The sequence below is a fragment of the Stegostoma tigrinum genome, chromosome 18, assembly GCF_030684315.1.
Source record: "Stegostoma tigrinum isolate sSteTig4 chromosome 18, sSteTig4.hap1, whole genome shotgun sequence".
In the NCBI taxonomy this organism is placed as follows: domain Eukaryota; kingdom Metazoa; phylum Chordata; class Chondrichthyes; order Orectolobiformes; family Stegostomatidae; genus Stegostoma; species Stegostoma tigrinum.
Genome location: NC_081371.1, coordinates 33094298 through 33166386, shown reverse-complemented (window position 1 = coordinate 33166386; position 72089 = coordinate 33094298). Strand labels below are relative to the sequence as shown.

General features: G+C 39.6%; 1 protein-coding gene across 3 annotated transcripts; it reads right to left on the bottom strand.

Annotated features, from left to right (window-relative positions):
* Positions 1-16586: 16586 nt before the first annotated feature.
* On the bottom strand, positions 16587-64417 carry mdfic (MyoD family inhibitor domain containing). 3 transcript variants are annotated; one of them, XM_048548291.2, is made up of 5 exons: positions 64296-64417; positions 63081-63215; positions 52450-52584; positions 30786-31061; positions 16587-17868 (listed from the first exon to the last, which is right to left on the bottom strand). In XM_048548291.2, exons 2-5 carry the CDS (start codon positions 63163-63165, stop codon positions 17618-17620), a joined length of 747 nt encoding a protein of 248 aa, XP_048404248.1. In that variant the 5' UTR covers positions 63166-63215; positions 64296-64417; the 3' UTR covers positions 16587-17617. The 3 variants fall into 3 exon arrangements, with proteins under 3 accessions (XP_048404248.1, XP_048404246.1, XP_048404247.1); XM_048548289.1 differs by lacking the exon at positions 64296-64417 and adding an exon at positions 63681-64041; XM_048548290.2 differs by lacking the exon at positions 64296-64417 and adding an exon at positions 63494-63669.
* Positions 64418-72089: the final 7672 nt, after the last annotated feature.

Genomic DNA, 72089 nt, shown 5'->3' with positions numbered 1-72089 from the left:
CTCCCCGGACTGACCTATCCCCTCCCTACCTTCCCACCTATACTCTCCTCTCCACCTATTTCTCCTCTATCCATCTTCGGTCCACCTCCCCCTCTCTCCCTATTTATTTCAGAATCCTCTCCCCATCCCCCTTTTTTGATGAAGGGTCTAGGCCCAAAATGTCAGCTTTTGTGCTCCTGAGATGCTGCTCCACACTTTGTTATCTCAGATTCTCCAGCATCTGCAGTTCCCATTATCTCTGATCTCCTTTGTAACAGATTGGGAGGTGAGAGGCAGGTTATACCACTTTTCACATTTTCTTTAACAGATTTCAAGGCAAGGTGAGCCTCTCTAAGTGTTAGGTTTCAATGATCAGATAGGTGTTGACCATTCCTTCGTAAAATTTGAAACTCACTGCCTATAGGGATGGTGGAGGCAGAAACCCTCACAACATTTAAAAAGTATTTAGATGTACACGTGTGATGTCAAGGTTACAAGACTATGGGCCAAATGCTGGAAGATGGGCTTAGGATATTTAAGTGGTTGTTTTTAACCAGTGCAGTCTTGATGGGCTGAAGGGCCCTTCTCTGCACTGGAGGCTCATGACTGTTGGGAAAAAAAATTCTGCAAATCTATATATACAGATTTTGCCAAGGCTACAGAGGCTAATCAGAAGTAATTTTCTGTTCGTATGCCACTAAAAATGCCATCAGACTTGGGAAACTCTAACTGCAATGTCACTGCATAAATCTGGATCTCATCAATAAATTGATGGGAAGTTCAACAGCATCAACAGAACATCCTTTCAGGAGTGCAGAATCACTGATAGCAACAACTTGATTTCTGAAGTGGACTTTTACAAACTCCAGAAGTTCCTGCCCATTTTGAAGGTGTACTGATGGCAAATGCTGACTATTTCACCAATACTACCAAAAATTCTGATCCAATTTAGAGGTTTTGGCATATGCAAAGTATTATTCTGCACAAAGTAGAATGTCTGAAAAGAATAACTGGCAGATTCATTCGGAAAACATCCTGCACAAACAGTTTCAAGCATAATACAATCTTTATTTAATGGTAGTCAATTATTTTAGCACCTTGAGAACACTTATTCAATGTGTACTGATAAAGATATTTGCAAATGATTATATGATAACTTTTCATGCAAGTGCACATCTAGTTTGTATTAATTAGATTAAGTATTTACCTTTGAATAAATGCTTCCTAATACAAAGATGAGGAAAATAACAGCTTTTAACTTGAGTACAACTATTCATATTCTAAGCACCAAAAGATCGTTGAATATAGAAGTCATCCGTTCCCCATTCCACAATATAGTATGGTGAAAAGGGGAAGTGGCGGATTTAATATATTTGGATTTTTAGAAGGTGCTTGTTAAGGTACTGCACGTTAGGGATAGCAAATACGATAAGAGCCATGGTGTTGGAGATTGCACATGCATATGGATGGAGGATTGGTTAAGTAACAAAAGAGAGAGTTGGGACAAGAGGCATTTTTAGGATGGTAAACCATGAGTAGTGGAATGCCATGTGGATCAGTTCTGCGGCCATAGTTATTTTCAATATGTAATAATGACTTAGATGAGGAAAGTAAATGTGTTATCACCAAGTTTGCAGATGACACAAAAATAGGTAGGAAAGCAAGTAATGACAATAACACAAAGAGTCTGCAGAGGGATTTAGACAGGTTGAACAAATGGGCACAGTCAAGGCAAATAAAATATGATGTGGAAAAATGTGGGATCATGCACTTTGGCTGAATATAATCGAAATGTAGAAAGACTGCTGAAAGTTACAGCACTGAGGGATTTGGAAATTCTTGTCCACAAATCACAAAATGCTGGCACACACATTTGCAGGTAATAGCAAAAGCAAATGGAATGTTGGCATTTATTTCAAGGGGAATAGAGAATAAAAGTAGGGAGGTTTTGCTAAATCTGAGCAAGGCTCTAGTCCACCATACTGTGAACCATTTTGGAAGCTTTACCTCAAGAAAAATATATGACACTGAAGATAGTCCAAAGAAGGCTGACTGCGTTAATGACAAGTATGGAGTCACTGCTTTTTGAGGTGAGCTCGAGTAGATTGAACCCGCACTAATGGAATTTAGAGTAATGAGTGGTGACCTAATTGAAATATACAAGACTCTTACAGTCTTCACAGGGTAGATGTGGGAAGCTTGTTTCCCCTAGTGGGACAATCCAGCATCAGAGGGCATAATCTCGGAATAAGGAATCACACATTTAAGACAGAGATAAGGAAGACAGTAATAAACCTGTGTGATTCTTTATCACGAAGGGCTGTCAGGGTTGGGTTTGTTAAGTACATTCAAGCCGGAAAAAGACAGATTTTTAATCAGTAAGGGAATCAAGAGTAATAGGGAAAAGGCAGGAAAGCAGAGTTGAGGATTGTTATGACTTCACTGAATAACAGAGTAGACTCCACAGGTTGAATAACCTACTTCCACCCTTACATTCTTATGGTCTTAGATATTTTCACCGCTTTCTTTTCATGAGCTTTGCAAAGAATGGCTATAATGTAGGAAAATATAAAGCGTACATTTATTTTACTGGCCAGAGTGGTGACACTGTATAATTCACTGCCACAGAAAGTTGTTGAGGCCATAACATTGAATGTTTTTGACAAGGAGGTAGATACAGTTCTCAGGGCGAAAGCAGGAACAGAGTAATGAGTTGGGTGATCAGCCATGATCAGATTGAATGGCAAAGCAGGCTCAAATGGCAGAATGTCCTATGCTCTCCTATTTTTTAAGTCTCTATGGATTCACAGGACAATACAATCAAACATTTTGCGGGAAATCCTATCATGTGCAACATTAATTGCAGCCAATACATACATTCAGTGTATTAGATTCCCTGCAGTGTGGAAACAGGGCCTTCGGCCCAACAAGTCCACACTGCCCATTGGAGCATCACATGCAGACCCATCCCCCTATAACCCACACACCCCTGAACACTACAGGCAATTTAGCATGGCCAATCCACCTAGCCTGCACATCTTTGGACCGTGGGAGGAAACCAGAGCACCCAGAGAAAATCCAGGCAGACATGGAGAGAAAGGCAACTGTCTGTGCAGAGTTTGCACAGAGGCTGGAATCAAACCCGGGTCCTGGCGCTGTGAGGCTGCAGTGCTAACCACTGAGCCACTGTGCTGCCCCCTTTTCATAAGATTCTTCAAACTAGACACAGTACAATTAGAGTGCAAAATTATCAATATGTGAAAACAGTTTTGGCAAAGAAATGGGAGGAGAATTGATACCCACAACTCAAATCAATTAACTTATACTTGCATTATTTATATTGCTTTTTAACCTACATTTCATAAATAAAGTTAAAATTCTTGCAGAAATGACATTTATAGCTTTCTATGGTGCACATGAATACAGGATGCTGACACTGGTATTATTGCTATTTACATATTTGAAATACACTGGAAAGAATTTGCATAATATATTGTAGCTATTTACTCTTGGGAGTTGCATTATAACATATTTGTGCTTAATGAACTCTGAAAAATTAATTTTCCACAGAGTAAATTACAGAATGCATTATAACTGTTAAAGAAATCTTAAGGGAAATTGCAAGTTTCAACTGCAGCACCATGCTTGGTAAGTAATAAATTACATGTTATACTTATTTGCCTTAATTCATGCTAATTTTGCCCAATTAATGTATCACAGTAATTCAGAAGCCTGTCACAGGAGAGCTAATTATTTATTGGAATTTTGTGTTCTGCTTCCTAGGAGTTTACTTGCAAACAAACTAGGGATTGTCTTTCAACTGGGGCCACTCTGACATTTCCTTGGTTTGTCTGTGTGGGTGCGTTGGTTTCTTCCTGTGCTCAGAGTTGGACATGCAATCATTACTATCAAGCGTAGGCTTTATTTGCTTACCAGTTTTATAATGCTGACAGGCTGTCATCTAGGCAGACAAACCTAAAGGTTCTCCTGATTCATTTCCTGTAGATAGTTCCTATTCTATGGAAGACTGTGAACCCCTGATAATGACAGTCAGAACAGTCAATTAGTCTTCAGCAATTCCTGGAGTTTTACAAAAAGTTGGTGAGAAAAGCAACCATCCAGTTTTGCAAATAAGCTGCCAGATCAAAGTTAACTTTCTGAACTTAGCATTCAATTATAGCTATCAAGAATGCATGAATTTTTATACAGAGAAATCTCAGAATTAAGTTTTACTGATGTATCTAAAAACTATCAAGTACAACTATGTGTGAGAAGTAGACCAGTAACTTCTTGCCATAAAGACAAGTAGTCTTATGATGCAAAGCTGAAATACTGCAGGTGCTGGAAATCTGAAATATAACAGAAAGTGCACGAAATACTCAGCAGGTCAGGCAGCAGCTGAGAGAGAGAGAGAGAGAGAGAGAGGCCTAATGTCTTCCAGTCAAAGCCTTTCTTCAGAATCAGATACAGATTTTAAGCAAGGGATCGGAGGTGGGGAGAATGTGAAGAAGTTGAAAAAGAGTGTAAAAAGAGGTCTGTAACAAGGTGAAAGACTGAAAACTAAATTACAAAAGTAGTGTAAGTATCAAAAGTGGACTGAACTGTTAAGAGTTTCTCTTTCTCATGCAATATTAAACTGAGTACCCTCCGAGGTGAATGTAAAATATAAAGGGGCACTATTTCAAAGATGACTAGTGACCAGCATCCCTGTCAACATTTGACCCTTAAAACATCACAAAAAAAATTAGCTGGCCTTTATCACACTGTCAATTCATGAGAGTTGGCTAGAGTGGAAGTTACACTATAAATTATGGTTATACTTCAAAATACAATTACTTAGTTACCTGGAAAGCATTTTAGAATGTCTGGCAGTCATGAAAGAGTGCTGTGCAAATGCCAAAGCAAATAGGTTACTAGATGAATTGAATAAGAGTCTGTCCAGACCTCATTTTAAACACTTTGTCCAGTTTTAGTGACATCACATTGTGAGTGATTTGTTTGAAAAAGTTAGAGGAAGACCACAAGAATGACATCTCATGATAAACCAGCTTTTTTTAAAATTTAGTATTGCCTAAACAGAGGGGCATATTAATAGAGATATTTAAAGAAATAAAGTGCCTAGTCTGTGCCAGACTGACAGATTTCCTCTGTAATTTATGTAAATACAGTAAAGAGGTCAAGAACTATTTTATACATGAGGCAGTTTTTCTTTTCCAAGAGAGTAAACCTGTGAAATATGTTGCTGGATTATGTTGATGTTCTGTACATCTTCAAAAAAGAAGCTGAAAGTTCCAAGCAGAGCAGGGATCATACCAGTTCTACTAAGTTACAAGTCAGTGTCAACTGGTCTCAAATTTTTAAAAAATATTGCAATTGGAACGTCAGCATCACTGGAAAGACATTCATGTATTTTCTCATCTTTATCAGACGGCAGTGAACTAATTTCTTGAATGACTGCAGTGTACTCTGATGTAGTTTCCAGAATTTTAACCTAGTGACAGTTAAGAGCAGCAATGTGGTTCCAAATCAGGATGATTCAGACAGTTTGATCAGTATCGGCACTATCAAGCCATTGTCAGTTGTGAAAACATACAAAATTTGGAAGTGACACATACTAGTCTGACCTCTCTTGTACACCTCCTAGTGGAGATCTAGTGTGATCAGTACATTAATTTCCAAGTGCTAACTTTTTTCTAAATTGGTGTTTCCCTTTGAGTTGAGGGTACTGGATATCAATGGCCTCCAAAGAAAATCGTCTCCTTGCTAGCCTCAATGCTTCTTCCTAGTGTGTTTGTTATGTAGGTATCCTGATTCATCATTTGTGGGAAGGCAATAAATAGCAATCAGAAGATTTCCTCATGGACATCTGACCTCGTGCCAAGATGCAGTTGGGAGTCAATATTGAAAACTTTAAAGTTCAATCTCCCCTGGCTTTACATCCTTGTAATGATATGTCTTGTCACTTTGACTTGCTGAAAGGGCAGGGTAACCAGGAATTGTGGTGGAGGAGTTTAAGACATTGGTTAGAAGTTGGAGTTCAGCATGACCTTCAAGGACAAGTCCTCAGGTGTTGGCAAAGTGCTGTAGTCTTGATCATTTAAGAAGAAAGAAGAGGAGTTCTCATTAAATTCAACAGTCAGTATAATGAACAAAGTTGACTGGAAGTATGCCAAAATGCAAGAATTTAAAACATTAAGTAATATGTTATTGATATTATTCCGCAACATGATGTATACCTCCCACTGACAGCAGTCACTACAAATCCAACACGGTGATTAAAAAAAAGTCTGTGGACTTTTGTACCACTAATGCTTTATTATTATTTAACTAATCACAGACTCAAATTTCTTATGACTATATCTCTTCACTTACCTTTACACATTGCCAGGAATTGAAAGTAGCAGATATGAGAAACTAAAATTCAGCAAATTCATCTCACTCACACAAGTGTACTTTGTTTGTAATTTCTTTCAACTGCTATTTTTAATGGACAAAAGGAACCAGCAAATCTCATTAGACACCTCTGGGATCTGATATTCATGTAGTATTGATTGCAAAACTACAAATTTCTCCATCGTGACTTCTTTCAACCAGAAAGTAGCATCTGTAACCATGAATGCACAGTTTAACATGGAAATCCAGAAGGTGCTGTCAATGATTCCATCCTTCTCCAAAGGCAGCATTGCTGAAATCCCTGCAGTCTACAATTAGGGCTGATTAAGCAAGTGGAAACTTCCAATTTTATGTTCAATGTAAAAATCATTGAAGTTGTTATACCTTATTAAATGGGAAACAACTGCAATTTAAAAATGACCTAATCGTTTTAATTATAAGATTACCTCTCTGGCACTGAAACTAATATTTGTAAATGTGGACTGTCAAATCCCATGATTAAAAAAAGTCCACATATCTTTAAGATTTTTGTTTTGATTTCCATTCCAAAATAAGTCCAAACACATCAAATTCTTTATTGCACACTGTACAATGATTGAAAGTAATGGAAAGTGAGTGCTTTAATTGCTCGTTTTGCGAAATGTGAGGATTTATCAACATGATTGGCTGCTCATCCTCTTGAACAGTATCGATGTTACTTGAGAGCTTGACTTAGCTTCAAATCAAGCTAAAATAAGTGTTTTTATTACTCATTTGGTGTTATAATAACCCACAGTGAATAATCAGAATGAGAAAGTTTCTGAGGTGACCGGATCTAAGAATGGATGGGTGGGCAGTCAGCAAGAGTTATGTTATTGTGTGGTACTTCTTTCAACAAATTTGAAAGCTCTATTGAAGACTTATCTTCAATGAAACATTAATTCGATCTCCTCACACAAAAAAGGGCATTGTAAGGTACAATAAATTGGCAATGGGATTCCTAAAAACTATTCTGAGTATGGCAACATCAAATAACACAATGAACATCTAATTTCAGATTTCATTGTGGTGATGTTTAACAAAAATAAGCATATTACAAAAGGTCAGTTTATATACTTCAAACTTAGACAAAAGTAGATGTTTAAAGCCCAATGAACTTAAGAATTAAAAGTAAAGAAAGAACTTAGAAAAATCACGAAGAATCTCTTTAGATCTTGCTGGTCAAAACACCAATTTGCCTTCTGATCATATTTTTCAATCTTAGTCATTCTCAGAAGTACATGTAATTATCTTTTGATTTATCTGTATTCTTTCCTTTAACAACTATCCTGGGAAACATTTCTCTCCGAGTGTATTTTCATTGTTTCTAAGAAACGGCTCATGTGACTACCTTCCTCTAATGTTTTTTTACTTCTGAGCCCCAACTTCTAATTTAAAAAAAAACTTCGATTTTATAAATAACTTGAAAGATTACCATTTATGATGGAATTTCTCTTGTTAAAGAGGTGGGCTGCAATGTCAAATCCGGATTTTTTTTAAATCAACAATGGGAGTTATAAAAAATAATTGATACTTCCTTCAATATATGGAGAAATGCACACACATTTCACCAAAGAAGAAATCTACTGGCAAGAGCAATATATTTTAGACATCAAGACAGAACTGTGGTGTTCTTATTCTGGTATGTAGTATTCCCTATTATTCCATGCACCTCTTCTTTAAAGAGAAAAAAAATCTATCTGCACGCCTTAATTACCTACCTAACTCCCTAAGGTAATAGTGTAGAGGTCACAAATCTGCCAAAGCCACAGCCTGCCAAAAATTATCTTATTTCAACATCCTGGTTGCAAGGATTATCATTTAGTAAGGAAGTCAACTTCATGCAACCCTCATTCTGAATCTGAAAATGTTTTACACTTTAAAATATTGTGCAATTACAGAGGATGTTTCAAGACAGCTGTTACTGAAATTATTCAGTGGGAAGGACTCAGTTACTGAAAATACTGAGCAATATTCGGTAGCTTTCAAAGCCAGGTGCTGACAAACAACAGTGGCCAATCAATTTACTTTGCAGAAATCAAGCAAGCCTCCAAGTCAAATTGGAGCTAAAACATAGCAATAAATATGCAAAATATATACAATAAACAAGCCCAAAGTTTTAAAAGAAACTATTCTCCTCAGTCAAAAACCAGTGCATATAATTTGCTTAGTAAACAGCATATTTTTTTAAAAAAATCACTGAACTTGGAATATATTTTGGATCCATTGAAAAAAAGACAGTGAAGGTAGTACTGAAAGAATAAATTAAGTTAATAAAATGTGAGGCTGGATGAACACAGCAGGCCCAGCAGCATCTCAGGAGCACAAATTAAGTTTTTTTTTGTACACGTAGTTGTCTGAGATTTAAAACCAGGAAGCACAATTTTGACAGCAATGAATGCACTTTTTCAGCACAACTGTATCTCAGTGGAAGTGGTAGAAGATTTCATGCATGGTCACTGGATGAGACAGACAATTAATCGGAACTATTTATTAAAATGCCAAACAGCATCAAAATATGCATCCAGTTTCAAAACAAACTCGGAAAACTAGATTAACTGACACCCCTAGTATCAGTTCATTCAGTACTGGCACAGTAAACTCCCAGTTTGAAATAAATAAATTTCTTCTTAACTGGAACATGATGTGACAAAGCTTGCTTTCTAATAAACTGAGGTCAAACGTATTTTGGGAAGCTTTAAACTGGGTTAACAGATCTAGTGAGGCAAATGGAAAAACTTATTCAGAGTCTGATATTTTTCCTCTCTTAAATAGTGTTTGAACTGTGCAAATCAACCCTCGAGGGAATATTCAACACTTGGGTTGATATTCTTTCCATCCAGTCATAAAGCAAGATAGGTTCTGTAGTGTGTTATACAACAAATGGCAATATTCTAAATATCTGATCACAAATCAAAACGTGTAATGTTATATGGGATGTCAAAAGAAAATAGTAGCTATTTGGATTGAAAAGCAATTATGTACAAACGGGCTGTTCTTGTCTGGTACAGTCATTTGACCTCTACCACAAGGAAGGCCATATTTTATTTTTCTGCAGTTTTGAACAGGGACCGAGATGTAAAAGAATAATTTTGTACACCAGGATTGTGAAAGGGATTGTTGCTCATTCTACATGCTGTGCACACTTTGGTCAACCAGTGCAGGAGATTTAGTTGCAGACTAACTGGCATAAAGTGGGTGTGTACAATGTGAGATTCAGCTGGCATCAAGTAGATGGCTGGTCCATTGAGAGGTCACCAGTTTTCCACAACAAAGACCTTCTCCCTGCCCACAATATATGACTGGTTTGCAGGTGTGAAGAAGGTAGCCAAAAGTCCTTGAACCTCCAAGAGGAGAGCCGCTATATTTTTCTCTGCAGTCAAAAATAACTGATGCCTAAAGCAAGTCAGTGTATTTTACTTGAGCATATGCTGGAAGCTGTTAATTTTAATCAATATATCAGAGATTTTATAAATGTAAATCAGCTGCTCTGTGCCTCCTAGAGCAAGTGAAAGTACCTGGAGAATAGAGTTCAAGGTACAACGAGTCCTGGAGTTACATGTTGTCAGCTCATTGTTGTTTACCTGCTGCTATAACCTATTTGTTTGTAATAAACAGTCATTCTTGTTAAGTACAGAAACCTGATCTGAGATTTCTGTCAACCTGCGTTTAAAATGACAAGTAAAATGAGGAATTTTGAGTACCGTGACAATAACATCTAAAACTTTTGTGATGACTCCCTGAAAAGCAGGGCTTGATTTCCAGCACACTACCCAAGTGAGGTGTGATGATAGACAGTGGGGACAGGCATCTTGAATTCACTTTAATCAAGACCCTTTGTTAACACACTGGTGAGTTGTTAACTTGAAACAGAAGCACACTTTAAAATATTCAAATCACAATTAACCTTGCTGCCTCAAAAATGTTGAAACACATTAAATAAGATACCTGACAAAATGACTTTATAACATTCAGGTCAAAACCGAGCAGTCAGCTTCCTCAGCAGTACAAGAATCATCACAGCAGATCCTGAGAACTACGGCCACTGAACTACTTTCTTAATTTTCCTATCATCCTTAGCACACATATTTCTTCCCAGTCTGCGACTGAGTGAGCCAGCGAGCGTGTCAAGGGGATTTTGCTGGATAAAACTATAAACCCTTCATAAAGTTATTTGCCAACTGTTTATAATGCTTTACGTATCACTAGAGCCTAAATAGTCATTTTTGATAGGTACAGAAACCTGGTTTGTGTTTCCATTCATCCTGGGTTTGAAAACCCTCATACTTTGAAATCTGGGAAGATTGAAACTCGATTTACTGCACGCTATCCCAGTGAGGCATGAAAAAAGGAAGAGTCACATAGGAAATATGATAAATGGCTGAAACAAAAACAGAAATTTCTGGAGAAATGCAGCAAGTCTGGCAGCATCTGTAAACAGAAAGCAGATTCAGTATCAGAGATAATAGGAACTGCAGATGCTGGAGAATCCAAGAAAACAAACTGTGGAGCTGGATGAACACAGCAGGCCAAGCAGCATCTCAGGACCACAAAAGCTGACGTTTCAAGCAGAGACCCTTCATCACCCTCACCCCCATCCCAGGCCCCAAGAATACTTTCCACATCAAGCAGAGGTTCACCTGCACATCTGCTGACGTGGTATACTGCATCCACTGTACCCGATGTGGCCTCCTCTACATCGGGAAAGCCGAGCAGAGGCTTGGGGACCGCTTTGCAGAACACCTACGCTCGGTTAACAGTAAACAGCTGCACCTTCCAGTCACAAACCATTTCAACTCCCATTTCCATTCTTCAGACGATATCCTGGGCCTCCTGCAGTGCCAGAATGATGCCACCCGCAGGTTGCAGGAACTGCGACTCATATTCTGCTTGGAAACCCTACAGCCCAATGGTATCAATGCGGATTTCACAAGCTTCAAAATTACTCCTCCCCCACCACATCCCAAAACTAGCCCAGCTCGTCCCCGCCTCCCTAATCTGTTCTTCCTCTCATCGATCCTCTCCTCCCACCTCAAGCCACGCCCCCATTTCCTATCTACTAACCTCATCCTGCCCCCATGACCTGTCCATCCTCCCTGGACCTACCTATCTCCTCCCTATCTCCCCACCTACACTCACCGTTACTGGCTCCATCCCCACCTCTTTGACCTGCCTGTCTCCTCTCCACCTATCTTCTCCTCTATACATTTTTGATTCGCCTCCCCTTCTCTCCCTATTTATTTCAGACCTCTCCCCTTCCCCCCCATTTCTGATGAAGGGTCTAGGCCCGAAACATCAGCTTTCCTGCTCCTAAGATGTTGCTGTGTTCATCCAGCTCCACACCTTGTTATAGCAGATTCAATATTTCGAGTCCAGTGACCCTTCCCTCAGAGTTTGTATCATTTTCATTACATGCAATTTGATACCATTGATAAGCGTCATTTCTGGAAAAAAACATTTTGCCCAGAAAATGTAATTATCAACTTACCCTCACCTTTTCAGTGTTTGGAGGAAGCCATTTCATCATCAAGGGTCTTTCAAAAGCCTTACATTTCAAAACAACAGCAACAAGTCTGTCCTAAAGAAGGGTCACTGAAATAAAACATAATGCTAAAAATTCAAACAAAAACCCGAAATTGTTGGAGCTCAGCAGATCTGGCAGCATCCGTGGGGAGAAAACAGTCCAGTAAGTCCGATTATACTTAGTAATCTAACTCACAGCTAGGAATTTATACAGTGGTGCGACAGAGATAAAGTTCCTTCATCCTCATGATCCAACTGGTCTTCAGCGAGGCTGTAGATAGTTCCTCTTTGTGAAGGTAGATTATGGGCCTTGCAACGAACAATGAAAAATCACTACATCCATTTTTGAACTACATTCAAGAACTCCTTGTGTACTCTTTCTGTACTCGGTGCTAAGTGCAAACTTCAGAAAGTCTCCTATGAGGTTTAGCAACTTGCCTCTCAATTTTCTGTTGCTCTCGTTATGTAAGTTTGGCGCTGTGGATATGGCACTACACCAGTGACAGAAGTGCTCGCCAGGGCCAGGACCTTCCAGATTTCCAACACCAGCACGATAATTGAAGCCCATTCGTGGACCAAGTTAATTACTGTTAGCCAGAAATAGCCTTTTGCACTAAATGTCAACGGGGCAAAATAAAATCTCACATTTGTAGACACATTGCTATTTTACATCATCACGTGTCTGCTCAACTGTCAATGTAATTGCACCTACATGAATGAAGCAACATAAGCTAGGCCCCCACAGCACCATTCCATGTTAGAAACCTGCCTAAGACAGTGCTACTTTTTCTTGATGCCCAGCAAGCATATCTTGCCATTGTTTGGTCTGGTCAAAGCACATAGAATCATAGAATCCCTACAGTGTGGAAACAGGCTCTCTGGCCAAACACGTCCATGCCAACTTTCAGCGCATCCCACCCAGACCCATCCCGCTATAACACACCTAATCTAGCATGTTGGAAAGATTTCAAACTATTGAAAAAGTTCACTTACTCTGTAGCTGAATAAAAGTGAGGAGAACACAACTAATATAAACTTTCTTCATCTTCTTCCTCAGAAGACTGCTGCCAATCTGCTGCACTTCAACATCCATTGCATTACCTCTTTGTGATCTACAACACAATGGGAGCAGGCAATATGTTATACAAGGCCACATCTCTGACATCCCCATCCTAAATTCTCTCTCCCTTCCAACACACCTACCAGCACGTCCAAGCATTGGAACCGCAGCTTCAGTAGGCCTATCATCTACTCCATTATGGTCGCGATGGAAGAATGGGTGGCAACATTTCTGTGCTTAGCCTCAATGGTTTGCATAACATGATTACAGACAGTGACCCTTGATTCCCAGTTATCATCCTTGTAAGGAATCTGCCATTTAACTGGAGCAGGAACCTGAAAGTTCTCAAGGACATAGGCATCTTGGAGGGTCCCCGATAGAAATGAAGAATCCCTACGGTGTGAATGCAGGCCATTTGGTCTATTGAATCCACAGCAACCCATCTGAACAACATCCCACCCAGTCACACCCCCACTATATAATTGTAACACTGCATTTCCCATGGTTAATCCACTAGGTCTGCACATTCCTGGACATTAGGGGCAATTTGACATAGCCGATCCACCTAACCTGCACATTTGTTGGGCGATGGGAGGAAACTAGGGCACCCAGAGAAAACCCACACAGATACAGAAAGAGTGTGCAAATTCTACACAGCTCAAGGCTGGAATGGAACTCGGGTCCCTGGCGCTGTGAGGCGGTGGGGCTAACAACTAAGCCATAAGATGTAGTAGGAATCGTGACAAATGACTTGGAACTCCTATCTGTTGATGAGTCAGTTGGATGATCTGGCACTCTGATTGCCATGTGTGTTTAATCTGTAGTATGTTGCACCGAGGGGAAGCCAACTTTATGGGCAAAGTCTACTGCCCAAGCTAAAACAGTGACCTCAACACAGGGAAACAAGATGAAGAAATGCAATGCAATCTGTCACAAATTCCATCGGGAGTGCCTTTCGTACATTTGGAGGCTGGAGTTCAAGAGATCCCCAATGGATCCTTGGAATGTCAGTTACAAAAAAGTTTAGAGCAGCTATCACCTTGATGGTCACTTAGATGGGATGGCTCACCATGCTTCTACTGCAAGTCCTGCTTCAGAAGATGACATGGTTCTGTGACAATGACCTAGATCATCTTCAGTGTGTGGCAGCAATGCCCCTCTCTCATGTGAAGAAAACTGCACAGGTGATAAGATTCTTCGCCGCCCGGACCTTCTCGACATTTTGAGAAGGGCCTTGAGCAGCAATGTTTGGATGCACTTCCCGAGGAAGCTTTTTGGCAGCTACTGGAGGGTGTTAACTCATTTATTCCTCCTCATTTACTCTGTGCCTTTGCTGCACTGTGGTCACAGTGACAATAACCTGGACACAGTTCCAATGAACCTCTGCACAGTGTATCAGAGACAAAACAGGTTCTTTCTGTTGTCCAAACACTTTACAGCCCATCAGGCACTTTGACCAATAGGTTATAAATGAATTTACCCAGGTATCCCACTTCTTTGCCACTGACTGTTGCCCACTTTGTACAAGGGTTGGGGAAATTCTGCTGATTGTTTCAGAATGCAAATAGCTTAGTCCTTATAACTCTGTGACTCTAGTCGAATTACTACTCATTACCTATGCCAAGATTCCATGTACTGTCACGAGTCAGTTGGTGCGGGGTTAGCCTAATCATCAGTAGCCAGCCTGCCATGTAAATGATGAAAACGGTATAAAATAGAGACAGACAAGAGTGTGTGATGACTTCTAGTCGAAAAATCAGGCAAAAACCTGCATATCTTTCTACCTGCAATGAAAACATTGATTGACTAATCGAAAGGACTTCCTATTAAGAATCATTGACACTTAAAGGGGGAGTGTGATAGTTGTGCAGAGAAGGATTCAAGTCTCCATGACTTTGATTCTAACTGGGTGAGAATCCTTCCATGGCAGATGGTAGAATTTAAATTCAATAAAAACATCTGGATTTAAGAATCTAAATGATGACCATGAATCCTTTGTCAATCGTCGTCAGGAAAAACCCACCTGGTTCACTAATGTCCTTTAGGGAAGGAAACAACTATCCTTACCTGGTCTGGCCTACACGTGTTTCCAGGAACACAGTAATGTGGTCGACTCTGAACTGCCCTCTGGGCAAATAGGGATGTATAGTAAATGCTGCCTAACCAGCGACATCCTCATCCCATTCATGAATAAAGAAAAAAAATCACTGTCTATGTTTGCAAGAACCCACTATTGTGGGAAAGGCAATGCCCTAGTGCTCTTAATTCCTACTGAAAGCCTCCAGGAAAAGAGCATATTTTGCTGATGCATTGTAAGAATGCATCAGTGACTTGCTAGACTACAACCACTGAAAACTGCACTGTGTTACTGATGTCACCAGATGCCGTTTGCAAGAAATGAAACATGAGAGTTTACAGTCACAGTGATCTGAAGTGCCTTGGGCATTGTCATGCATACACTAACACAGGGCTGCAATTCTCACTCCAACAGACGGCACAGATTTTGACATGTCTCTCTTGGCAGACAGATCATTGCATCTTACTTCTCTACATGCGTAACATTCAGTTTCAGAATACTATAATGCCATCGTCACCCTTACATCCTTTACAGCTCCAGCAGCTGTTTAATTGTGATACCAGCTTAAAGGGTATAACTAGCAGAATTCTCATGCTCAGCCATTGAGAACAAGCAGAATACAAAGAACCTTTCTTTCAAAAAATCATGCTCATAAATACCTCAAACATGGGCCAATCAGTTACAAAAATGCCCAAAAGCTTTCCAAAAGCCTAAAGCAAATAACCAGAGACAAAGCTTACTGAAGGAGATGATCTATTCAATACCACTCGTCAAAGGCAGTTCCAACTGTTCTTTCTGTGATTTGCTGAGTAGGTTAAAGGAAGTAACATTTCAGGTGTACACAGAATCAATTTTATGAAGTACAATATAAAGATTACCATATTTAAGTTACATGTTCTTTCAGAAAGCCACCAAGGAGGTTTGTAGTGTAGGCAAACCCAAAAGTATTATCAGAAATGCCAACCTACAGAATTTCACTTTTGGAAACCTGCTTTTTAACTACAGAAAGTACATAATAATTCTGACTACAAAAGTTTCTATTGCAATAAAATGTTACCCTCTACAAGAGGTATTTTGGCCTCAGGAATTGATGTAAAATTATATTCACTCATGTTATTTACGAGAAATGTATATTTTCAGATTTAAGCATATAATTAGGTAGATACTTCATAACCAACATTTAAACTCAAAACATTATATTCCAATCCATCGCTCTTCGAACTGATACTTGCAACCCATGGATGAATAAAATGAAGAAACGTTTGCCCAACAATGCTGCCTTGATTACATATAGATATACAGCTGTACCTATTGCCTAACAAACACAATAATTTTCAAGGGTTTCATTATTTGCACTTTAGCTGCCATGTAGTAACCATTTTCAGTGTTCAGTGGAGCCCATGTTTACACATCTTTAAAAAGTTAGTACATTAAGAAAAGAATGTTTCAATTAAAAACACATTCAATAAAGTTGACTTTGTCAAACCAGATTACACACTTACACATGACTAAACGAAATATAGCCACAACTTTAAGTCAAGTCTAATTACTTTATTTTGACGTTGGTTGTTTTAGTACATGGCTTAAGATAATGCTCTAGTCTTTAAAAAAAAATACAGAAAGGCATAAAAATATATGTACCTGGCTTCCTTTGGTTTATCTCACAAAATAAAGCTACATACAAATTAAAAGAAAAAAAAATCTTTTTTTGAAATGCAAGCAAATGTTTCCATCCTGCTACATACTACATTGCTTTACCAACTTAAAGTTTCCAGAAAAAAAATCAAACAACAAAATCTTAAATTAATGAAATGAGAGTATTGAAAATCCTTCCCACTTTCCCCACGCAGGTACACTTAATCTGCTTTTCAATTAAAATGTAACTTCAGGAAATTATGCAGAGATGAATATTTGTTTTTTAAAAAACAAATCATTATTTTTAGGGTTTATCAAAAAGCCTTTACACAATTAAATTCTTAATTTGCTTTTAAAACAGACACTTAAAGAATGTTCTTAACAGTAGTTTACAGTAAAATGTATATTTAATAATTTAATGTGGTATTTAATGGAATTGGCAAACAAACAGATTCCTTTAACTTGAACCAAAAGCATCAAGAAAAATGAACATAAAGTTGTGAACCTGGATCGTAAATCTAACTATATAACACATCTTTTTAAAAAAAACTTTATCATAAATGACACACATTAAAATGCATTTCAAAAGTTTAGAAGGAACAGCTTTAGTTTTTGAAATTGTAGATTAATTAATATGTACATATGCAATGTTCCATGGCAACAGCTTTGCCTAATAACAAAGCAACATTTGCAAACTTTAACTGCACATTTTTAGAACAAAATTGCCAAGTTTATGGTCCTTATTAGTACAGAGATGTAATAAGATTCCACACAAATTATTTTATGTCTATATAGAAGTAAGAGTGCAACTGTTTCGTCTTCATAATGTTGAACATGACCAGGGTATTTTGACATCTCCCGTCTTGGCAACAGTATGAATATTACCTCCAGTTTATTCAGCTTGCTTTTAAAAGTCACGCTGCTCCAGATGATCATGAAGGAAAACAAATCCCACAACATTCCATACAGATTTCCAAGCAGTCCGAGGACTCGCAGCAGGCATCCATAATCCCACAATCCATGTCACAAGGGCAGTTACAATCATCCCCAAGGTCATCTGCTCCACAACAGCAACAACAGTTTTCAGATGTACAGATACCACAGGAAGCTTGTCCCAAGATAATGTTGCAGAAGGTGACGAACTCACAGAATAGGCAGGTGAGAATGCAATGTACACAGCCATCTTCAAGTGGGGGAGAAAAATGTAAGTTACCATACATATCACAGATTGCAGTGGAAATGGGAAAGGGAAGCAAAGCATCGCATCATACAATAGCAAGACAATAGATAACACCAAGTTAAACCACACTGAAGATGTTTCCTGATCAGCAGTGATGTACAATGATCATTTTGCTACCAAAAAGACAAATTATTTGAGAAATCCACAGGAGTCATACAAATTGAAAGAAAGCAGATCTGAGAATTGGGAGCAGTTCAGATTTCAAAAATGAAGGACAAATGGTGCAAGTAAGTAGAGAAATAGGTTTGGGGGGAGCATAACACTGATTATAAGTTTCTTTAAGTATGTGAGGTGAAAAAGACCACTGAAGAAGAAACATGTCCCTTACAATCAGGATCAGGAATATTATGAAGGGAACAAAGATGGCAGACCAATTAAATATATATTTTGATTCTCTCTTTACAAAAAAAAATTAGGGAACACTGGCTCTAATGAGTGGGAAGAACTGAAGGAAATCAGCATTGTTAGGGAAATAGAGGGACTTAAAGATTTATAATGATAATCTACATCACAGTTCTTACAGAAGTGGCCCTAGAATTAATGGATGTATTAGCAGACATCTTTCAAGTTTCTTCAGACTCTGAAACAGTTATTACAGTGTAAAGGGTGTAGCTAATGTAACCCCACTATTTAAAATTGGAGGTTGAGAGAAAACATAGAATTATTGACCAGTTGGCCTAAAATTCATAGTCAGGAAAATGCTAAAAATCTGTTTTAAGAAATTTAATAGCAGAACATTTGGAAAAGTGACAGGATCAAACAGAGTCAGCATGAATTTACGAAAGGGAAAAATCACACTTGACACTGCTACTGGATTTTTCCACTCACTCAAATTGTCAAAATCACATGTAAACACTTCTGCATCCTCCTCACAATTCACACTGCCTGTCAGCTTTGTATTGTCTGCAAACTTGGAGATATTGAGGATGTAACTCGTCGAATTGATAAAGGGGAGCCAGTGGGTATGGTTTACTTGGACTTTCAGAAAGCTTTCAATAAGGTCCCATATAAGAGATGAGCATGTAAATTTTAAAGTGCATGGATTGAGGGTAGTGTACAGGCATTGGTAGAGAACTGCTTGGCAGACAGGAAACAAAGTGTAGGAACAGGCATATTAAAAATGGGCCTTTTAGTGAGTGGAAGCTAGCAATCAGTGGGGTACTGCAGCGATCAGTGCTAGGAACACAGCTGTTCACAATATGCATGTTAATAATTTAGAGAAGGAAGCTAAATGTAGTATCTCCAAGACTGCAGATCGCACAAAACCAGATGGGATGGTGAGCTATGAGGAAGATGCAGAGATGTTTCTATGAGATTTGGACAAGTTGAATGCGTGGGCAAATGCATGAACACTGAAATAAAATGTGCAGAAATGAGAAGTTTGCTTTAGTAGCAAAAACAGGAAGGCAGATTACTATATGAAAGGCAATACATCAGGAAGGGGGACAGGTGCAACAAACTGACTACACGAAACGCCATGTCTTGCTGCAATTGTGAGGTGCCTCGAGAGACAGCACCTGGAGTATTGTGGGCAGCTTCAGTTTCCTTATCTAAAGAAGGATGTGCCACCTATGGAAGAAATGCAAGGGTTTCTGAGATTGATTCCTGGCATCGCAGGAATGGCATAAGAAGAAAGACTGGATTTATATTCACTGGAGTTTAGAAGAATTGGGGGGGGGGGGGGCGAGGGGGCAGTGAGATGTCATAGAGACCTATGAATTCTAACTGGATTAGACAGGGTGAATGCAGGAACGATGTTATCAATGACTGGAGAATATAGAACCAGGACTCTCAGTCTAATGATACAGGGTACTCCACTTAGGACTGAGATGAGGAGAAATTTCTTCACCCAGAAAGGGGGGAGCCTGTGGAATTTTCTGCCACCAAAGGCAGTTAAGGTCAAAACATGGAATGTTTTGAAAAGTTAGATATAGTTTTTAGGGCTAACGGGATCAAAAGAATAAGCAGAGAAAGTGGGAACAGAGTACTGAGTTAGACGAGAAATTCAACAGTGAAGTAGGCTCAAAGTGCCAAATTACCCATTCACACTCATTTTTTCTATGTTTCTACATTTAATATCAACATCAGTAAGCAGAAAAGACTGCAGTATTTGAATATCCCAGTGTACTAAATTCAGGCTAGAGCAACACCAATAAAAAGAGGAAAAAAATGATCATTCTACTTTCTGTTCCATTCCCAAAAACACCAAAAGCAAATATTATACCATCTGGCTATGGTAAGGAACATTAAATGAAGCACTCAATTTCCTTTCACATTTCCAAGAAAATATTTCATGCCGCTTTGAAACGATTAAACTGGGTGTTCCTTTACTTGACCATGTTAGGATTCTAAAAAGACCAGGATTGTAAAGTCCTTTTGAACTGTGCTCAAAGTAACCTGAGGCACCAGTATACAGGCTGGATGAAAGACACATTGAAGTCTTAGTGAGTCTGTATTCTTCACAAAATGTCAAGCATTACTATAAATCATTTCGTTTAACTTGTACCAATGTTGGAGTTCATGAAAAATCAGTTCTTTACTTCAAAGTTAACGTGTTGATGTGATGATCAATACTATGATGAGTGTCCACTGAAAATGATGAATTCACATGTATGTGACTAGTTGAGATCATAAATTGCATATGAACAAAACAAATATGAGGCAAGTAGTTCTTTTGAAAACAATATCTAAAATGTTTATCCAAAATAGCTGAAGTCTTCTAAACTGAGTTTCAATGATTTATATGATAAACAAACGATATTTGGTGATTTTATTTTTGCTTGGCAAAGGAATTCTTTCTACTTGATTATTCAATATCAGCATCATGAAACATTCCCTTTTCAGATTCAGAAACAAAATTTCCACTACTCTGTCATGAAAACACGCTTCCATTCCAACTTATGAGCACAATCTTTTTGAGCAGTCAGAATTGATTTGCAATTTTCATACCACCCACTTGGGGGTTGCCAGTCAATAGCCAGTTTTGGTTTGTAGATCCATGCAGGCCAGGTTCCAGGTATGGAATAACCAACTAACTTCACACAAGGGCAGAAAGCACACCTTCAGCTTATGTGTTTGGGCTTTATGTGAATTTATGCTCCAGAGATCATTCTACCTTCACCCAGTTTACCGATCAGTTCTTTTTATTAACATACTTAACATTAACATAATTTACTCTTTCTTAGATTCAAAGTTTTTTTTTGTAGAACAGACTTGCATTAAAAATAAATCATACTTGTATGAATTAAACTAAAGCAAGGATTCTAAAGAATTGCATTGGACATTTCCTTATGATTTCTCCTAATCTGTACACATCAATTTGATAAAAATCAGGGATGATCATTTAACTACTTTAAGCAAAGTAGTTCTAAAGTTACACCAGCCAATCTGGAAAACAAGAAAATGGTTGCCAACACATTTATTTGAATGGCATGTGAGTAGACTTTATACAAATTGAACAATATCAAGATTGTTACCCAATTTAATCTTTGAACTCGAATTTTTTGCTGACTGAAGAAAACATTTTCAAGGTTTTCCCTTAGTAGCTAATTTAGGGTTTGAACATGACATTAGCATATTGTTAAATTCATTTTTACAACTTAAACCTTAGGCCAGAACTGTCTGAGCCAGCTATGCTGGCAGAGTTCACAGCACTCAAAGTAAACCTCCAGACATTTGGTTGTCTCACGCCAAGAATCAAAGAGAGTGTTAAGTTGAAGTCACAGACATGATTGGGGTCCTCAGCAGGGACTTCAAGTTTCATACAGCAACAGGCATTGCAATCACAACAACATTTACAAATAGCAGGCTGGCAAGAGCAAAACCAAAGAAGGCTAAAAGCAATCTTAGCACAGTGACAAGAACAAAGGTGCAGAAGCAAAGAAGCCCAGCAATCGGATGCAGAAAGGAAGGCACAAATAAGCAAAATAAGTCCAGTCAAATAAATAAAGCCAACATAATGAAAATGATCACATTCATTCAAATCTTCTGCCCACATATACTTTTTTTAATTTTTAACTTGGAATCTAATTATTCTATACACGGAAACTAGTGTACAAATAAACAAATGAAAAATTCAAAATATTTAATCAATTTATGATCTAATACAAAGTCAAAAGAAAAGGTGAGAATGTGCGAGGAGCCTTGTTTCTTCAAAGTAGATAAACACGTGTATATAGCAGTTAGATATTGTAAGTTTTAATATCCTATGACATTTGTAGTGGACAGCCCAACTGCACACACTGTAGTTTGCTGGATTCCTATCAGAGGTACACAAATTCAAATCAGTGTCTCAATTTCGTGTCAGAACTCACACAACACCACGTTGTAGTCACAGGTTTATTTGAAATCACAGGCTTTCAACAGCGCTGTTTGACTATAACCGGGTGTCATGCGACTCCTGACATTTCTCTGCTGCTGGTTATCAAGAACATCATTTTCCTTTGGTATTGATTGGATTTGTTCTTCCAGGAGCCACCGCATTGGGCTGCACCTGCAAGCATAGGTTTTAAGAGGCAAAACATAATTTGTCAGTGATGACTGTCCAACACTGGCACCTCCACATCGATTGACAGTCATCACTGACAAATTATGTTTTGCCTCTTAAAACCTATGCTTGCAGGTGCAGCCCAATGCGGTGGCTCCTGGAAGAACAAATCCAATCAATACCAAAGGAAAATGATCTTCTTGATAACCAGCAGCAGAGAAATGCCACTACCAAAACATAGCCACCCTCATAACAAAGAATGCACAATGGCAAAAATTCATTGGAATACAAGAAATAAAACTGGCTTTAGCTTATTTTAATGCTCTTTAAGGTGAAGGTTCACCAAAATGAATATTTTTCTATGAAATTTTAGATATAAATCTTAGAAATCTCAAAAATTAAAAAATGTGGTAAAGCTTCTTCTATTCTGTTAGAATAGTACAGATCTTATCTTACACTCTCAGCGTGTCGAGGTAAATGGTCTACTTTTACCAAGACAAATGTGCCAAAACACCTGCAATGCGATCAAGTGGTTGAGACTACAGAACCTAATTTATGGCAAACTCCCTGTGTCAGGATGGAATAGATCTAAAAGAACAATAGAGTTAATAGATTCTTCGACCTAACTGCAAAATTTTACACTACCCACTCACTCAACTAAGTCTGTAACATGAGAATATCATCCTGTACACTTAGCAACATCAAATATATGGAATTGAAAATTATGTTGAGGTGTAATTTTTTAATTTAGTACTAAGTAGGCTTAATGCATACTTATTTTCACTGAGACAGAGCAATTCACTGACAGGTCCATCACATTGCAAGTTCAGACAGCTTTAACTAAATTTGAGACCTAGAAAATCTTTTTATAATAAAACACAAAATACAATTAAGAATAAAGCACAGTCCATAAGTAGGGAGAAATATAAATTGAACAGACATTCTATGGCAGGTTATTCTACTTGTTACGAAGTGAGGTCTGCACTTGAAAACACATTCTTGTTTGTAAGCAAATTAATGGGCAATACTGGCTGGCTAGAAAACCCACAAATGTCAGGTGGAATTCTGATTATACTCCACACAAATCTATGGATTGATTTCACTGAAGAATAACAAAAAAAAATCAGATGATAAATAACTCAGAATTCTACCAATTGTACAAGTTAACTTAAATTGCCTCCAGTAATTCTACACATCAACAAGCGATCGATTCACAATCTCAGCGATAGTGGGAACTGCCGATGCTGGAGAATCTGAGATTACAAGATGTCGAGTTGGATGAACACAGCAGGCCAAGCAGCATCAGAAGAGCAAGAGAGCTGATGTTTCAGGCCAAGACCCTCCTTTTCACTGAGGGTTTCACCAACGGGGGGTTAATCCCATTTTAGGCATAGGGATATGTTCCCAGGAGCACACCCAAGGCCTACGGCTTCTCACCAGAACAACGTAGTCATATGGTCACCTACTTTTTGCTTCAAATTCACTATTCACAGCAAGCACAGCAGTGCCACAGGTCTACAGAAACAATAAAATTCTATTGCTCATCAACATACAAGAATATTAACTCCTACTCTACGTGTGTTTGTTCTCAGTAGCAGCCTGACATTGCTGAAATGTTAAGATGAGTGCGAAACAAAGTACAGAATTAGTATTTTGGCCAGCAGGGCGCAAATTGGGAGGAGGTGGATTTCCTAGTATTTGTCCTCAATGAAAGTTGCCAAAAATATTAAACATTAAAACACGCAAGAAAAAAAACGGAAAGCTCTTAGAATCCCAGAACACAGCAAAGACAAATACGGGGCAATTAGAGATTAGCACTAAAATGTTGGCCGAGCTATCAACACCCACATTCCATGAACAAATATAAAAGAGAAATATTACAATAGATGATTGGTCATGCAAGAGAGTGGGAGAGAGAAGTTATTGCTTGGCTTGAGGGACACCATTCTACATCATGTTAAGAAAAGAGCAATGAAGCAGATCACCATGAACCATCGTAGCCAGGACAGGGACTGAACCTGCACCTGTTTGCATCATTCTGCATCATCCACTAGCTATCTAGCCAACTTGTCTCAATGCATCCTAATACACCTGCAAGTTACCACGGAGAATTCGCTTACATAACTGAAGGTGGTTTTTGTCAAATAAATCACCTTGCACGTAGTACAGAGAAAAATAACTATACTAAACAAAACTGCCCTGCAGGCTATTTCCTATTTTGCATATTCAACAGCTTTCTATATACTTTGTTGCATACGTGACAGTTTCATACACTTTGTTGCTTACCATACAGGTACTGCTTTTGAAATGGACTGTAGCATACACTTTCTCTAATCTAATTTGAATTAATTAGGAATACTGCCACACCAAAAGACACTTAAAAACAAAAAGGATATCCTTCTTCAGGGATATTCTATTTTTGATCACTCCGCTTGCTTCATACATTCCCTAAATGATGTGTCGACATGTATTCTTATAGCAGACAAATGCATACATGAATTTTGAATTGAATCATTTACTGTCACATGTATTTGATGTAAAAATACAGTGGAAAAAAGTGTGCACCTTTGCTGTATATACATGGCCCATTCACATTAACTTAAAATAAGAAAAAAAGATAACTTAAGAGTCCAACTTTTAAAAAAAACAAAATGAATTGCACACATTTTCTCACTACAGATCCAGGGAAATATCTGTATTGCTTATGAAATGGTTTCACTTGCAAATTTTTTTTCTGACCCCCAAAAGTAATACAAAAATGAAACATTACAAAATTAGATCATCAATGTGATAATGAGTTGAAGTCTATGAAGCCTACAGGCAGGAATGTTGTGGGGTCTTTTTTTGAAAAAAAAAGAATCATCCATTAATATTCTGCTTCAAATGGAGCCCTCAACTCACTTCCTTTATGTCTTGTACATCCTGTTTTGATTTCCTGAAAAATTAGTTGCTCACTAAAGTCTATTAATTATCATTAATATAACTGACTGTTAGGCCCTGAAGGCAGAGGCAGTAATTGACTCATCAATTTATCTCCACTTTCAGGTATTATCCAAGTTCAAGACATCAATTAAAAGACTATAAACGCACCTTCTAGCTTCACCAAACCCAAAGTGATTTGAAAAGACAAAAGGTACATCAAAGACAGCGAACTGGCATTTCTTTGGTTAAATACAAATACAGGAACTATGTATGATTGACTTGCTCCATTATAAAATGCAAATAAGGCACTAGTAAAATAAACTAGTGGCTAAGGTTTAACTGTAAGAGGGAAATTCGCAAGTATGAATAAATCAATTTTTTATTGAATACAGATCAGAAACTCAGTAGACTAGTCTGTGTTTAAATGCAAATTAGAAAAAGGATCTAACTAACCATTTAATGAAGCCACTATATTTTAAACCCTATAAAGGAATCCAGTTCAGAAATTTTCATGTTTATGCAATAGACATACCAGTCCCCTGCAGAAGTTAAAATAAAAACTGAATAAACACTTAGTTACATTTTAACAAATGCAGGCCATTACCAAATTAATGGCAGTTTTGAAGGTAGTTTGTTGAGCGGCATTTAGAAAAAAAAGCATGTGGCATATTTTTCTCTATAAGCTGCAGTGTCTCTCCAGTGTCAGAATTCAATTCCAGGCCCAAAGTATCCAGCCTCATTGATAAGTGAATTCAGTTGGTCAGCTGCACCATTGGTCACCCAACAGTGATGTTCAAAATGGTTAGACTTGTCTTGTAGCCATACTTTAAATTATTTGAATGTCGTTTCTTTAACAAAGAACAAGTGCTTGAGGGCTGCAATTGATCCTTATAGTATTTTTATCTCTTATTTTTTAGTGGGATGTAGATGGCTTACACTTATCCCTCAATGTAGACCGCCGAAGGTATAACACCGACCCATTAACTTTCTCCCTCCTCTGGATCCAAGGGCGCAAACGGACCTTCCAGGTGAAGCAGCATTTTCCATCCATTTCACTGAATCTGGTCTACTGCATTCGCTGTTCACAAATGTAGTCTCCTCCAGCGAAGCACAGACTGGTAACTACTTCACAGAACACCTATGCTCTATCCACAAAACAGATCCTGAGCTTCCAGGTGCCTGCCACTTCAACACACCATCTTCTTTCTTGGCCAACATCTCTAGCTCAGGCTTGCTGCAGTGCTCCGGCAAAATTCGGGATAAGCTGGAAAAACTGTACCTCATTTTTTACTTCTGAACTCTACAGCCTTCTGGACTGAATGTGGAGCGCAACCATTTTAGGGCTTGAGTCACCTTCTCTTATACCAACCCACACACACCAGGGCTTGTTGTCACATGGTCTCATATTATGCACAACCCAGTGAGAGTCACTAACAGTCCCCATTAATAGTTATTTTCCCTCCTAGCCAGATCGTTATACACTCCTTTGTCCTTCCATCTGTCCTTCTCTCTCTCTTTAGTCTCCATCGCCACCTACTGTTTGCTCCTTACCCTCTGCCCCACCCATCTTCTGCATAAGAAAATGGCTTTTTCCAAGCTACTGTCAATTTGGAGGAAGGGCACTGTTTTGGAATTGTTTTAAGAAAAGATGATACGGAATGGAAGCTGCTTCGCTCAGACTTTGCTTTGGTCTAGAATCAAACCTGAAACATTGGATTTGCATTATTCTAAAGTCAAAAACCTCAATTTTCTGAAACTGAAACTAATGGCTTTCAGCACGGAATCCATTTTTCCAATTTACAGTGTTGGTGTTGGTGGGGAAGAAAGATCTGTCTGCGCCACAGACCAGTGAAGGCTTCATTTAAGACTAAATTAGGTTACTCATCAATCATCAACAGCCACAACATAAAACAGGACCTGTTTTAAAACATCCTTTTAGAATCTCTGCAAGTTTCTTTTTCTTTCTCTTTCTAGAATTTTGGTCTCCAGTGTAACTAACAATCATGTTAAAGGTTAATGTAATCTTTCTTACATTCCCTGGAGATGACATAGTCAAAAGTTGGTGAAAGTAATAGCAATTTAAATATTGTATTAATTGGTAGATCTATCAGCAATCTTCAACGTCATTTTGGGATTGTGAACTATTTCTTTCACCCTTCACCCCAATTTCAAAGCAGGGATACACATTTAAAATCTTCCAAACATAGGCCAGTTTTATTATGATAAAGGAAGGATTGAGGTGCAAAAATCCCGACTTCTGCTGATCATAATGTTCACAGACACAGAGTAATTAATATATGTCTGACCATCAGTCAGCTTTACCATTTAGATGGCTCTCTTGGAAACCCATCAGTGATCTGATGAAGGGTCTAGACCCGAAACATCAGCCTTCCTGCTTCTATGATGCTACTTGGCCTGCTGTGTTCATCCAGTTCTACACCTTGTTATCTCAGTGATCTAATGGGAAGCGGGCAGGAAGGGAGGGCTGAAGTCCAGGATAAGGCATCATCATGCTAAGTTATATGTTACACTCTTAATTCTATTTTTGCAATTTTGGGAGTGGTGTTGAAAATATAGGAATGAGCTTGCTGGCCGGGTTGACAAGATTTCTGCTACATGTCTAATGGGAAAAGAAGTTGGTTACTTCCTATGGCAGTAGAAGAAGAAAAGGAGAGATACAAAGGCCATCAGGATATTTATTGCAAGACGAACCAAAATTTCAGTGTCAAGATGGATGAAAAACAGGCACACTGAACCAAAGAACTGTGACATTGTTGCGTGGTTTTGTATTTCTCTTATTCGTAAGAAGAAATTTTAGATTAAGTGAATAGTTTCTTTTTACAGAACAGTCACCCTCCAATTCTTTCGTGATCTACACAATAAAGTAACAATCATTTTAGAACATAGAACAATACAGCGCAGAACAGGCCCTTCAGATCTCGATGCTGTGCCGGCCTGTGAACTAATCTAACCCCCTCCCCCTACTCCATCCCATCATCGTCCATATGCTTATCCAAGGACTGTTTAAATACCCCTAATGTGGCTGACTTAACTACATTGGCAGGCAGGGCATTCCACACCCTTACCACTCTGAGTAAAGAACCTGCCTCTGACATCTGTCTTAAATATATCACCCCTCAAATTGTAGCTATGCCCCCTTATACAAGATGAAGTCATCATCCTCGGAAAAAATCTCTCACTGTCCGCCCTATCTAATCCTCCGATCATCTTGTATGTCTCTATTAAATCCCCTCTTAGCCTCCTTCTCTCCAGTGAGAACAGACCCAAGTCCCTCATCTTTTATTCATAGGGCCTGCACTCCAGACCAGGCAACATCCTGATAAATCTCCTCTGCACCTTTTCCAATGCTTCCACATCCTGACCTTTTATATCTGACCTCACTACATTGAAGTACTTCGAGCAACCAAACAAAGTGGACAAGTGCACGAGAGGACAACAAAGTATGGAGCTGGATGAACACCCAAGCCCCAAGCAGCATCTTAGGAGCACAAAAGCTGACGTTTTGGGCCTAGACAAGGGAGCTTACACAAAAGCCAAAATGTTGAATTCAGGTCACCAATGTTATTGTTGACACTCCTTCCATGCACACACCACCCCCCACCATCCACCATGATTACTAATTGTATTGGTCAGTGTCTCACTCACACACACACACACACACACGTACACCACACACACCCTTGCTGAGAAACCAATGCCACTGAATTCAAAAAATACTTACGACAAAGTCATGACATCTACTCCAGTACATCTCCAACAAATCCATTTGTTTGTCAAAGCTCAAAAACACAGTTAAACATTAATCTTTTAGTCACTTGAGCAGGATTCAAGCATCCTAGGAATGTTGATTTTAACTGCCTAAATTTAAATGAAGTGTGCACAACTGCATTTGTAAAGGAATATTTGTGTCATCTACACCTGCAAACCATATCTCATTGTTCAATTATTTGTCTCGAACTGGGTGAAAGTAACAAGTGAAACTTGTTGAAAAGGTTCCTCTTTTAAACAGACTGGTTATGATTTATTTTTTGATCTGCAAGCTTTTGCAGGCTGACTGCATGCAAACAAACTGCAAGGTCTGAGGTAACAAGGTGTGGAGCTGGATGAACACAGCAGGCCAAGCAGCAATTTCGGAGCAGGGTCTAGGCCCAAAACGTCAGCCTTCCTGCTCCTAAGATGCTGCTTGGCCTGCTGTGTTCATCCAGCTCCACACCTTGTTATGTCAGATTCTCCAGAATCTGCAGATCCTATTATCTCTGGCAGAAGGTCTGAGGATTGGCTAAAATTGATTCTCAGTCTGTATGAAGATTTGTCTAATGGTCCTGCTTACTGCTTAAGAGGCAACAATGCCTAAGAATTCCAAGCAGGGTATTCCCAGCTTCTGTTCCACTATCAACACAAGTTTTACAAGCCTGTCTAAAGCAAACTGAATTCCCTTCACTTATTTAGATTAGCAAACTGGCACCAATTTTAGTCCATTATCAAGGAAATCTGCAAAACAGTGTTTATCCATATGGGTAATACAAGGAGTTGCGTCACCCCTCACGACCCACATCCCCCAAAAAAATGATTGTTTTCTCCCCATATTCTGCTACCAAATCATAGAAAGCAGGTGGTTTTCAACTTCAAATCTCAATCAGATTATGGATGATGTAATATAGTCAGTCTCATCTTCGTATGATAGGAAGTGGAAAATCAGTCATAAATGCCAAATGTGAATAACATCCAATTGCCCTGCACCAATAGTAGTTGCAAAATTAGGAAAAGAGATGGATTTGGCTCGAGTATGATTTGTGTAACATAATTTTGTGGATGTACTATTTAACTTGTGTACGAAAAAAGTGAGGTGCCTTACATCTGGATATGACACTTGCTTAAGATAGGAGAACCTTTTTAAAAATAATTATCATGTGGATAGAAAGATGAATTAACTGTTATAGGAATTCGGGTCTTTGAATGTACATATATCGCATAATCTCAAGAGGTTTCGTTATTAACAAATAATTATAATTTGACACTGACAAATCAGCAAAATCTATGCATAGATACACCATTGTGAATGATTACGTAAGCAAACAGTTTGCAAGATGTCAGATCCTTAAATTAGAAGTTACTTCCTGTTGGTTGATCAGGATATTCAGATAAAGAAAAACGATTCACAAGCCTAAAGGGGAAGTAACTCATTCTTTAGTGTTAAAAAACTGTTCTGAAGAGTTTACGGAATGAATTACTCCTTGGGAAACAAAATAATGCTGCAGTTTTAAAAATTCTAGTCAGATGAATGATTAAAGTATATTTAAAAACAAAAGGCCACTCAAAAATCAGCACAGATAAGTGCTGCCTAGTTTTAAAGGAGTCTTGTTCCATGGAACTATTTAAAATAAACACTGAAATGTAATTAAAACAATTCTACTGATTTACAAAAATTTACCTTCTGGTGTGGAAATTGGTTTCTGAGAGTTTGTAGAACTTAATTTGCTTTTCCTGCTGCCACTACTACTCACAGAAAGGCTTGATTGGAGTTTTTTGTGCATTTTCTGAGAGACTGGAGCAGTGAGCTTTCTGTGGTCTGAAATCCCACGTGTAACCCCGTTGTGGATTCCATTTACGTGAGTCAGACTCATGTGGCCATTTTGTAATTTGCCAGTTTCCCCCTCAGTCTGTTCCAGTGCTGAAGTAGTTGGCCAAGGCAGTGATTGAGGTTGAGCTGAAAGAATATACGAAAGGAGGACAAAGAGAAAAACAAGAGTTTTATTCTCCAAACAATGATTGACTTGTGCAACAGAATCAATATTAAAAATAAACTCCTGTAAAAATCCTTGCACAGAAACCTTCAATCCAATACTAGAAATACCTGTTGTAGAACAATTTTCTTTAAAAAAGTTAGAAAACACCATTAGTTTCAGTATAATTTAGTTCACAATTGGAACATAGCGGAAACAACTGAATGACACAAAAAAAATTGAAAATAACAAGAACAGTTGTTCTGTATATGCCAGAGTTTGCCTTTTTCCAGGAAGCAGAAAGCCACACAACAGTGACTACATCTCAAAAAATACTTCATCAGCTACAAAAAGCTCACATCGTGAAATCTATTGGATAAGTGCAAGCCTTCTAACAACTTACGTTTTGTTTTAAAAGTGAAGTTCTAAGTAACAGGTAAGACTACATTCTGTTAGCCTTCTACAATTCAATCAAAACTAACAGCAAATTTATGTGATTATCTTCTCTGAGCCAATTTAACAGCATGCATAGGGCAATAGTGAAGCAATAATAAAAGAAAACTTAGCCGACATAGACCAAAATTGAACTATGGAAAGCATCAACTCCCTCCACGTGGAACAACTGGACCGCTCACCTTCGCAAATATGTCCAACACAGTTAAAACTAGCCAGCGTTTACACTTATCAGATTAAAACCCTCACAACTCTTCTGGGTAGGTTTAACATCACAGCTAGTACACAGTTCAAAGATATTCAATGGGGAAGTAGTTTAACATCAACAAAATCCCTTATGGTTGACATAACTCCAGGGAGCAAATCTTCCATAAAATCAGTACCACACTACATAACAAACCTGATATTCTGAATCGATGTGGATAAACAATTATTCTATTGATCAAACAGCTAGTTACCAGCAACTTTTTATTCCTGACCATTAATCCAAACTTAGATCGTTCAGGATGACAAACAGAGAATTAACATAAAGGCAGATATCTCATCCACATTTCAACTATCCAAGATACTTGAGGTCAGTACTAGATGCCAATACTGTGAACCTTATTGAGCAGGCTTTTCTACCAGTGATGAGCATTAAATTCAGAAATATACAATAACATATTTGGGTAGTTTTAATTCAGCAACACATGCACATAGGCCCACGTCTGATTAATGGAGGCACTCCAGAACAACTATCATAGTTGATAGCTAACAGGAATTTCTTGAAACAAGGCACAGTGCTGGTAATGAGCTGCATAAAGTATTTTTCAAAAAAATATTTTCCACGCTGTATATGGCTGAATCAGTGGGGTGTTACACTTTGCTTCTAATAACTTCTTCCTCTGCAGAGTTATGATTATAACTTTGATATTATATTCCAGTATTCAAATCCAAACATCCAGTAAACAAAAAAAGTTTCATTTGAAAAAATCTGAGGGCAGAAAGAGTGAAAGTCTTCTGTTGATTTTGCAATCATGGTATTTTTGGACAATTGTGTGTGTCATGTTATTAAAGCTTTTTTTTAAGAAAATGGAATATTTCAACTGGTAAGAAAACATGTGCATCGCAAAACCATTCCAAAGTGATGTTTTATATCATTTTTATACTCTGTTTCAGAACTGCTGTATTGCAAAAATCATCTGAAAGTCTGTAAATGTCAATCATAAATATAGGTGAACAGTCATCTGTTTACACAGTTTCAGAATATAAACTCAAAGAAAATAGTGCACAGAATGCAACTTATTTTAGAGTCAACTTTCAAAGCAGTCCTGCATTTCAAATTTACAAGACACAAACATCCACTGCAAATTTCACAAGATTTTCAATATTCTCATAACAACACCACAGATTCAGTGTCCACATTTTTATCTTGTATACCCTTCAGGGGAAATCTATAAAGCATATAAACATCAGGGTGACATTAAGATCATGCAAAGTGCACAACTGGATGTTACAGGGCTCAAGTCCAAAACATCTGGTTGATCTTCCATAGAAGTGGCCAGCAATTAACAAAGCTAAAATTTCTCCCATTGCACTTGTAATTGGAAGCACATATGGCCATCATATAAAACAACTTGCCAAAGATTAACCTCACAAACCCTCCTTATTTAAAAGCATTTTGTTGCATAAAAACAGAGCTTTACACTGGAACATTTCTTTTACCCATTCTTCTCATTCTTAGATGAAAAATGTTGGCATCTGTACTTGGATAGAGACCTATTTTACAATTCAGATTAAAAATAAAGTTCTGGCTCCTAAATTATTAACATGTGTTTGTTTTTATGAGGTCGGAGAGTCTTGAAATTAATGACTTTCAAATGTTTTCCAGTTACAGCACCACCCTTTGCTGGGCATTTAGAAATGCTCCTATTTAAAATATCTCCAAGCTAAATGACATTGCTCAGGGAACAGGGAAACATTGTCTTCAGAAAACTTAAGTTCTCTATATCCTAAATCACAAACAGATGTGGAAAATCAACTGTCCTCAATGTATTCAAATGCAAAGAAAACACTGCTGGAAATATGCAACTTTAATTTAGCTTTCAAAATGCTCCTGTATTCTAGTTTCAAACAGCCCACAATCATCCACACTCTGTCAGCTTTTCAATATCTTCAAAACAAAATGGGTTAACCGACCACTTGTTTTGCATGTCCTTCAAAGTTCAACTTTTAAAATCAGTAAGACCAATGGAGTTTTGCACATGGCTTTCACAGCTTCTGTTACCTGTGCCACATCATGACAGTAAGGAAAGGAACGCCATACTTCTAAATGTGCTACATTCTACCTTTTCCAAAATTCTGAATACTGGTGCAAATGGAAAATGTGAGTCTTCAAGAAAAGCTTGCAATGGAATTTTGGGTTTCAACTGCAGAACGCACCTCATGTAGTAGATTTGCTGCCACCATCCTTCAACTGAGAGGATCTACAGGGTGTGCTTGATCTAGGGTGTCAGACAAAAGCAACTTACTACCCAGCAGATCAGAAGGATATGCTAGACATTTATTACAGAGGCTTTGAGGAAGACTGGGGTGTTCGGTCTTGTTACTCAGTGATCCCAAACTGTTCTTCTTACAAGTCCATGTGACATCACAGCCTTATTGCACCCTTCAGTACTAATACTATCAGGCACATGTACAACATCTCCAAGTTTTTTTTAGTTAAACCCTGAACAAAAGGGAACCTGAACCTTCATATTTGTAGGGATGAAAGCCAAAAGGAAACCTGAAATTTGAGATTGTTAGTGAAACTAAAGTTGGTTGAAACAGATACAAGACAGACAGCCAAACAAGACAAGATCACCCAATGGTGCAGCAAAGGCAGAAAATAAAGAATTGATCCTGGGGCTGGCAAAAAACAAAGTCGGCAATTGTTGCAGCTGGTGTCTGTCTGCAAAGCCTGGCCACACAATTCACAGATTTGTCACCGATTGTTTCAAATTAGTGTCAACGGACCCAGAGACTACTGGGAGCAGAGATACTCACAATCTGGAGAAATGCACTAATTTGAAGACATTGCCCAGGAAGTCAAGCTGGTCGGGAGCATTCAGATTAGAATCAGTAACTAAAATCAAATTAATTTTACTGAGGTTCAGTGCATTGAAGGATCCCAAGGTTGGAATTGGTGCCATTTAGTCTGGAGCACTGTCCTGTAAGTACATGAAACATATTTGCTGTTGTATCCACGTGCTAGAAGTTCAATATAAATAGATGCTGAATTAACAAACAAGTCATGGTCAGGTATAATTTATGTAACTTTACACTTGATTGTTAAATTAAAGTTATAAGAAGAAGTGAAAAACATTCAGTAAAATTTGTTTCTTGTGAGGATAATAGACTTTTTGTATTTTTTTACCCACAGGATGTGGGACCAGCATTTATTTCCATCCAGAAACTGTTCTTGAAAAGTCACGGTAAACTGCTTTAAAACTGTAGAACGCAGGAGCAGAAGCAGGCCATTCAGCCCATTGAGTCTGCTGTCATTCAATGGGGTCATGGCTGGTTTGATAATTCTCACCTCCACTTTCTTGCTTTTTTCCTGTAGCCCTCGAATCCCATACTGACTGTCAATCTTACCCTTGATTAGATTTAGCAACCCAGCCCCCCACAATAAAAAAAAAATCCATAGATTCACTGCACTCAGAACAAATTCCTCCTACTCACTGTCTGAACGAGTGACTCCTTATTTCGGGATTACGCACTTTGGTCCTAGTTTCTCCCACAAGATAAACAACCTTTCCACATCTACCCTGTCATGTTCCCAAACAATCATGTATGTTTTAATGAGGTCACCTCACATTCTTCTAACCCCCAAAGTGTAAGGCTCAACTTACTCAACCTCTCATCATAGGACAATCCCTCCTTACCTGGAATCAACCTACTGAATCTTCTCTAGACTGCCTCCAATGCCAGTGTATCTTTCCTTTGATAAAGGGCCCCAAACTGTTGAGTATTCCTGCTGTGGTCCAACTGGTGCCTTGTACAGTTTTTAAAAAAACTTCCATATTTTTAGACTGAAATCTTATTGTAATAAAGGCCAACAGTCCATTTGCCTTCTATTTTACCTGCCAGATTTGGATGCTAGCTTTTTTGAGATTTAAGCATAAAGACTCCCAAATCACTCTGTGCTGGAGGTTTTGACAGCCTTTCTTCATTTAACTAACATGCAGCTCCTTTATTTTTGCTGTGGTTTGTGACAACATTCAACCATTCACTGGTCTAACCATGATTTGGTTTCTTGATCCATACTTTTCGTCGTCTCCCACTGACTTCTCACTCACCAAAGTTTACTTCTTGCAGTAAACTTTTGTGAAAACACTTCTGTCTGCCTTTGCACCGAATTCTCTCTTAAAACCAAAAATTCCCGCTCCGCTGAAGCATCCTCACACTGACTGGGTGGTGTGAGAATTTGCTTTCTTATATGGATCTGGCTAGATTTTTTTGGCAACAGTGATTTAAACTAAGAGGTAGAAGGTTAAGGAGAGAGTGTAGGACAATGTTCATCACTCAGAGGGTTTGGAACACTGGAACTCACTGGCTGAAACAGTAGCTGAGTCAGAGACTCTCATAACACCTAAGCAACAATTAGGTATTCACTTGTGTTGCCGTAGCTTCCAGGGCTATTGGCCCTGGAAAATGAGATTAATGAAGTTGGATCTTTGTTGCCTGGCAAGTTCATGATGGGTCAAATGGCCTCCTTCTGTAGTTCAATTGTCTGAGAGCCCACAAAATTAGATAGAACGGTTAAGTGAGTGCGCGAAAAAAAAACTGGCAGATGGAATAAAATGTGGGTGAATGTGAACTTGTCCTCTTTGGAAGGCAGAATTTTAAAAAAGTGAACTCTTTAAATGGATAGAGATGTAGAAATTGGCAGCAGTGAAGGATGTGGACATCCTAGCATATGATCAGCAAAATGTTAATTTGCAGGAACCACAAGGAAAATTGAAACATTGATGTTTATGCATTGAGAATGAAATACAAGAGAACAGAGACAAAGGCTGGGACATTCTCTGCCTTCAAGGCAGAGATCGACAAATTCTTGATCTCAGATGGAATCAAGGGCTATGGGGAGAGTGCAGGGAAGTGGAGTCGAAATGCCCATCAGCCTTGACTTAAATGGCGGAGTGGACTTGATGGGCCGAATGGCCTTACTTCCACTCCTATGTCTTATGTTTCAGTGCAGTTGTACAGGGACTTGGTGAGGCCACATCTGGAGTACAACACACAGCTTTGGTTTCCTTATTTGAGGATATATTTATATATAATTTTATGAAAAGCAGTTTACAAACAGCTCACTCAGCTCATTCCTGAGACAAAAGGCTAATGAAGAAACGTTGAATAAGTTGGGCCTATACTCATTGCACTTTAGAAAAACGACCGGTGATCGTACTGAATTATATAAGATCCTGAGGCTACTTTATAGGATAGGCACTGAGAATGTTTCCCCTTCTGGGGCAGACTAGAGCTATGGGATGCAGTTTAAGAACAAGGTGATCTCCCTGTTGTGATGGAGATGAGATTTTCTTTTTCCCCTGAAGAGAACCATTGGATCTGTGGATTCTCTTCCCTAAAAGAAGGCAAGGTCAATGAGTTTATTCAAGGCTCAGTTACATACACTCTTGATGGATGAAGGCATCATGGGTTAGCGGGGAATTTCAGAGAGAAAGATAAGACAGGAGAATGGACTGATACCCAAAAAGAAGATTAGCCATGAGTTTACCAAATGGAGGAACAGACATGAAGTATCTATTGGCCTACTCCTGCTCCTGATTTCTACGTTTTTCATGATCAAACACATGCAGTACTTATGGGGTCAAGTAGTAGATTACAAAGCTAATTTCCAAATAAGATCACAGGTCAAAAGAAATATATTCTAACCTGGAATTTTACTCTATGAAAAGGTGTAAATGAGAATAATTATTTATGGAATTTTCAATATATTGACATTTGGATCTGGGGAAGTTCTTTGGTCCAATTTTGAGCACAGGGTGGACTGTTAAAAAGTGTCAGCATGAAATAATAAGCTCAGCAACTTTTTGTTTTAAATTGGCACAAAAGCGGTTTGTGAAACAGATATCAGCAGGTGAAAACGAAACTTTGAGAAGTTTAAAAATGGCATGCATTTAATTATTTTTTAATGAATGCTTAATCATAATCTTCTGCTCTCAGAATTTTTCATTTATTTACTTGCCTGCCACATTGAAACTGAAACCAATGGCTACTGTTACTGCAAATGTCTTCAATATATTTTCAGTAAACAAGGAAGTTAAAGAATAGCCAGATGAAAAAGATGCAGATTGATAAGATGTGTTATATAATTGTGAAAGCTGCACTTTAACAAAGGAGATTAAATCAGTTTTCCTTCCTGCACCTCTTGGGAGCACACAGTCACTTATCCCCATAAGTAAATGGTTACAAATCATGGGACACACACTTGCCAAAGATTTTTAAAGATCAATGAGCAAGTTTGAAGAATTTACAAAATGAGGCAAGCCATTTTAGCCTTCTGACCCTGGTTTCAATGGCATCATCAGCCACGATCCATTGAATGGCAGAGCAGGTCAAAGGGGCCGAATGGCCTATTCCTATGGTTTTATAACTGCTCTTCAAACTGCTTCTATACACCAATCTTTGCCTCATATCTTTCAATATGCTGAGAATAAAAATGCCTGCATTAAACTATGATTTGAAATTTGTAATACATTTAGCATCAAACGTTTTGATGAGAATTCTAAACTCCCCGCGTATTGCACACAGGAGCAGGGAATTGACCCTACAAAATAATCCTTTGCAAAGACAGACGTTAAAGAAAGAAGCATTGCAGTGAGCAGTTGCAAATGTCAAGGATAGTATCACATTGATCTATATTATATTTTGCTGCCCTTTGCTGTTGTAGCTGCAGCTAGCATCATACATCAATCCACATGGACAAATTCAGATGCACTTACATAGAACAGGAGGAAAGGAGGTTTTCATTTTGAAAAGCAATAAGAATTCTCCTGCAGTTGTATACATCAGTTTGACATTTTAGTAAATTATTAAGTCCCAGTCAATTTGAAAGTAACTACTTGAGTCACATTCACTTTTTTGCACCACAGATAAGCTTTGAAAATAATTCCACAAATGTGCCTTATTTATGTGGAGAGGGTGCTGAGGGCAGTGTTTGGCACACTTGCCTTCTGTGGTCAGAGCACTGAATACAGGAGATGGCACATAATCTTTCCGCTGTACAACCCACTGGGGAACACTAAATAAAAACCAAAAGAACTGTGGATGTATGAATCAGGAACGAAAAAAAAGTTGCTGGAAAAGCTCAGCAGAGTTGGCTTGCAGTCTTTGAGGAAAGAGGAGTTAACGTTTTGGGTCCAGTGACCCTTCCTCAGAACTGACGGTGGCTGGAAAAATGTCAGTTTAAATGCAGAAAAAAGGGGAGGGAGTGGGTTAGGGAGTAAACAATAGCATAGATCCTAAAGAGAGAGGAGAGCAGATGGAGCGACAAAGAGTTGATGACAATCAGGCTGGGAAGGTGAATCGTTGTTAATTACTTATGCACCCTCCCAGTCTGACCATTATCAACTCTGTCGATCCAACTGCTCTTCTCTGTTTAGCTTCTATTCTATTGTTTACTCCCTACCCCAAGCCCCTCCCTTTTTCCTCTGCATATAAACAGACATTTTCCCAGCCATCATCACTTCTGAGGAAGGGTCACGGGACCCGAAACGTTAACTCTGTTTTTTCCTTCACAGATGCTGCCAGACCTGCTGAGCTTTTCCAGCAACTTTGTTTTTGAACACGTTGGGAAAGCCATTTTTAGAATAATACGTACAATTCTGGTAGCCCTGCTATAGGGAGGATATTGTTAAACCAGAGAAGGTGCAGATAAAATTTACACGGATGCTGCCAGATCTGGAGGGTTTGAATTATAAGGAAAGGCTGATAGGCTGGGACTTACTTTCACTGGCACGTTGGAGGCTGAGGGCTGACCTTATAGAGGTTCATAAAATCATGAGGGGCATGGATTGTGTAAATAAACAAGGTCTTTTTACAAGTGTAGGGAAGCCCAAATGGAGAGGGCATGGGTTTAAGGTGAGAGCAGAAAGATTTAAAACGGACCTGAGAGGCAACATTTTCCAGAGAGGGTTGTGCGTGTATGGCATGAGCTGTAAGAGTAAGGGGTAAATGCAGGCACAGTTACAATATTTAAAAGACACTTAGACAGGTACATGAATAGGAAGGGTTTAGAGGCATATGGGTCAAACACAGCCAAAACAGGACCAGTTAAGTTTGGGATACCTGGTAAGCCTGGATAAGTGGATCAAAAGGTCTGTTTCTATGCCTATAACTTTGTGTATGCAGCAATATTTAACTGAACAAATGTAACCACAGCTGCTAATTGCATAAATTCCATGACAAGCCACACGAAAATTGCAGTCTGAAGAACTGAAAGAGTGATTGAGAATATCAGAACTGTGAGAAATAATGCTTGTAGAAGAAATCCTGAGGCTGTGGTTTCTTAACGACATCAAATTTCTTTCTCTCCCAAGTTCAAGGAGCTCTCCAGACATCACCAGAGATAACGAACCCAGCAAAATCAATTTTGCATTGTTTTACAGATTGCTATCTGTATTACATAGTTCCTTCAATGACAAGCTTTCCTGTAGGCATTCCAAAGTCTGACAAAATTGAAGTTCTTACAACGGAAAAGCACACGGTGACCCCAGGGGCAAGCTGCCTGTCCCTTGAAAACTGGTCAAATCGAGGCAAAAACTGCGATGAGTGGCTGGTCCAATGCATTCACCAATCTCTAAAACAAAACATACAATTGGGTGAATAAGAGGAAAAATGCAGAGGAATGGGGTGGAGGAAAACTCTTCAGCGTTGCTAGCTTTGGCTCAACATCCTGATCAGCTTACAGGGATAGAAGAGATCACTTCAGCAAATACCAGACACCTGGCCATTCTACAATCAAATCCAGGACCAGTAAGCTTCTCATCTGTTAAGGGTCCTATGTACACTCTGGCTATTCTAACTGTGTTATTTTGCAACTGTCATAAGTCAATTTAACCCTTTAAAACTAAGCCAACACCACTTCTCATTTGAATAAGTTTATTCCCAATTACATCTTATAGTATTGAAGTACGTACTGATTATGTGAACAATTAGCACCTAAAGAAGCACCAGGACTACCATAAAAGGAGTCAATCTTTCAAACTTTTTAAAAGATAGTTCATTTAAAAAGCAGCATGCAAAAGCAGCAGTGAGAAAGACAGAATCTTTCGTATAATGACACCCACTCCATAAACTGAGGGGCTGTTCCATCTTACAAGATGTTCTAATATTTCAAATTAGTTTCATTATGCCAGTCATTGAAAGCCACTCACAGAAATAGGTTCTATCTTGATGCAGCCCTGTAATCAAACCTGGAACGTGTCTGGACATCAAGCCAGTGGTCCTGAGATAGATCCTGACTTTGTGTGATATCAAACAGAGGACAGTGAATCAGCAGTTTCACATAATTGTTGATTTTTGATTCCACAGAGGAAATATAAATCGAGATGCTGATTCATCATCACCCAAAGCCAATAACTGCCTTGAACTTTAATTACAATTAAATTGTAAAACTGGAGTTGAGTTAACTTAATTGTCATACTTAATTATAGGCAGAATTGAGAGCCAGTCTAAAGCTCCCCTCATCCTGAATGGTTGCAATACCACTATCCTTAGGAGTAGGCTTTAATAAATTATGTAAAATTTGAGAGTTGGTTCACTGAAAATCACGTTGTGGCTTCTGGCTGACTGAATGCATTTCTCTTGCTCTGTTTGGTTGACTGAAGTTCTTTCTCACATCTTTTCTTTACATGGATCCAACTGCTAAGAATTACTGCTTATCGTGAACTACATTATGACACATGTTGAAAAATAAATTAAATCCTATAACCCCGAAGTCTAAACGATAAAAAGTGAAATATTGTACAGCGCTGTCTTAGTTCCCAATTGCATTCGTAAATGGAGTCGCCATAGTCTTATCGGACAATACAGCTGCTCTCATTAGAGAGAGATAACAGGTCACAGTTTAATTCCTCAGGCCAGGAGAGCAGTTGAGAAGGAGAGCCCTTCAGAGAAACCTCAGTCAGTGCAGGGATTGAACACACATTGCTGGCAACACTCTCCATCACAAACTGGCCACCCAGTCAACTGGCAACAGTACTCTATCCCGTGATAAAGAATTCATTATAATTTTATCCAAAACAGCATATGCATTTTGAAAAGAAATCTTAAAATCAAACAAGGCCAGGATTACAGAAGCCATGTTTCTTTTAAGACAAGATCTTTAACTATTATGGAATTCAAAGTCATTTTTTCTAAATAAAACACCATTGTTTTCAGGTCTGATCAACCAGAATGATACTTGTTCTCATTTTTCTTTTAAAAGATAAAAGCAATTCTGTTAATGGACCTGAGCATCACTAGGAAAGCCAGCATTCTTTGCCCATCGCTAATTGCCACTAAAGTGGTAGCGATTCACCTTCTGGAACTGCTGCAGTCTCTCTGATGTAAGCACGGTACAGTGTCAGGTGGGCATGTCACGATTTGAGCTCGTAAGGAAAAGGAAAACTGATATAGTTCCACATCAGGATAAGGAACCTGTGGGTGCTGGGGTACCCAACCATTCATTATCCTTGTCGCTTTCATGTAGTAGAGGTCACAGGTTTCAAAAGTTCTCTTGGAGGCGGCTTGGGGAGATTTTTTTTTAAAAGAATGACCTTATGTTTAAATCTCAGAACATCATCGTTTCACTTGCATTCTTGAGAGCTTATTCACAATAAACTAATCACAGAATCTTTGAAACCCAGCAAAAGGAGATAATTCAGCCCATCAAGTCTGCCCCAACCCTGTGGAGAGCATCCCACCCAAACACACATCCCCAACCTATCCCTGCAACCCCACATTTAGCATGGCCAATCCACCTAGACTGCACATCTTTGGACTGTGGGGCGAAACCAGAGCACCCGGAGGAAGCCCCCGCAGACACAGGGAGAACGTGCAAACTCCACACAGCCAGCCACCCAAGGCTGGAATCAAACCTGGGCCTTTGGCGCTGTGAGGCAGCGATGCTAATAACCACGCCATTGTGCTGCCATCTAACTTTCCTTCTGGGGTGTCTAAGATTATTGTTATTGTAAAATGTTCTCTCTCCTCTTGCACTGTCCACTTCCTTTTCAAATCTGCCATCATTACCTTTCAGGCCCCTTTGGTGATTGTCCTCACAAACAATCTCTAACTTCTCTTCCTTCTCCAGAGTCTATTGGTATTTTGTCACAACAAAATCCATATCACCTATCGCAGATATGGGAGAGGGAGCTCTGAAATAGAGACAGGGAGGGGTGGGGCTGGGAAAGGTAGGTGGGATGGTGATAGGTGAGTGGGGATTGGTCAGTGAGGTGGGACGGGCAGATAGGTCAGGTCACTGAGGCCGCCTGCAAACTGGGAGGAGCAGCACCTCATACTCTGCCTTGGGAGCCTACAGCCCAATGGCCTAAGTGTGGGCTTTACCAGTTCCAAAATCTCCCCACCCCAGGCCTCATCCCGTGACCAACCCTCCCTCTCATTCTGCCTCCTTTACCTGACACAGCCTGTCCATCTACCCCCCCACCTATCTGCCCCTCCCACCTCACTGGCCAATCCCCACCACTGTCTACCTGCACTCACCTATCACCGTCCCACTTACCTTCCCCAGTCCCACCTCCCCCTCTATTTATTTCAGAGCCCCCTTGCCAGTCCCCCATTTCTGAAGAAGGGTCCTGACCCGAAACCTCAACCTTCTGCTCCTCTGATGCTGCCTGACCTGCAGAGTTCCTTCAACTCGACACTGTGTTACCTTGTTTCAATTGTATTTTTTTCTAGGGGGAGTACTGTAAAAAGGGTCCTTTGATGTTGTTTTATATTGGAATTTGTAAAGGAGTATTTTGTGATTAGTGGCACATACTTTTACTTTGTGTTTACAACTCTGAATCTGTATTAGAAATGAACAGTTTAGTTTGCTTCATCTCATGGCTGTTTTTTTCAGTTTATAAATGTTTTTTATTGTTAAAAGAAGATCTGCAACTTTGTGCGATTACATTTTAGTGAGCTACGACATTATTAAAACAAAAACATAACATGTATCAATCCATGTTTCAGTCTGGGATTGGACTTGTCCAGTAATATCAACCAGGACCATAACATATGCAGATTAGAGAAGGAGAGGGGATAATCCAACCTTGTCCAATGCTAAATATGAACAATTTATGGATTATTCTTTCTCAAATATCAAAACCAACTGTACAGATATCTCAAACAGCATTAAAAAGAACAAAAACCTTAGATCCTGAAAATAAAACAGAAATTACTGAAAATACATAGATGATCTGATATCTTTATGGAGAAAAGACAAGTTACTATTTTAGTTTGAAGTGGTCTTTAAAGGCTTTTAACTACAAATAAGTTTTAAGTGCTGAATGACCTGCTGGGCATTTTTATTTATATCTTCAGCCACACGTCCCCTTTTCCTTCTCTATCCAATCGTTGTACATATCACTAAACCATTTCCCTATCTGTGCACCAATGTTCGTCATGCGCATCTCCTTGGGAGGTCTGTTGAAAAGCACCTAAATCTTCTTCCAACCCAACCAAATACCCTTGTCAATTTTGCCAAACCTCAATAAAAAACCTCAATGAAAGTAGAGCCAAAGTGAACTGGAAAAACAAATGTCAAAATATTATACAGAAATATTTATTGACTAAGAAGGATGTATCAATCATAGCAAAAGAAGTTGAGGGATGTATCAAATCAAAACTAACACTGAACAAATTTGCAAAGATTAGTGGTAGTTCAGAGATTGATCAAATTTTGAAAACTAGTAAATAATGACGTCATTACTGTTGATCCTCTCGAGAGGGTCAGAGGAATTGATGGAAAAGAAATGACAGAGATATTAAAAGTGGTATGTTGTGTCTGGGCTCAGTGTTGAAAACTGAGAAAATTTTCCAATGTTACTTGAAAATCAAGAGATGAACCAGAAGGAAGAACTTAATATAATCACCATTACTGAGGAAAATGACCTTGGAAAAACAATGAGACCTGAAGATTAACAAGACCTCACAGCCTGATAGCCTACACTGTAAGACCTTAAACCAAGTGGCTACAAAGATAGAGGTGTTGCTTATAATCTTCCAAAATTCATCTGATTCTGGAATAGCCACACCAGATTGAAAAACAGCAAATGTAACTTCTTCATTCAAAACAAGGAGGGGGAAAGAATGCAGGAAACAACAAGACATCTAGCCGAGCATCTGACAATGGAAATTTACTGGAAACCATTATTAAGGAAGTCAAAATAGGATACTTATAAAATCGTCATATAATCAGGCAGAGTCAACATCCTTAGCATTTCCAGAAGGCATTTGATAAGCGACAATATAAGGGTTAATAAGAATTGATTAGCCAATAGGAAGCGGACACCTTCCAATTCCATTTTGATTTTGTCCCCTCCCCACCTCTCCCTCACCTTTGATAATAAGGCTTCGCAGTGGGGTTAAAACTGTTTCAGAGATAGTAGGAACTGCAGATGCTGGAGAATCTGAGATGACAAGGTGTAGAGCTGGATGAACAAAGCAGGCCAAGCAGCATCAGAGGAGCGGGAAGGCTGACATTTCGGGTCTAGACCTTTCTTCTGAATTTCTGAAGAAGGGTCTAGACCCGAAATATCAGCCTTCCTGCTCCTCTGATGCTGCTTGGCCTGCTTTGTTCATTCAGCTCTACACCTTGTTATCGGAGTTTCCTCCAGCACAGTTTTTATTTTTCCTAAACTTTTCGAATTTTGCAGTTATCACCCTACTTATAAGTCACAGGATCTCATATGTCATTTTATCAACCTGCCCTGCCACCTTCAACTATTTGTTCATACACCCCCTAGCGCCCCTCTGCTTCTGTACCCCCTTAGCAGTGTATTATTTGGGTTAATTTGCAACCCCCAATATACTTCCTTGTAAAATGTATTACTTCAAATTTTGTGTTAAATTGTGCATCACAGATCCACACTTTGCTTTAAACTCTTTTGGCCACATGTCCAGCTATTCCATTAACTTGTCTTTGTCCATTTGAAGTCAATCATAATTCCCCATCATTGCAACTGCTGTTGTTTTGCAAGTTTTGAAATTGTATACTGCACACACCAATCACTGTCAGGACCCTACGCCAACAAAAGCTGTGGCGATAGTAGCCCGACTGCTGTACTTTGGGGAGATGAAATGCAGACTGGGTGACAGCTTTACAAAACACCTGCATTCTGACTGCAGAAATGACCCTGAATTTCCTGGTGCCTGCCACTTCAACATATCATTGTGTTCTCTGCTAATATCTCTGTCTCTGGCTTACTGCAGCGCTCCAGCGAAGTTCAATGAATGCTGGAAGAACAGCATCTCATTTTCCATTTGGGAGCCCTGTAGCCTTCTGGACTTGATACTGAGTTCAATCATTTTAGGCCCTGAGCACCTTCTCCCATGTCCTTATCCCACACTCCACAAACTAGGCCTAGTCATCCAATGGGCTGCTACTAATCGCAACCAATATCTCTCTCGCTCTCTCCCTGGGCTCCATCTCCATCTATCATTCCCTCCTCTTCCTTCTCCCTTCACCCTTTATCTGGCATATATACCAACCTTTTCCTAGCTGCTGTCAGTTCTGAAGAAGTCACTGGAACTGAAACATTGACTTTGATTTCTGTCCACTGATGCTGCCAGAGCTGCTGAGCTTTTCCAGCGATTTTGTTTTTGTTACTATCCTTCCATATTATACAGAATTGTCAGTTGGATTCCACCCTCACATCCATGATTTGTACTCTCAATTTTCTGATTTAGAGGCAAGAAAACCTCTATTAAGTTAATGGAGGTCAAACAGTGACTTTACACTTGTCACTTCTTTGTAAATAACCACAGTTGCTGTACCAAAGCTGATATCAAAAGTGTAGTTTTCTAATGTTGTTATGAAAGTCAGGATTTTCCACTAGAATGGAAATCCTGCTGGAAGTGTGGCAGGATGAGTATGACTCATATCCGATGTTGTTGGTGCTAACATTGTTCAAATTAGGATCAATTTAATCAGAATAATTTTAAATTTACTCCTCCTGATTTGAAAGCTCACCTTCATCAAAATAGGCCATGTTTTAAGACACGCAGTAGTGCGAAAAGAAGCTGTTAAAAGTATGCACTTTGACTACAGCCAATACGTTGTCTAAATTTTAAATTGACATTGTGCTGTCATCAAGCCTATTATCCTTCTTATTTGTGAGTTTCTGAGAGGAAAAGTTCTTCCTGGCTCTATGACTGGCTTACAAAACTATCTGTTCTTGTCCACAGGAACATAGGATTTGGGAGTAGGAGTAGGACATACAGCTGTTTTGAGCCAGCTCCATCATTTATTAAGGTCACGACAGATCTGATCTTATTGTGATATCAACCCTACTTTCCTGTCTGCTCCATTCATTCCCCATAAACCTTGGAGTGCCTTGTCAATCAAGAATCTATCCAATTCAGCCTCAAATAAATTCAATGACCCCAGCCTCCGCTGCTTTTTAAGAGAAAAGAATTCCACTTACTAATGAGCTTCTGAGAGGGAGAAAACAATCTTCTCATCCCCAACTTAAAAGCTGTGTGTCTCATTCTTAAAATCTCTGTCCACTGTTTGTCCTCACAAGACAGAATATCCATCCTGTCAAATATCCCCAAGAACCTCTCGTGTTTCACGAAGATCACATCTCATTCTTTTAAACTCCAATTGTTGTAGCTCAACATCCCAATGTAATATAAACTTTTCATCTTAGGCTATTTTAGAGGGCAATTAAGAGTCACCCATATTGTCATAAGTTTGCAAACCAGGCCAGGTGAGGATGGTCCAAGTAAAGATTTCCTTCCCTAAAGGTCAACAGTGAACCAGATTTGCTTTTTGTGATGGTCAATAGTATTTACACTGTCACCATTGGAAGTTTTTTTTTTATTCCAGATTTTTGAAAATTGAATCCACATTTCCTAGTCTGCAGTGGTACAGTTCCAACCTACAAAGCCAGGACATTAGCCTGGGCTACTGGATTACTAGTCAAGTGCCATCACCAGCCCATGTTTGGTGTCTTCATCCAAGTCATTCATACAGACCACAGGTAGCTGTGGAACCAGCATGGATCCTGTGGTACACCACTAGTTGCAGTTGGAACTGCAAAATGTTGTTATGTTATCCCTATCCATTTTCTCCCCCTTGGTCCAGGAACTCCCTACCTACATCCGTGACACCACCCACCTACTTCGCAGCGTCCAACTCCCCGGTCCCCAACATCCCATCTTTACCGAGAATACACCTCCCCCCAAAAATGCCATCCCCTAATCCCAATTCCTTCGCTTCTGCTGCATCTGCTCCCAGGATAAGGCATTCCACTCCCGAACATCTCAGATGTCTTCGTTTTTTAAGAGCCACAACTTTCCCCCCCTCAGCGATCGAGAACGCCCTCGACCATGTCACCCACATTTCCTGCAACTCATCCCTCACACCCCCATCCCTGCAATAACAAGAAAAGCAGAATCCCCCTCGTCCTCACGTACCACCCCATCAACCTCCGAATCCAACGCATCATCCTCCAACACTTGGGCCATCTGCAATCCAACCCCACCAGCAAAGACATTTTTCTCTCCCCACACTTATCTGCTTTCCGGAGGGACCGCTCTCGGATTCTCCAACATCTGCAGTTCCTATTATCTCTCCCTCACCTTTGGTGGTTTGCATTGCTCTTAATGCAATTTGCATGCAAATTAATCAATTGGAAAACATGGGTGATTTACTAGGAATGCTTAATAAATAGACAGAGAAAAAAAAGCATAGGTAATTTGGTGATGGAAAACAACAAAGTCAGTTTTGTGTAAGTGCACTTCTGGATATTAAAGAAAACAGTAGGGATAACGAGATAACAAGGTGTAGAGCCATTGGGCTGTAGGCTCCCGAGGCGGAATGTGAGGTGTTGCTCCTTCAGTTTGCAGATGGCATCATGGTGACACTGGAGGAGGCCTAGGATGGACATGTCACTGGAGGGTGGGGTGGGGTGAGTTACAGTGGTTCGTGGCTGGATGGTGTTGCCGTTTGTTGCGAACTGAGCGAAGGTGCTTCACAAAACAGTTTCCGCTTGGTTTCACCGATGTACAGGAGGCCACATTAGGAACAGCGAATGCAGTAAACCAAGTTGATGAATGTCCAGGTGAACCTCTGTCTGATGTGAAAAGTTTGTTTTGTGCCTTGAATGGAGGTGAGGGAAGGGGAGGTGCAGGGACAGCTGTGGCACTTCCTGAGATTGCAGGGAAAGGTGCTGGGGGTGGTGGGGTTAGTGGGGAGTGTGGAGTGGACTGAGGAGTCGTGAACAGAGCAGCTCCTACGAAAGGCAATAACCCAACTCCCCACATTTGTTTGTGGGGTTGGGTTGTAGGTGTGGAGAATGTTACATTAAATATGGTGGTTAGTGGGGTGATGTGAGGACAAGGGGGATTCTGTCTTTATCTTTGTTGGGGGGCAGCGATGTAATGGCAGAGGTGTGAAAAACGCAAGAGATGTGTTTGAGGGCATTTTCGATCACTGGAAGCGGGGTAGCTGAGGTCCTTGAAATAAGAGGAGATCTGGGATATCTGGGAGTGGAAGTGCCCACCTTGGGAGCAGATGCAGCAGAGGCAGAAGAATTGGGAGTAAGGGAAGGTGGGCTAGAGGAGGTATCGTCTCGTCAGCTGCAGGAGTCGGTGGGCTTGAAATAGATGTTGCTTTCAAGGTGGTCACCAGAGATGATGACAGAAAGGTCCAGGAAGGAGAGAGAGGTGTCAGATGAATTTGAGGTTGGGTGAAAGGTGTTAGCAAAGTTGATAAACTGTTCAAGCTCTTTGTGGGAGCACAAGGCAGCGCTCATACAGTCATTGATGTAATGGAGGAAGAAGTGGGGGCAGTGCCACTGTAGCAGCCGAAGTGGGACTGTTCCATGTATCTTACGAAGAGGTGGGCACAGCTTGGGCCCATGGCCACCCCCTTCGTCTGTAGGAAGTGGGAGGAGGTAAAGGAGAAGTTGCTAAGGGTAAGGACGAGTTCAGTAAAGTAGATAAGGGTGTTGGTGGAAGGGACTGGTTAGACCTGCAAGACAGAAAGAAACAGAAGGCATTTAGGCCATCCGTGTGGGGGACACAAGTGTAGAGGGATTGGATGTCCATAACAAAGAGGACGTGTTGGGGCCAGGGAATTGGAAGTTTTGGAGGAGGTGGAGGGAATGGGTTTTGTCCCAGATGTAGGTGAAGAGTTCCTGGGCCAGGGGGGGTATAAACAGATTTGTGGTAAGTGGAGATAAGTTCAGTGGGGCAGGAGCAGGCAGAGACAATGGTTTGGCCGGGGGCAGTCAAGTTTGTGGATTTTCAGAAGGAGATAGAAATGGTCGGTGCGGGTTTGGGGAACGATGAGGTTGGACGTCACCTGAGGTGATGAAGTTATGAATGGGTGATCAATAGTACTAGAAAATAGCACTTGCAGAGCTATAACCTGCTCACCATGCTCAGTCTGGATTCTGCCAGACTGCTCAGCTTCTAATCTCATGACAGCCTTGGTTCAACTACCCCCGATGTCAAGGCTGCATTTGGCAGAATGTGGCATCAAGCAATCAACGGGAACCAGGCAAAAACAAAAACACTCCACCGGGTGGAGTCACACATAGGACAAATGGAAGATGGTTATTTTTGCTGAATTTCAGTCATCTAAGCTCCACGACATCTGTCAAGGTGTTCTTCAAAGTAGGTTCCTAGACCCAGACATTTTCAGCTGCTTCATCAATGACCTTCCCTTCATCACAAGGTCAGAAGTGTGAACGATAACTGACCGATGCGCAATGTTCAACAATGTTCGCAACTCCTCACATGCTGAGCAAATCCATGGCCAAACACAACAAGACCTGTATCGTATCCACCATAACAAGTGCCATTTATGTCAGAAAGTGCCAGGCAATGAATAAGAATGAATCTAACTATTAATCCTTAACATTCAAAGGCGTTACCATCACTGAATACCCTCACTATCGACAAAGGGATTATTACTGGTCAGAAAAACTAAACTATCTATACAAATAGTGCGTCTACCAGAGCAAGTGAGTAACTCATCTCCTGATTCCCCAAAACCTCACATCTGCAAGGCACAAGTCAGGAGTGTGATGGAATACTCCCACTTGCCTAGATGAGTCATCCAGCTCCAACGACACTGAAGAAACTCAACACTATCCAGGACAAAGATGCCTACCGATTGGCACTACGCCAACAAAATGTTCACTTTCTGCAGAACCTACGCTCAGTAGTAGCAATGTATACCTTGTGCAAGATGTATTTCATCATTTAGAGTACACCATCTACAAGATACACTGCAGCATTTTCGCACCTTCCAAACCAATAACCACTACTAACTAGAAAGTCAAGGACAGCACACACATGGAACAACACCACCTGCAATTTCCTCTCCAAGCTACTCAGCATCCTGACTTGGAAATATGTCACTGTTCCTTCACCGTCGCTGGATTATAATCCTAGAATTTCCTCCCCAGTAGCATTTTGGGTTTACCTACACAGACAGCCTGCAATGATTCAAGAAGGCAAAATCAAAAATTTCCAGGACTAATTTACTGTTAGATCAGCATTTCACATCTGAAACGTTAACAGTGATTTCATATTAACATCTACCATCAGTTGCAAGTCTATATGAAGCACTTGAACTTCAGTGGATAGAAATTTGTTTGCATTGCATCTGTACTTCTGTGCAGGCATTGATTCCACTGCTAAATTTTTGTGGATTTTTGTTTTCGAAAGTGAGTTTTTACTGAAAATGCCACCACCAGGTTGCAAAAGCAAAATGGGAGAGTGGCATCCGATTGAACGTGTCAAAACAACCATGTACACGAGATTTCCTTTCAAACACGTATTAGCACAACAGATGGTTCGTGGCAGCCACTTCTGCATTTAGAACGTTTACCTGAAGGAATTTCAGACAGGCTTCTAAAATCAGGCATCAGTTCTCTTAGATATGGTTATTATGACTTAATATCCTTTTAAGACCCCTTTACAAAATTAATCGCCAATGAGTAGCGCAGTGACAGGCCTTCCAGATTTCTCAACTTTGCTTTCACATTTCCATTTTGCTTGACTAAAATTGAACCGTAGAATTGCTTTTCAAAGAATACTTCCTAGAACTCGCTTCTAAAATAAATGTAATACTTGTTAACTTAGGTAAATTCACTAGAAAGAAGACAAGTGAAGTGAAGTATATGAGATTTTGATTCAAAATTGTGCTTTCCATATTGAAAGATGTACATACTAGTATGAATTTTCTTTCTACAATTTATGACAGGAAACTGAGAAATGAAATTTATAGATTAGAACTGGTCTAAACTCTCAGAATGTGAAACTGTGTACTTTCATCAAGCTGCCAATGAATGTGTGCCAGAATCATTTCACCAAAGCTTTTTTGTTCCTCAAAACAATGGCAACAAATCTGTAATGCAAACATCATCACAAGTGTACTCAAGTTTGACAATACGCACCATAATCAAAAGAGCAGTGCTGACTCAGCAGTACCTGTAGCACTTGCACAAACTGTTAATGCACTCAGACAGTGATCATTCTGTTAAAGCAACTCCCGTTGACTCATGTTACTTTACTGACATTATCACATTTGACACAAGTTAACTGTATGTCAATATTGCCACCATTTGTAATTGTGGTATTATTGTAATACTGTCAGACAGCAATTTGTTCCAGAATGCACTACATTAGTCAAAAGACCTTCCACGCACTTACTTCTGATGAGGTCACCAGTAGTGTCATTCACCAGGGCTGATGGGTGCTCTGCATCCTGATGTATCACCCAGTTATCTGGTGAAGGTAAATCCCCCTGCTGCGTAACTTCTCTCCCCTCCTCATGTTTTTTAGTGTCTGAAAGAGGCAATTATTCAAAGTTTTACTAATTGGATATCTTAAATAAACAATGTAAAATAACATGTTTAGTTCAGTTTACACAAACAAGTTTTATGAAAATGCTTCCTTTATGCTGGCTGTACAATAAGGCAAGGGTACTAGGGATATCTCAAATATTTGAGCAAAAGTCATACAACCTAGTTGTTTTAGCTGATTGTCGATTTTGTCTTAAATTTGATGGAAAATAATTTTACAGTGTATCAGATGACCGACAACACAGCACACCTAAATAAAAAAGAAAATCAATTATGGAGTTAAGAAATATTACCTTAGAACAATAAGGCAAAAGAAATTGGAAAAACAATCTTAAATCAATCCTGTACAATGATGGAATGGAATCATAAACGTCAGCATTGTCGATATAACAGCAGCATAACCAACAAATAACAATTCAGAAGATTAAACCACCCTGATTAACCGCTTTTTTGAGGAAAGACAGTTTGACAAAATTCTATAATGCTTGCTATTTGAGATCAGAAAAGACTGGGGATTTGGGATGAAACCTGGGAGCAATAAAAAGTTTAAGAGTTGGTGGTAATAAATCATTTTTGAGAATTTATGTCACTAAGTAGATTAAAGACAAATGGAGTGCCCCAAAGATTGACAGGGAACGAACAAAGCTGCTCTAAATGTTCATTCATTAACAGTTTGGATTCAGAATCTTTGTGCAGCCTGGTCAAGTTTGCAGAAAACAAGAATGGTGGAAAGGGTGAAAAGAAAGTGCAAAGAATACAACTCAAGATCTTAAAAAAAAAGTTAAACACAAAAAAGTTAGATAGAGCATAATTGGAACATCAATAAAAGATAAAATGCGAGGTAAACAAATATTCAGTTATACAAATATGAAGATCAAAAGTAATATAACACAACACAAATTGGTCTGAAATTGATAAAAAGGTGGAATTGAGAGAAATCTAGGGTTTTAGCAAACTCCACATTCAGCTGACTTGACCACAGCTGGCCAGCTATCAACAAAGCAAGTTTAATACAAAATGACAGTGGCAATAGGGCAGAAGATATGCCTGCTTTAACTATAAAATGATCTGGTCAGACCTCACCTTAAATACAATCAAGTGCTGGAAGTGATTTAGAAAATAACTAAGTATCAAATATTTATTGCAGAGTGGTAAGGGAAAAAAATAAAGTAACTTGGGCTCACCGAAGAACCACATACAGAGCCATATAAAATCAGAAAAGGTAAACTTAGAACACAATTTCAAGCTTCTACATGAAAGTAAGACAAGGGTTTAGCTTCAAAGTAAAGTGCAAATTTAGAAGTGACGACAAGAAATTGTTCACACTAAACATCATGGATAGGGTTTTCAGGTTGATAATTTGAAGCGAAATCCTTGAGATAATCTGAAACAGTTGAATATCACTCTGGAAGTCATTGGGGTCTTCCTGGATGGATAAGCTACATTGGACTGCAAGACAAATCATTTGTAATATAATTGGGAATGTTCAATAAACCCCAAGACAGCCAAGGTATGACTAATTCTCCCACATCAACGAAAACTTTTTCTATATCCTGTTTGCATGTTAGAGAACAAGTAATGCTGATTATTTGATATGTAAATCCTGTAAATCTCTGACACTCCAACTTTATATCCATTGTAATTATTCTACACTTTCTTTATTTCAAAACTACCAGGTCAATGCTGCTCCTGAACATTTTCAGATTCACATTTAGCATCCTACATACCATTGTTCCTCTCCATTGTCAGCAAAGATTGCATGGCAAGTATTATCATCTCTGATTCAATTGTACAATTTTTGGTCTGTGCCTCAAAACTGACACCCTTTAAAGTATCTCAGTTTTACATTCTAACAATTCGCAAAATGTTAAAATGCCAACTTGGCATTACTATTTATATAGCATGTTTTAACTTTGGTTTTGTATTTTTAAAAGAAAATTTGAATCATGATACTTTAACGGATACTCTCAAAGGTTCATTCTATATTAAAATGTAATCATACAAAGGGCATTGAGTTGAGGAATGACACTGAATACCACAAACATGGTTAGTCTGATGTTCACTGCAGATTCCTTTGGTTGGTGTAGTAATTCACATTAAAAATCCTGATACTCTATTTGCTTGTCAACTTATTTTTAATACCTTTAACTGTCCATTATTTATCATTTTCCAACACACCATGTGGTACATATAGAGTTCCATGGATTGCTTATGACACTTTTTAAAAGAGACGACGAGGCTAAATTTAAAATAAAAATTCAAAAAGCTCAGATAATGACATGTTATTGCCTTCAATAATTGGCCACTGCAACCTACAATACAACCGAACGCAGACTTTGATGTTGCCAGGCTGCTGGCTGACCTGAGGCAGCTCACTGAAGGGATTTGGAATTTTGGGGCACATCAATCACTTGCCTGAGGCCTGTTGACAAAGTGGAACAAAAAAAAGAGAAGGGGAGGCAACTGGAACGAGTGGGTGGCGGTAACAGTGTGGCACAGCTCTCATGGAAACTAATTAAGAATTGAAGGACTGGGTAAATGTGTGCAGGCAGAAGAGCCAGAAGAGGCAATTAATTAAAGAAATTACTTGTTTAATGATGATGTTTTAAAGTCCATTGGTTGTCTTCCAAATAGTCTTGGTTCCTGAATGCAGTGGATTAGGTAACTCAGGTTTGTAGACTGTGCATTTATATTTATACATAATGCCTTTATTTACATATACAAAATTTAGTGCAGGTGCAAGCTCTGAGCACATTTCTCTCAACATCAAAATATCACACATGGCCTTCTGCCCGATGGACAGACAGTTTCTGTTCTCAGCATTGATTACTTTCTGCCTGTTTGACACCCAGAAAACAGATGTGACTCACACCAAATTTGTACAGTGCTTTATTGACATACATGCATGCAGAGAAAACACCGCGTCCGCATGGGCAACACAAGACTCCCCAAGATGGTGCTCTACTCCCAACCCTGAACCAGCGCTCGATCCCCAGGCAGACAGAAATACTTCATGGATACCCTCAAGGCCTCACTGGCAAAGTGCGGCATTCCCACAGACACTTGGGAATCACTGGCCCAAGGTCACCCAAAGTGGAGGAAGAGCATCTGGGAAGGCATCGAACACCTCAAGACTTGTTTTCGGGAAGAAGTGAAGCTAGGTGAAAACAGGGAAGGAGCGCACCGGCACACCAACACCCCACCCACATCTTCCGGCAACCACCTTCTGTCCCAAGTGTAACAGAGCCTGGGGTAGCTGCATCAACCTATACAGCCACCTACAGACTCACACTGAGTGGAAGAGAGTCATCCTCATCTGCGAGGGACCACCAGTGATGATGGTTATGCAAATAGACTAGTCAGAATAGTCAGTTGGGTCATATTAACAAGTCCCCTCATAGGTTTTCTTAGTGACATGTTTCGCTTCAGGAGATCTGTTTGCATTTCTTTTTTACGAAAGGTTCTCTTCTTTTTGTTGATGAAATGTCCTGCAGTACAGCAATAGGGAAAAAAAATGTCCCCAGAGGATCTCTTTAATTTGCAAGCACATTTCAGCGCTAATTTTACAAGGCAATTCACTCACACGTGCCTGAATTTGTCCAGGCAAACTACCAATGTCATCACCAATTTCAAAAACTATTTTTCAAAAGTAGACCTAAGAAAAACAATTAGAATTCCATGGGACGGGACACATTTACATGTACAGACTTTTATATGGCATCCAGAATCTCTGGTTTAAATATTCTTCATTACAAAGAGTCCAGCTATAGAAGTACCTGCAATAAAATAATGAAACTAAAACAAACAGAAAATTCTGCAAATACTTATCAGATCAGGCAGCAACTACGGTGAGAAAAACAGAAATCAATAACCTTCTACTCTGCTTTGAATACTGCCAGCATTTTGCTTCTGCTTCAAATTAGCTTTTTCATGTGATAGTAGGAACTGCAGATGCTGGAGAATCTGAGATAACAAAGTGTAGAGCTGGATGATCACAGCAGGTCAAACAGCATCAGAGGAGCGGGAAGGCTGACGCTTTGGGCCTAGATACTTCTTCAGATTTTGTATATTGACAATCTGAAGAAGGGTCTAGGCCCAAAACGTCAGCCTTCCCGCTCCTCTGATGCTGCTTGGCCTGCTGTGATCATCCAGCTGTACACCTTGTTATCTTAGCTTTCTCATGGGTGTTTTATGAAGCTACACAATAATGAACTCATGAGTGAACACTGTGTCCCTGCCACCAGAATTCACAAAGACTCTGCAAAATGGAAATAAAAACCTAAATCTTAGAAGATTGTTTTCATAAAGCAACCAACTGGTCTTAGAAAACCACTATTGTCAGTGAGCAATTGTTTGTGAAGTTCTCAGGACAATATGACTTGGAGCTAAATTTTTCCATCTTAGCCAAAAACGTGCTGACGGAGTATACATAAACATCAGTCCATAATATGTTGACACAAGAACTTGGTAGAGAGTCAGTGGTCCATCCATTAGACAGTCATATGTCACATCCCAGATCCACAAATAGGCATTCCCAAGAATTTCCAACACTTGACATTTAAAAAGACCAAGTCGCATTTATGAATTTGAATAGCGTTTCATAGAATATTGTGTGGTCACAATTTGGAGGAGCGGGCAGCAATGTCAAAATGGAAATACAATTCAATGAATGGAATATTCAAAAAAAACGTAAACAGTAAAAGCTTTACACTCCTGACTAACAAAGTAACAAAAAAAAATTCAAGATGGCAAATGCAGTGATCTACTGACTTACCCACTCTTTTACAGAGAATGGTAAAGGCTGGAAATGAAAACATGATGAGGGACTGGGAAAACCCAAAGACAAAAGTTCTCTGGTCACCTTGACAAATCTCACTCTACATAGGAGTTGAACTGTTCTCTCCTAAAAGGTAGTGTGGCATTACTGCTGTACTAAACAGGATAGACTTTGGGCAGAACTAGCGACTCCAGACAGGGCACTGCTGGAAATCGACAGCAGCAGAACCAGACTCGAAAATACAATCTGTATCATCATGACTCAACATATCCATCATGCTACCAGCTGGAGATCAACCCTAGTTCAAAGAAGAGCATGGGAAAGAACGCAGGAGCAGCACCAGGCAGATCTACAAATAAAGTATCAACTTGATGATGCTACAGCACAGGATTACTTGCATGCCAAGATGTGAAAGCAGCATGTGATAGACTGGGTTAAGTGGTGCCTCAAGCAATAGTCCCCAATTTATGGTCAGCATTTCCACCACAGTCTTGAATAGTGGAGGGAAATTAAACAACTACCAGAAGCAGGTGGCTCTGCAAATCATTCATGATGGAGGGAACCAGCTAATGTTCTGAGCAGATCTGTAGCTCGGGCTGTGGATGATTTTCTGGTTAATTAGTTTGCAGACGTTTCATCATCCTGCTGGGTAACATCATCAGTGCAGCCTCCGGTGAAGCGCTATTATGTTTTCCTGCTTGTTATTTAAACTTTGGAGTCCGTTGGAGTTGATTAACTCACTTCCAGTTTTTATTTGCAGTGGTGTGTGTACACACACACACACACACACACACACGTATATTTATATGTCAATAAACACGTCCAATTAGACCCTTTTTACACACCACTGCAAAGAAAAACCGAAAATGAAGTAATCAACTCCAATGGACCCCAGAGTTTAAATAACAAGCAGGAAAACATAACAGCACTTCACCGGAGGCTGTACTGATGATGTTACCCAGCAGGGTAAAGAAACAGCTGCAAACTAATGAACCAGCTCAGCAAGCTAACCAACCAATCAGCATTTTAGTTTAGAAGATTGGGGCTGAAAGGTTTGCATTCATCTTCAGCCAGATGTGTCAAGTGGGCAGGCTATCTCAGGCAAACAGAACTGATATTGCTGGAGAAATGCAGCAGGTCTGACAGCATCTGTTGGAAGAAAGCAGAGTTTCGAGTCTGGTGCCTCTTCATCAGTTACTGCCCCATAAAGGCAGCAATTGACTGCCTGTGGTGAATTTGGAGTCAAAGGGAAGCAAGGGTTAAAACTTTCTGTCGGCTGGACTTGTGCTTAATACAAAACAAAGATTGATGGTTGTTGGAGGTCATTGATTTCTGCTCCAAGACATCACTGCAAGAGTTCCACAAGGTCATGCAATAGTCCTGACCATCTTCCAGCTTCTTCAATGACCTTCCCCCCATTATAATTTCAGAGGTGGGGATGACTGCACAAATTTCAACACCGTTCATGATTCCTCAGATACTGAAGCAGTCCACGTCCAAACGCAGCAAGATCTGGACAACATTCAGGCTTGGACTAATATGTACCAAATAACATTCAGGCCTCAAGTGCCAAGCAATGAACATTTCCAACAAGCAATAACTTAACCATCTCACCTTGGCATTTAATGGCATCATCCCATTGAATCCCTCACTATCAACATCCTTGCAGTCTCAATTGACCAGAAATGGAACCAGACAATCTATACACTGTGGCTACAAGAACAAATAAGGGGCTGGGAATTCTGCTGTGAGGGCCTCACTTCTGGGCTCCTCAAAGCCAAACCACTATCTACAAGTCAGGAGTGTGATGGAATTCTCTCCACTTGCCTGGATAAGTGCAGCTCCAAAAACATTCAAGAAGCTTAACATTGTCCAGAACATCGCAGCTCACCTGATTGGAACTTTTTCTAACACTTCTGAACATTCATTTCCACCACTACCAACCCACAGTCGCAGTGGTGTGTACCATCTACTACATACATAGCAAACAACCTACCAAGGCTCCTTAAACAGTATTGTACAAGTCCGTAGCCTCTACTCACTAGAAGGGCAGCGGCAACACCACCACCTTAATTCCAATCCAAGCCACACATCATCCTGGCTTGGACCAATATGCTATTCCTCCACCACTTTTGGGTCAAATTCCTGGAACTATATTATTGGCAGCACTGTGGGTGTTCCTACACCAGATGAACTGCAGCAGTTTAAGTCAGCAGCTCACCAATTCCTTCTCAAGGGCAATAAATGCTGCCCTAGTCAATGAAGGACACATGGCCTGAAGTTAATATATTTTTTAAAAGATTCCTCTTTGTCAAAATTACAATAAGAGCCCCAAAGATATGTGCACTTGGGTGAAAATATACAGAACATCTGTAAAATTGTAACACAATCAACAGATTTTAAGCCCTGATGCTCCAGCAGCTATGCAACTATCTCCCCTTACTGACATCAGGGATCTGATTATCTCACCTTCTGGGTCTCATGGAAACCCAAATTATGCTGATATTTTTCATGATTGTTTATGGGTAGATATTACAGTGACTTTTATCCACAAGTAGTTATGTAGGTAGTACTGCTTCCATTATAGTATTAATATCAAAACGTACATCACTGAACAAACACGACCTTGTGGAGAACCAGTCCAGAGGGCATTAACTATCATATATAAAAACCACACAAAATGATTTCTGAAGAAGGGTCTAGGCCCAAAACGTCAGTTTTCCTGCTCCTCTAGTGCTGCTTGGCCTACTGTGTTCAACCAGCTCGACACCTTATTATCACAAAATGAACACATAGGTTCTTCAAATAATGAGAAATGGAAATAATATATTAGACTTTACTATGAGAGGTTTAGTGTATGAATAAAAGAAATCTTGCTGCAATTGTATAGTGTATTGCTAAGTTCCCAATCAAAGTAATATTTGTACTTTTAGTCTCAGCATCTAAGAATTCCAAGCCTGAGAAAGGTCTCCGAAGATTGCAACAGTTCATTAGATTGCTTCATAGGATATGAAGATTGTGTTTTGACGAGAGACATTTTTGAGGAACTGACAGAAATTACGAAGGATTTTTTTTCCTTTCCTTGCTGAAGAGTCTACAATTAGGGGATACTGGCCACATCCTGAGACTTTCTGATCTGAGATAAAGAAAAATTTCTTAGTTCAGACCTGGCAATACTTGGAAATCTCTGCCCTAGACTGTTCAGGTGTTGACTATATTCAAAGCAGAAATCAACAGATTATTGGGATGGGAAACTGGAGTGGAGCTTGAGAATCAGTCATGATTTTATTACACAGCACAGCAGGTTAAAGGAGCTTTATGATCTACTCCTGTTGCTATGTTCTTCAGTAAAGACCATAATATTTTACTTGATTTAACAATTAGAAGCAGTTTCTGTATTCAGAAGAGTGATGAGAATGTGGAACCCAGTACTACAACGTGTGTTCAAAACATTTTAGCATAGATGCACATAAAGGGAAGCTAGAAAAAAGCATGAGTGAGATGGAAAAGATATGTTGCTCAGGTGGGATGACAGAGTGGGAGCAGGCTAATGCTGAATATTAGAAGCAAAATGAAACATTTTGGCACGGAAATTTCTTTGTAATTTTATAATCTGTAATTAAGTTTATAGAGGTGAAAGGACAGTGAGCTAAACATCTGTACCGCTAAATACACCTAGATTTGTGTATGTTGAAAATTTAAAAACCTTTAAAGCTCATCTGAAATACAAACGCATAATATAAATGCAAGCTAACATGGTAGATGTTCCAAATCAATTTAGAGAAATCAAATAAAATCTAATATTAAACCACATAAGATGATATTAAGGACAACAATCACAAGAAGTCTGGTTGAGGAGCAATGTTCTTTAAACCTTTTAAAGAAGTAGAGAAAAGTTGGGAGCTTTGGACACAAGTTACAGTGGTGAAGGTATCCATGACTCAGTGTATGGTTATTGGTGATGGAGTTAGAATCCAGTTTGTGCCAGACAGCAGAATTGAAGCAGTATAGATATCTCAAAGAATTGAGAGACTAGGAGGTAACAGAGGTGGAAGTGGTAAGGGCATCCAAAGGGATTTGAAAATAAAGGTACTTGTTTTGAAATAAACAAGAGTGATGCTTAAACAGAACCTTGTTCAACATGGACAGTGGAGTTTTCGATGAGCTTGAGTTCATGGAGGTGTAAGGTGGGAGGCTAACAAGTAGTAATCAGGTGAGAGTTTCGGTAGTAACCAAGCTACAGTCTCAGTTCAGTTACGTAATGTGGTCTTGGTGATCATGTGGATTTGTGTTTGAAAGTTTATTCAGGGTCAAGTGTCACACTATAATTGTGGACAGTCTTTTCCAGACTCGGGCAGTTGTCACAGTCAAGGGCTAACTGCACCAGTCTAGATAGCCCAATAAAAAGTGAAAACAAATCACTCTTTGTAGTTTATATACCTAGAAAATAGCAGAATTATCAACTTCATAATATCCAGGTCTTGCTAAACCCTTATTCCTCTTGCTAATAAATTTAAATTGTTTTGATGATGCCAAATAGTACACTTCCACTGACACAAATTTACCAGTTCTACAAATATGTTTCATGTTTGCTAACAATGTAATAATAAGGCCATTTCATTATTCAAAGAAACAATTCAGTGAATCCACAGTTCACAACAATTGAAGGGTTTAAAATAAACAAAATAAATAAACAAACAATAGAAGGACTCCCGAAATAGCTACCCAGCACATAATTCATTATGAATTGCCAAGATTAAGCTTCTGGCTGCGAATCAGGCGACACACCCAAGCACCAATTCCATGCACGCGGCAATCCCTCTAATGTTTATTTAACTTTCATATAAAATTCCTTATCTAACTGTGTGTGGCGTTAGCTAGAGAAATACATGACAAGATTTGGATAACATTAAACTCAAATCCTCAAGGAAATTACTTAAAGGAAAAGAAAGGTCAATTTCCACAACATGAACTTCAAGCAACTTTTATACAATGGTTTGACATATTTTGATTTTGGCAGTAGTTTTTGTTTTAAATTTACTAAATTTCAATGTATACCTTACAGACATCAGGAGGAATTCCTTCTACAACAAAAAATGGTGTTTAGATTTTACTATGTAGATAGTAAACATTTCAAAATCGTACCAATACTAACATTTAGGGATACACTTTTTTGGAATACAAATTATGTTCAAGTACACACCATAGCACAAGTGAGAGTGTAATTCTGAAAGCAACTACTATGCTCAGGTGTTAGGTATCTCAGTTTGAATCTCAAATTCTTCAGTGTAAATCAACACAGCAATTTGGCATGCATTAAAATCATCTAAAACAAGCCAAACAAAAGATTTGAGGAAACTTATAAAAGTATGACAGCAAGATTTCGAACTTGAACATGCTCCAAAGACCAAGTATAGGTTAGATGCATATTTTAAAAGCTCAAGTCTCAATGAACATCCTGAAACTCTTCTAATTCTTACATCAGTCAACTGCACTTGTGAAAGTATGAAAGCTTGGAACTTTTTTTTATAAAATGATTAGAGGCTTAATAGATTTTAAAAAGTAATGTTAGTGAGGAAAGCACTTTTAATCAATTCCTATTGTCTTAACTATGCATAATTCAAATCAAATATTAGACTTCTTTCCAGTTGAATTCCCCAATTGTATGTACTTGCTGGAGTTTTATAGCCAAGTTTCCTTACCATCAGTGTGAAGTAAAAGACTGTTTTCAGTAAAAATGTCCTCTTCTGGCCCTTCAGGCCTTGGAGGTTCTTTCACCCGGGACATCTGCCAAGCAACTCACTCAGGCACTGATGCCAGAAACGGAACCAGCAATCCTGGGAAATACAAGCAGAAAATCTCAAAACTACTAGAGCAGTTGACCTTAAAAATATGTAAAAACAGGATGCCGGGCTCCAACTAGTCCTTCAATTAATTTCAAAAATTACTTCTACGTCTCCACTATAAGCTACGTCAACAGTTGTTCCACAATCTTTTTCAAAAATGCACGAAATATAGTTCTCCTTAAACGAAAATAATTTCGGGGAAAGCATTATTATTTACTAACAATCTTGCATTTAGATTTTTAGCTCTATAGTTTCCTTGGGTTACGTACCTACAAACCATTCCCAACCTTTTGTTTGTTTTTCCGAAGGTGATTTGATTACATCAATCAACAAAAAGAAAGTTACAAAGTCTCCAAACGACACCACTCGGTTATCTGTTACAGCCCAGACCGTGTTCTGCAATGAGCATTGAATGAAGCCGGATAGCCAAGCTGCGACCAAACCTGCTGTACTTACATTACTCCTCTGCAACTCATTTCTTCACAAGAGAGGTTTTTTTCCCCTCTTTTTCTCCCCAGACCACAGTTTTCATCATTTCCGGATGCCAATGGTATTCAGAGCTGGAGTAGAGCCATGGCGAGTGCAGGGTCCATACGGCTGCCGCTCACAATTGGCTTTAACTCTAAACTTTTATTTTACACTTGACTCTTAATTTGATTTATTTGCATTTTCACTTACTTCCGTTCTCTGACAAATTGTAATCAAATATATTTCGAAATCAAAGTTAGATTCAGACGGTACTTCTATAAATGCTAAAGCCAAAGAACAAAATATTATTCGGGTTTAACATACTGATACTGTAAAACAGCTGATTCATTTGCCGGGTTTAAAAAAGGTCCTACAACGTCCCGACGTATGTTGCGATATCAGACACAGTCCATCGGTTAACGCCCAGTGAAAGTCAAGGCCCCTGAAAGGACTGGATTTAGATATTTTCACTTGAAACTTTAGCAGAAGTTAATTACTGGGTGGAATATGTGGCGGCAGAAAGAAACTATTTTCATTCAGTTCTACACTTTGAAAGTATGCCGTCGCAACGCTGTTTACATTATAAAAGTAGGCACAACTTACTCAAATGATGCCTTTACGCGTGCAGTGACTAAAGCTCTTCCAAAACAAACGTGTAATTATCTCTGATCCCAAACGTTTCATTTCACCGTTTTATCTGTTCGCTTTCAGTGCCGCTCCTCGACTGAGATAAAGGTAACTTTCCCTGCCCCTTTCACCAAGGCTAGAAAATTCCACTGAGTACTCAATATGCTTATCTCCAAACATTACAATTACAACATTTAAAAGGCAAGTGGATGGGTATGTGAGTAGGAAGGGTTTAGAGGGATACAGACAAATGCTGGCAAATGGGACTAAATTAATTTAGAATGTCTGGTCAGCATAGACAAGTTGGACCAAAGGCTCCATGCTGTATATCTCTATGACTATTCAACTTCTTTTCTGTACCATCTTGAAGAAATTATTCTGTTCCCTCTGGAAAGACTTCAGTGGATCTCCATTTCCCAGCAGACCCTCCCTCCCCTATTTCTGAAGAAGGGTCCCAATCCGAAATGTCAGCTTTTCTGCTCCTCTGATGCTGCCTGGCCTCCTGTGTTCCTCCAGATCCACACTGTTATCTCTGACTTCATCATCGGCAGTTCTTACTATTTTATCATGGTTTCTCGTTGATTGTATACATATGATATATTCAGTAATAAGGGCAAGAAAACACCCCAACACTTAGACTGTCACATGCCCGTGGACGCCTCAGATGGAAAATCCTCTAGCTTTTCAATAATACTTGGGAATGAAGTGGACAAGCCTTACACATGCACAGGATCTGTTCAGACGAGCAGGAATGTGACAGACACCTGAAGGTGCTGAAGAACGCCCTCTTAGGAATGGGTTATGAAGCTTAACTCATCAATCACCAGTTCCAGTGTGCCACAGCGAAATACCCTAATGACCTCCCCAGAAGACAGACATGGGATACATGCAATAGGGTGCACTTCATCATCCAGTAATTCCTGGAAGTAGAGAAACTACACCAAGTTCTTTGCAGCCTTCAATACATTATCGATGACAAGAGCATCTCGCCACAATCTTCCCGATGCCTCCATTTCTCGCCTTCAAACAACCCACCAAACCTTAAACAGACCATTGTTCACAGCAAACTACACAGCCTCAGGACAACATTGAGCACAGCACCACACAACCCTGTTATGGCAACCACTGCAAGACATATCAGACCATCGACATGGACACTACCATCACACGTGGGAACACCACCCACCCTGTGCACAGCAGATGCTCATGTGACAGCCAACATTGTCTGCCTCGTACGCTGCAGGCAGGGTTGCCCCAAGGCAAGTTGTATTGATGAAACCATGTAGATTCTATGACAACGGATGAATGGACACCGTGCATCAATTGCCAGACAGGGTTTTCTGTCCCAGTGGGAGAACACTCCAGCAGTCAAGGACATTCGGCCTTGGGTTCTCCTCCAAGCAAGAATTCAGGATACACAACAACGCAGAGTTGCCAGCCAAATTCGGTACCCAGGAGGATGGCCTCAACCGGGATCTTGCACTACAGGTGACCTCACCACACTATACACTCACACGCACACATATACTCTGTCTCTCTTCCTTGCACGCATGCGCGCACACACACACTCCCTCTCTCCTGCTTCACACACAAAACACACGCTGCCTCTGTCTCTCCATCCCCCCCATACACACACACACTGTCCTTCTCTCTCCCCACCTACAACCCCCTAATCCCAACACACACACATCTAAATCTAAAGGATGAATTTGCATTAGAACAAACATTCTATTTTGTTTAAAAAGCACACAATTTATAGATAGACAGACAGTCAGTCAGTCAGTCAGTCAGTCAATCAGTCAATGTGGTGTTTTGTAAATTTCTACTTTAGAAATAAAATAAGTCTGACTCCACACCAAAATGCAAACAGATCCTAAACAAGGCCGCACACCTAAAATGCATTGTCTGACCTAAAATGCCAACTCTTCTTTACATTGGTAAAACCTTTAGTCCTCACAGGGCAGTGACTTGAAAGAAGCTCAGGGATTTACATATACATGTTAATCAATGAAAACGTTCTAACGGATTAAAGATTTAACAGCATCTTAGGTTTGTTGAAAATATCCTCATCAGCTTTGTGACCCTTTGATCTTTTACGGTGTTCTGTATGCTTCCTTTTCCCTTCACCTAATGAAAAGGTCTACGCTCCGAAAGCTTGTGTTTTCAAATAAACCTGCTTGACTATAACCTGGTTAATAAAATGTGAGGCTGGATGAACACAGCAGGCCAAGCAGCATCTCAGGAGCACAAAAGCTGACGTTTCGGGCCTAGACCCTTCATCAGAGAGGGGGAGGGGGGAGGGAACTGGAATAAATAGGGAGAGAGGGGGAGGCGGACCGAAGATGGAGAGTAAAGAAGATAGGTGGAGAAGGTGTGGGTGGGGAGGTAGGGAGGGGATAGGTCAGTCCAGGGAAGACGGACAGGTCAAGCAGGTGGGATGAGGTTAGTAGGTAGCTGGGGGTGCGGCTTGGGGTGGGAGGAAGGGATGGGTGAGAGGAAGAACCGGTTAGGGAGGCAGAGACAGGTTGGACTGGTTTTGGGATGCAGTGGGTGGGGGGGAAGAGCTGGGCTGGTTGTGTGGTGCAGTGGGGGGAGGGGATGAACTGGGCTGGTTTAGGGATGCAGTGGGGGAAGGGGAGATTTTGAAACTGGTGAAGTCCACATTGATACCATATGGCTGCAGGGTTCCCAGGCGGAATATGAGTTGCTGTTCCTGCAACCTTCGGGTGGCATCATTGTGGCCACCCGAAGGTTGCAGGAACAGCAACTCATATTCCGCCTGGGAACCCTGCAGCCATATGGTATCAATGTGGACTTCACCAGTTTCAAAATCTCCCCTTCCCCCACTGCATCCCTAAACCAGCCCAGTTCATCCCCTCCCCCCACTGCACCACACAACCAGCCCAGCTCTTCCCCCCCACCCACTGCATCCCAAAACCAGTCCAACCTGTCTCTGCCTCCCTAACCGGTTCTTCCTCTCACCCATCCCTTCCTCCCACCCAAGCCGCACCCCCAGCTACCTACTAACCTCATCCCACCTGCTTGACCTGTCCGTCTTCCCTGGACTGACCTATCCCCTCCCTACCTCCCCACCCACACCTTCTCCACATATCTTCTTTACTCTCCATCTTCGGTCCGCCTCCCCCTCTCTCCCTATTTATTCCAGTTCCCTCCCCCCATCCCCCTCTCTGATGAAGGGTCTAGGCCCGAAACGTCAGCTTTTGTGCTCCTGAGATGCTGCTTGGCCTGCTGTGTTCATCCAGCCTCACATTTTATTATCTTGGAATCTCCAGCATCTGCAGTTCCCATTATCTCTGACTATAACCTGGTGTCGTGTAATTTCTGACTTAGAAATGAACATACGCAACATTCATTTTGAATTCATTTTGAATATACAAGGCAGATGGACTACTATGTAATATACAATATAGCAGAATTAAAACCTACCTAAATGGCATGTAGAGGGAAAGCCAGCCACCAGGGTTCGAGTACATAGTTCTTTGAAATTGGCACCATAGGTAGACAAGGTGATTAAGAAGAAGGTGTTTGGCACGCTTGTCTTCATTGCTCATACTGTTGAGTAAAGGAGTTGGGACGTCATGTTGAGTACTGTGTGCAGTTCTGGTCACACTGTTATAGGAAGGATATTATTAAACTGAGGAGAGTTCCGTAAAGATTAACCAGGATGTGCCAGGGATGGAGGGTTTGAGATATAAAAATAGACTAGCTGTTGCTGCATACAGAAGTTTTAAGTTATAAAGAAAGGCTGGATAGAGTCATAGGGCGGTACAGCATGAAAACAGACTCTTCAGTCATCTCATCCATGCCAATCAGATATCCTAAATAAATCTAATCCCATTTACCAGCATTTGGACCCTCTCCTTCCATATACCCATCCGATTGCCTTTTAAATATTGAAATTGTACCAGCCCCCAAAACTTTCTCTGGCAGCTCAGTCTATACATGCATTACACGTTGTGTGAAAAAGTTACCCCATAGGTCCCTTTTAAATCTTTCCCTCCCACCTTAAACCTATGCCCTCTAACTTTGGACTCCCTCACCCCGGGGAAAAGATCTTGTCTAATCATCCTATCAATGCCTCTCAAGATTTTATGAGCCTTTTATGAAGGTCACCCCTTAGCCTCCAATGCTCCAGGGAAAATAGTACTCATCTCTCCCTAAAGCAAAAACCCACCAACCCTTACAACATCCTTGTAAATGTTTTCTGAACCCTTTCAAGTTTCACAAAAGGCTGGGACGTTTTCCCTTTGGAGCATACGAGGTTTTAGAGGCCTTACAGAATTTTATAAAATAACGGGCGGTACAGATAGGGTTAATGGTATCAGAGATAATGGGAACTGCAGATGCTGGAGAATTCCAAGATAATAAAATGTGAGGCTGGATGAACACAGCAGGCCAAGCAGCATCTCAGGAGCACAAAAGCTGACGTTTTGGGCCTAGACCCTTCATCAGAGAGGGGGATGGGGAGAGGGAACTGGAATAAATAGGGAGAGAGGGGGAGGCGGACCGAAGATGGAGAGTATCTCCCTATTTATTCCAGTTCCCTCTCCCCATCCCCCTCTCTGATGAAGGGTCTAGGCCCGAAACGTCAGCTTTTGTGCTCCTGAGATGCTGCTTGGCCTGCTGTGTTCATCCAGCCTCACATTTTATTATCTAGGGTTAATGGTAGTTGTCTTTGCCCTAGGATGGGGGGGATTTCAAGACTAAGGGGCACATTTTGAAGGTGAGAGGAGAGAGATTTAAAAAAGACCCAGTAGGGGGGGACAAATGTTTTACACAGTGGGTGGTTTACAGCTGGAATGAACATACTGAGGAAGTGGTGGAGGTGGGTAAAATTACAAAATTTATAAAACACTTGGATAAGTACATGAATGTGAAAGGCTTGGAGGGATATGGGCCAAGATCAGGCAGGTGGGTCTAGTTTACTTTGGGACTATGTTTGGCATGGACTGGTTGGACAAAACAATTTGTTTTCATACTATATGGCTCTATAATGATGACTGGGACTTTTTTTTCAACAGGAGCATAGGAGGTTGAGGGGTGACCTTCTTGAGGCTTATAAAATCACGGGAGGCATAGATAGGGTGATTGACAAGGGTCTTTTTCTTAAGGATGGGAAGTTCAAAATTAGTTGTCATATTTTTAAGTGACAGGCAAAAGATTTAAAAAGCACATGAAGGGCAATATTTTTGCATGAGAATGATTCATGTGTGGAATGAACTGTGAAAAGAAGTGGTGGATGCATGTAGAGTTACAACATTTAAAAAATATTTGAATGAGTTCATGAATTGGAAGAGTTTGGAGGGATAATCGGACAAGCAGGTGGGATTTGTTCAGTTTAGCAACATGGTCAGTGTGGACTGTTTGGACCAAAAAGTCTGATTCCATGCTGTATAACTCTATGACTCTAAAATTGGGAAGGGATGCTTGTAGGTATGGTTCAAAAGGTTACATTTCGAGGACACTTTTGACATAATGTGATCATACCAATATGTCTTCAGTGTTATTCCTAAGTACTTGGAGAAAGTATTGGTTCACTTATGATTTAATGTTGGACACATAGCCCAACTGCACAGCAACAGCTCAAGGTGACAACAAAATGATAAAGCTGGATGCAAACTAAAAATATTAGGAACTGATTCCATGTTTCAGGAAGCAGCTTAGGTACAATGAAGAGTTTGGAGAAAATTCCAGAAGGACCATTTAATTGAAACATACCAGATTTAGAAGGGAGTTGACCTGGTGAACACAGAGATTATTTTCAGAGCTTGGGAAATGGAGTAGATGGGAAAATAGGATATGAGATCATTTTTTTAGGACTGAAATGTGGAGAAATCCCTTTCTAAAAAGCGTTGCGAATCTTTGGAAGATTTTACGCTAGAAGTTTGTAGCTGTTCCAATACTGAGTATAATGAAGACTGCGAAAGGCAGATTTTTGGTCCCTTGGGGAATTAAAGGCACATGAGGAGTGGACAGGGAAGTGGTATTGAAGACCAAGCATTGGTTGGACTATTTTGATTACTTCTGTTCCTTTAAAACTTAATTTTTCCTATAATTACAATAAATCACATACTATTACAAAAATAAGCAACCGGATTGATAAGAATAGCTTCATTGTTACATACCATTGACATAAGGCCAACTTTAAACAAAAAAAGGAAAAATTTTAAATGCTTCTTGTGTTGTCTTTCTTTTTCTCAATACTACATTTTCTGAAAATAGGTTGCTGCCAATGCTGGAAATCTAAGTAAAAAGAAAAAGACAAATTAGAAAGGAAGCATCCATTTGCCAGTTTTAAAAATTATCCACTCCTACCTTTTTTCATTTGGATCTCCAGCCCCACTTGTCTCTGAAATATTTTTGTTTGCTTCAGTCCTTTTCCTAATAATATTGTCCTTAATTCTGTATTCATTTAAAAGGTTCTACCTCAGTTGCCTTCTGCAACCTTTCTACATTCAATAAATGACCTTCTGGTATTGATTCACAGTGAATCATCATCTGTCATGAATTATTACATGGCATATTGAAACTAATCACAGTACGTGTGCATGTACACAGTGGTGTGAAGCTGCCATGTTGCGTTGTTGTAGCATGGCAATTATTCATACATTTCAAATGAATGATCCAGATAATAGTGAATACTTGTATATTAATATATTTATTGGATGAACTTAATATTTTAATTCAAAGTTTTGCATTCTTAACTATAACTATGCATGTAATGATAAACCTGGCAAGATTGAATAAAATAGGATTTTAAAAATTAACTTTATTTAATGTTAGGTATTTCTTTCCAAATATCATTAATACCTCTTCTATTTTTTCTCTTTGAAAACTATATTTTAGAGTTCACCACAAGGTTTCTTCTACAGGTCTGTACCATAGGAAATTGATATACAAACCCAAGTACAATCAAATTATTCCAGTTGGCCTCATTATAGTCTATTCCTTTGCTTCCTTTGCTTGAGCTGCAAGACAACATTCCTGAAGACTTAGTTAGAAATGGCAAATTATACTGGGTCTGAAAAGCCTGACTTACAGGCTGAGAAAGATGTCAACCAGGGTTTCTGGGCACTCTCTGCTGTTTCGCAATGAATAGTTGGCTAACACACATAACTCTCATAATTGGATACAAAATTGGCGTGACAGTAGAAGACAGTGGGTGCTGATGGAGGGTTGTTTTTCAGACTGGAGGCCTGTGACCAGCAGTTTTCTGCAGAGATCAGTGCTGTGTCCACTGCTGTTTATCATTTATATAAACAGTTTGGATGAGAATTTAGGAAGCTTGGTTAATAAGTTTGCAGATGACAGCAAAATTTAGGTATAGTTGACAGTGAAGAAGATTTTCGAAGATTACAATGGGATCTTGATCAATCGGGCCAATAGGCTGAGGAATAGCAGATGGAGTTTAATTTGGATAAATACAAGGTATTGCATTTTGATAAGGGAACAAGGGCAGGACTTATACAGTGAATGGTAGGGTTCTGGGTTGTGCTGTCAAACAGAGAAACCTAGGGGTTCAGGTACATAGTTTTTTGAAAGTTGGGTCACAGGTACACAGGGTGGTAAAAAAGGAGTTTGGCAGGCTTGCTTTTATTGCCCAGACCATTGAGTATGTGAATTTGGATGTTATTTTGTACAGGATGTTGGTGAGGCCTCCTGTGGAATACTGTATACAGTTCCAATTGCCCTGCTATCAGAAGGATATTATTAAATTGGACAGAGTACAGAAAAGATTTACAAGCATAT

What these genes read in the sequence shown, in the direction of transcription:
- mdfic (XM_048548291.2), bottom strand. Translation starts at nt 63,165, where the DNA reads ATGTCCCGGGTGAAAGAACCTCCAAGGCCTGAAGGGCCAGAAGAGGAC. An exon ending in TACTGGTGACCTCATCAGAA is followed by an intron (nt 31,062 to 52,449) that starts GTAAGTGCGTGG and finishes ATATTCTTTCAG; the next exon opens with CTCAACCTCAATCACTGCCT. An exon ending in ACCAATTTCCACACCAGAAG is followed by an intron (nt 17,869 to 30,785) that starts GTAAATTTTTGT and finishes CCCCACTTGAAG; the next exon opens with ATGGCTGTGTACATTGCATT.